Raw genomic sequence first — 72,089 nt, forward strand, 5'->3', positions numbered from 1 at the left:
TGCGATGCACAGGATAGTTTTTCAAAAATTATATATATTTACTTTAAGCATGCTACAAAAGTATAATTATATTTGAAATATAATCAAACATTAAAGGAAAATTAAACAATTGTATACAATTACTGCAAGATATGTTGATGAAAAAAGACGTATAATGATGCTTCTCTATAGCAGAATCATAGACCAGAGCATGCACAGAGATAAGGGGATTAGGTACGCTTCCAAATATATACTCTCATCTATACTTAGGTACCCCGCAACGCTGTGAAGATCATCGATTTTGATGGAGAGAGAAACACCACTAAGCGGAGATGCGAGAGGCCTAGAATAAAGGAACAAGCCAGAGATTACTATCCTTTTCTATCGATGGACCCATTCCCCTCTACAGACGATTATGATGTGTGCAGCGCATACGGTATACGACAGTGATGGTAGCCGTGATATAGGTCTAGCATGGGGTTCTCTAAGATCCGTATATGTCTACACTCTTTTCACTCTGTATCTGGATTAGTTATACTTCACACATCATTCCACAACCCACATTGAGCTTAACAAAAAAGTTATATAAGAGACATGTGGATGAACATTAATGATTGGTTGACCTCGGGGATCTATGCATAATTAACATGACAACCATAATGACTGTAAGAAGGTTGCATTATAAGTTTAAATATATAAGGCAAATTACTATTTATTAGACTTTACACATGCAAATAATAAACTATAACAGGCCAATAAATATGAAAGTCAAAGCACCTCTTGTATGTACAAAAAGAATCCTTTACTTCATATATATATATATTTCATATATATATATATATATAAATTCTAAAAATAGTAGAAATAGTACTCTTGGATAAGTATTGTCAAGTTACCAGCACCTTTATCAACCACTCACTATTTTTATTTTTTTTAAATAATAAAAAAACAGCCTTTAGCTTTCTATTCTAGAAAAAGCTAGAAACCAATACATTGAAACTTGAAACTACTTAGGCTTAGTAACACGTTTGCTGATCTTATGATTTTTTTTTTTTTTTTTTAAAGATTCATCTCTTCTAAGAAGGAGTCTAGAGTCTAGATTGTTGGTTTGTCTTCTGACTCTTCTCTTCTTATAGTCTTCATCTTCTTCATTTGAATGTCCCAAATCTTTACTGTAAGTCTCTTATATTCTCTCACAGTGCCCAACGTATCTCTCTGTCATCTCTTTCATCTTCTCTTTAATTTTATTTTCTTTTTCCCACAATAAGATCCACTGCCTTTCTTCTCTTCTTCTTCTATCAAATGCTTTGAAAGTTGAAAAATGGGAAACGGGTTTGGTGGAGTTGGTCTTTTGGTTTGTGGGTATGGTGGGTTTTGATTGAGGAATCTATGGGTATGGTGGGTAGGTGTCTTTAGATGTTTTGCCGTTGGTTTGCCTTGGGTCTGATGGAGGAGGAGCAGGTAGAGGAAGGTAAGGAAGAGAAGGCATAACATCGTGAAAGGAAAAGGCAGAGTCTTCATGGAAGGGAAAGACATAGTTGGGTTTTATAAAAGGTTTTTTTTACGTTTAATTTTTTTTTTTAATATTGTACTGACATGAAAAATTATGAGCGTTTCAAAAATTTCGATTATATATATATATATATATATATATAGATAATAAATACTTTCATTTTAGGGCATTGGATAGGTTGACTGGATGGACGGATGACTGGAAAAAAAAAAAAATATATATATATATATATATATATATATATATATATATATATATGCACTTTTATTTCAGCAATTATATATATAATTTCTGAAAATTTAAGGTTAGGTCACCGACCTAATTAAAATGATGGCGATGTGAATAAAGGTGAGAATGGATGATATAAAGCGAAAGAGCAGCCGCCTCATAAATAGCGTGTGCACCGCTCTGCCGAAATTTGGAATATAAAATATAAAGTTTTACTTTTACCAACATACGATTAGAGCATCCGCATCCGGATCTTAAATCTCATCTTATTTTACCATTCCAAAAAGTTACTTTATCAATTATACCATACCATTTTACAATACACCCACCATCCCAAAATTCTATTATTTTAACATCTTATTAAAATATTATTTTTTTAATCTTTTTTTATTATTACTTTTCCAACCATCACCTTTTTTGTTTTCAAAATCAACTATTCCCTTTTCCAACTGCTTGCATTTCTTTTCAATTTCAATTCAACAGTCATCCTGCCACGACTGTGCACTATTAAAATAAATTATTTTTGGATGGCATAGCGCTACAGTGCGATCTCACATATGAGATCGCACTGTAGCATTATGCCAAAATAATTTGGCCGGTCTCAGGTATAGCTCTCCCATTGCTGGAGTAATTTGGGCCCAAATGCCAAATATTTTTACAATTTGGCATTTGAGAAGCCCACTGTTGATGCTCTTACGAGAGATGGTCGTACAAGGTTGCACGCCACACATTTTTCTTTTTTCTTTTTTCTTTTTTGTTAAAGCCACACATTTTTCACATTGTCTTTTTCTATTTTAAATGAATTTGGGTCTTAAAAAATAAATAAAAACCAAAAAGAAAGAGAATTTGGGGGTGTGGTGTTTTCAATTTTCATGTGCAATATGGCCTACATGGCCTTAAAGTGTCCAGGGGAGGAAGCACACTATTAGTGGCATCGTAAATGTGCATTTTAGGGATTACAAAGAGTTGGTTGTGATGCACTATGCTTGATTGGATATCACATGATGCCAAAATAATTATGAATTCATGAATAATGTCGGAATCTTTTCCTTTAACACTTTCTTTAGCCCACTCATTTATTTTTGAAAGAGAGGTCCAATATTAAATTTTTTGGTACTTCATCATAAACAAATTTAATCCCTATGCCTTCATTTAATTTAATTGGTAAAATTTTTATTATTATCGATAAATAAAAAATTTGAAGTTTTAATTTGTCTACACAGAAAACTAATTAGTATCTTAATTTGATAATAAAGAATAATCATCATAGATAAAATATCATAGGTTAATAGAACGCATTTATATAAAAAATAAAATAAAATAAAAGCAATTCCTAATCCCTAAGAAGTACTCAAGTCCTTATTATTGAGAATGTGAGAATAGCTTTCAAAATTATATGTTGAGTTGTTGATTCTGAATTATAGGGATTAGCTAGTTGCATTCCGTTGTATTCAAGAACAGACCCAGGTGGGGGCCTAAGGAGGCCCTACCCCCGTGGGTCCAATTTTTATTTTATTTTTTATTTTATATTTACTATATATTTTATTTTGTAGTTGGGCTCCCTTACAAAATTTTAGGCCATTTTTTTTCTCAATAAGTCTAGCTAGCATCACCCAAATAACAATTATCCAACCCAAAAACTTAACAAAAACAATAAAAATATTCACAATGGTGTTTGGATTTTAGCAAAAAAATAGCTATTTTACCAACAAAGAATTATTTCACCCAACGCCAATAATGATGTTAGTAGGGTGTGTTCTGTTCCTACCTGGTACATGGACTTGAGACCCGAGGCGTCTAGCAAGCTGTTTTTTACCACGAGAAGCGAATATGGTGCGCAAAATCCAGGTCTCTACAGATGGGGAGAAGGATATTTTGATCTGGCCTTTGACTGCTAATGGGGATTATAGTGTAAGGAGTGCATATAGAATGCTTGTTGATAATGAGAACCAGTCACTGCCAAGTTCTTCTGCTCCTATTAGTGATGGTTCGATGTGGAAGAAAATCTGGAAGGTCCGTGTTCATCATAAAATTAGACATTTCTTGTGGCGTGCTACAAAGGATTCTTTGCCCACAAAACAGAACTTGGTGGCTCAGCATATACCTGTTGGTAATGTTTGTGATGGCTATGGTGATCATTCGGAATTGGTGATGCATGCGTTGTGGCTTTGTGATCAGGTTCGTTCGGTTTGGATGACGGATCCGGGTTTTTTGTTTTTGGTTCAGGCAAAGTTCAGGACGTTTTTGGAGCTGTTGGCGGCTCACAAGGCAGTGAGGTTTGCTGCAGAGTTGTGTGTGTTTCGAGTGATTATTGAAGGTGATTGTAGTTAGGTTATTGCTACCTTGAAAGGCTTTGGTCGCTATCGTACTTTGTTTGGTCACATTATTGATTAATCTAAGCAAATTGGAGGAACGTCGAGGAGCTGTTTGTTTCAGCATGTTCGACGTGAGGGGAATAGGTTAGCTAATTGTTTAGCTAAAAAAAGCAGTTTTATCTGCAAATACTGATGTATGGGTAGAATTTCTGCCTGAGGATGTGGAAGACGTTTTCCATTCGGATTTGCCTTGAACTTGTGGTGTATTTTTTAGTTTTGGTTTTTCTTAATGATATTTCGCTTACCTTTGTCTCAAAAAAAAAAAGAACCAAAAAATATTGGACAAGCTAAAACTAAATTTTTTGCAACTAAAGAAGTTTGGTATAAATACCAGTTGATTGTAGCAAGTTGTTAAAAATAAAATACAATATTTTATTAAGATTATATCTCTTCCTTTAATTAAAAAACTCAAATTCTCTCTCTTCCTTTATTATTTTAATGAGTTGTTTATATTATTTTAAATGAAGTGATAAAAAAAAAAATAGAACATTTGATATTAGTTGTATTGTAAAGTGAAATGATAAAATAGATAAAATAGTTTTTTAAAGTATTAAAAGCTAAAATTTTTAGCAATATCACTGTGAATGCTCTAACTTCAACCAAAAAAAAAAAAAAAATTCCTAACCAACCTAGTATTAAAATATATATATATATATATATATATATATTTTGTTTTTATTGGTAAATGATTGTATCTTAATATATTTAGAAACAACGATTTTGTATATTTATAATTTTTTAATACTATATAAACACCTATTTGAAGTTTTTTTTTTTTCTTTATACTCTGCCCCTGCTAGCTTAATTTCTTGGATCCAATCTTGGTTGTATTGGTGGAACACCTAGCTAAGTAGACTTTGTAGACTTTGTTGTTGCATATGACTCACGTTAACAAAGTTTACCACAATCAAAATCATTATGACAAATAACATTTTTTAAGTTTGCAAACTTTGTTTTTTATGTTCGTTCATTTGGAATCCTTTTGGAAGAATTATATAGATGTCTTCTTGTAACTTGATATTCAGAAAATTTTGTTTTGAATTTTGATATCTAGCTCATGCAACAAGAAGTCTAATATCATAGGGCCGTATCTTAGGTTAGGCCACATGTTTAAGGGGAAAATGGGTTTTTCAAACTAATAAGAATTGTGTCCCTCTTTTGGAATTCGATTTTTAAAAAATCGAGTTTCTATGTAACTCGATTTTATGATTATTGAGTTTTAGGGAAGTATTTGCCACTCTGGACTAGCAGTACAAGGCTTCTCTGACTAGGGCTTCACCGGTTAGGATTTTAGTTTGGATTTGGGGCTTTTGGTTTCAATTTAGAGATTTCACAACGACACTCAACACATGGCTCACACGCGTTGAAGGAGGAAAAAAGTGGTGACATGACTAAAGGAAAGGGAGGAGGAGTGCGTGGGGCGATTCAGGGGTTTCACTCAAAATCAGTTTACCTATTATCGGGTCACTACTTGTTTTTTTTCTATCCAAAACTCGCTAATACTAATAGAGAGTAATGATAATATATATATATATATATATATATTTATATATATATATATATATATATATATATATATATATTCTCTATGGAACTCAATTTTACTAAAATCGAGTTCTAGCTGGATTTTTTTAATTGGGAAAAGCCACATCTGCTCATCCAGTGTGTCAAAAACTTACCTAAAACTCAATAATAATAAAATCGAGTTACATAGAGAACTTGATAATCATAAAATCGAGTTCCAAAACAGGAACACGAAGCTAAATAGTTTCAAAATAGAAACAATTTGCTGAATATTTTAAAAAATAAGGGCAAAAGCCCATTTTCCGCCATGTTTCCATTCATGCTTTCTTGCTTTCAATTGATTAATTGCATGCCCACATTTTAAATGTAGATTAGTCATTCTCAAAACAAAACCAAAAAAAAACAAAAAAAAATGCGGCTTTGTCCTAATTAGCATCACTATGATAAATTAATATTTGAATCCCCAAAATCCAATCTGGAACTCAGTGCAAGGCTAAACGCAATGTAGCCTTCGGCTATGCGCTTTTAACGGGCACACACAATACCAACAGTCCTCTACGCTTGGATCATATCAACGATCTCAATTCATAGGGATGGCACCAACAAGCTTAGTTAAGAAAAGAGGACAATATACTACAAATTAAACCTTTAATTAAAATATCCAAAATGGCTTTCTTAACAACACAAACTGTATGCTTTTCATGTCGGACAAATCTATAGTGCTAGACCATTGCGTTTTGTTAAATTAACATACTTGGTCCCTGATTTTCATTCCTAACGTGTAGCACACTAGAAGGCTTTTCACATCATTCGGGACTCCGATTGCAGCGAAAGCCTTATCACTCTAATAATGTCTGTGAGAGAAACAAGCCCGACAAGTAAGCCCTGTTGATCCACAACCCAAACTCGGTGGACATGTTTAGTGACTGCTTTGTCAATCACTTCGGTGAGGGATGATTCAGGTAGACAAGTCACGAGTTGCCTTGGTGAATCCGAAGATGCATATAGGGGGCCTTTCGAGACATACTCGGTAAAGTCTAGTGCACTCAAAGGCAACCATGATTGCAGTGTGGCAAGGAGGCTACCCCTCAAATCTGTGGAGGAAAATGTACCTATTAGCTTCCTACCTCTGCCCTGCAGTTTGTAGTCTCAATTGTGAGTTTATTTGGGAATAGGTCAATGAAATAGGGGTAATGTATATAGCATAGGGAAAACTGGAATATGTATGAAGTGACTATTGCAAACACCAATTAATTAACGATAGAAACTCTATGTAGTCTCAAACGTGAGTTTACTTATGAATTGGTCAATGAAACAGGATATATATAGCACAGCAAAACTGGAATATTTATTAATTGACTATTGCAATCACAATTAATTAACTATAAAAACTCAAATCCACTTATAATAAGGAAATTTATTAGATACTCCGGGAGTATACTCCCTCCCTCTCACATGGGGTTGTGCCCTATAGTAAGTGGGACCCACTATTATATGAGAGGGAGGAAGTATACTCTCGGAGTACCCAATAATAACCCCTACGATAGTATATCATGGGAATCCCGTTTCTAGGAATATATGTAAAAGTGAGGGAATCAGAATAAACCGATTTCCATCCTCAAATCTAGGAATATATATATATGAAAAAAGGGCTATGAAAAAAAATTCATTTAAACAGGTCTCTTTGGTCCTCAAAAAAAAAAAAAGATAAAATAAAATTCTCTTTGGTTCCTTGTAGCGCTCAAATTTCACCATAATGGGCTAAACCTATTCAGTACAGTTGACAACATGGTCAAAATTTTTTGATGTTAAGCAAAAATTTAATATAGCAAATGGGTCTACCTAAAGGTCTTAGTAATGAAGTTGTGTGTTCATATACAGTTCCAAAACAGAGTTGATATCTATTATCTCTGTTAAGCGAAATTGTATCATTTATGAGTAGGACAAAAAATAAATCCATTTAAACAGCAGTGTTAGGAGGCTTACATTTATAAGCTGCTTGTGATCTTCTTCATGGGCATTTGAGGCTGTAACTATAGGAACTGCATTAAGCATTGTAGCCCTCATGCACTTGATGGCTTCAATTACTTTTGTGCGATCAGTGATGGCATAAACATTCTCGGTAACTGCTCCTAATTCACTAAGTGGGCGTGATATGATGCCTTCTATATCAGACTCATGCTCCTTCAAGAACCTTAACAAGTCCATTTGTGTAAGCATTCGATAGCTCGATGCAGACTCTACAAGTTCCACTCCTGATGTATTCGCCATGTGGCTGTCTAGTGGTACCAAAGCCCGGTGGATTCCTTTGCTGAACACTTCCATACAATCTAACATGCTGCATCTCATATTAACAGCAATTGTTTAATTCACAGTTACTACGGAGCTGATTAAAACAAATATACTACTACATACCTAAAGGAATCTTTATTTTCAATGCAATCAAATATGATAAATTTAGTTTAGAAAACTATTACAAAAAGTCATGTGGCATTTTCACTAGGCATAGCCAATTTGACTCCTAGTACCCAAGCAATCTGAATTGATATGCCACAATCTGAGGCCTACCACCTTATCATATCTTTGTGAAAGGTTTAATCTCTTAGATCCCTGCTGATCTAAATAGAAGGCATTCATTCAACTACATTTTCTATTCTATAGGACAAACATCAAAAGATGCTTCACCAGTTTTACATAGAAGAAATATTCCTATATATAGTAACACCCACCCACCCAACCCGCCTCCTTCTCCACACACACACACACACACAATTGAAAACATGTCTCCAAGTATGGGTGGATGTGGGTTATGTTCAAGGAATTTGGGATTAGAAAATAAAGGAAGACACAAAAGTCAGTCTCTTACAAACATTAAGAATTAAAATGCAATTATTATGTCATTTATTCATATATCTCGGTCTCCTTCCTTGAATGCGTTGGCAACTCAGCAGACCATACATTATTATTCCTTCTCTGATTTGGTCCAAAATTTCTTCCCAATTTCTTACGAGGGTTCACTTTAAAAGACAATACAATAGCACAGCCCTATTATAATTCCAGAAAAGGGCAACCCCAATGATTGTATGTACCTCATTTTGTTCAACTGCATATATAAGATGCACCTGCACCACCTTATTGCACAGGGGTAGTAACCCTATCAAGCATACCTACACTGTTGGCTGTTGCCTAACACCTTAATAATAATAAATAAAACCAATGAAGCCCCTTGGTCTGTGATGATTTACCTTTTTTTATTATTATTTTTCTAATGTGTAGCCCCTTCCAAGTCAGTTTACATGTTAAGCGTTTATACATGGTAGAACAGCTAGAAACATTTATGTAGGCCATCGAATATTTCATGAAGAGGGAATTATAGGCCGGGCCCAATGGTTATTTAGAATTGAGATTTTCTTCAATTGAGTTTTAAGCATACTTATAAAGAGTAAATTATGATGTATGGATACAATCGGTCTTTTTGGTAAAGAGCATTAGTCACTACAATTCACATAATCATACTACTTTTTTACTGACCAAGTGACTTGCTCAAAGTAAATTTCTAATAATTTTTAGAGCATCCACAGCAAATGTGTCAAATGTGCCAAATGCCAAATATTTGGTACATTTGGCACGCCAAACACAAAAACGGAGCTTTATCAAATGTGTTAAATGTGTCAAATTTTTGCAACATGCTATAGTACCATTGCATTTTGACACGGCACGGACTCAAATGGCATTTGTACTTTATTATTTTTTTATTATTCATCTTTCTCTCTCATCCCACTCAGCCACTTCATCTCCACTTCTCTGGATCCTGCTTTCTCTCCTCCCTCTCTGTCTAATCGCCCTTTCTCTAGTGAAGGATGGGTTCCGATGTGGGTATATTCTGGCGTGGGCTTCGACATGGGTCAGGTGACAATGTGGGTCGTGGGTATGGCGGCATGGTGGGTCGCGGTGAGGTGGGTCACGGGCTCATGGCAGAGGTGAATGGGTTTTGATGGGTGGGTTCAGATGGGGTTTGGGGTGGTTTCCTTCATCGGTTTTTTTCCCCCTTTTGTTTGCTCTCTCCTCTCTGTTCAATCTCTTTGGTTGTGTTTGATATGGGTTTTTCTTTTGGGTTTGTTTGATTTGCCTTGCCGATCTCTCTAGTTTTTTTTTTTTTTTTTTTTTTTTTTTTTTTAAAGGTGGCGCTAGTGGATGTGGGTTTTGTGCTGGTGGTGACTGGTCAATGTTGTTGCGGCAGTGGTGGATGTGCTGTTGTTGTTGTTGATGGTGATGAGAGGGAGGAGATAATATATTATTTTAATGTGTAGTAAATATTATTTTAATGTATAGAATTGAATAATAGAACATCTGATAAATGAGATATTGTAAAATGATGTGGTAAAATAATAAAGTAAGCTTTTGGTGTGTTAAAATGACATTTTTTTTTTGCAACATCTGCTACGAATGCTCTAAGATGTCAAATTAGAATGCATTTGGTTTAACTTATTCCCAACTCCCTTTTCGTAAAGAGAAAACATTGGGTCAGGAGCTGGCGTAAAACCTGTGTTTTTACGCCAGCCAATCCTAACCTGCCACGTCACCTTTTTTTTTTTTTTTTAGCAAAATCATTAAACCTTAAGCCTCTCTCCCTATCTTTCTCTTCTCTCCTCACCTGATCTCTCCATCTTTGAATCAAACCCACAACCTCCATGGCCGAAGCTTAAAAGCTCAACATAAGCCACCATCACCACTGCAATGGCCAGAGCTTTAAAGCTCAACACAAGCCACCAATCTCGCGGCTTGAATTTGAACCACCATCAGCCACAACCACAAACCATAGTAGCAAAAAAAAAAACCCACAACACCATCGCCCCAATAATCAAACCCAGCAACCCAACGATCCAGCCCCAGCCAAAAACAAAACAAAAATACCTCCACTATTGCCCCATTTCCTCTTCCACTTCTCAGCAACCCATCAACAACCACCATGCCACTAACCCATCAATAACACCACCAAGACTCATCATCACCATCGTCGAGGCACCTCCAATACAAACATCCAAGACCCACTAGCACCGACCCACTCACCCACCAAATCAAACCCATGAACCGCCGGACCACAATCACCACTGAGACCCACCAAATTAGTCCACGAAACCCACCAAATCAACCCACGAAACCCACCAAATTAGACCCACATCACCACCGTGCCTCATGACTACAATCGCCGAACCACCACTATGCCTCTTAACCACAATTGTTAGACCATAATCACTGAACCACCAAGCACAAACAAAAGCACATGAGTGAATAAAGACAAAAAAGAGAAATGCAAAAGGAAAGAGAAGAGAGCAGAGGCTGAGGGAAAAAGAAAGAGTCGTTGGGCAATAAACTCAGGTGACGAGACTGGTGACTTGTGTTGAGCTTTGAAGCTCCGGCCATGAAGGTTGTGGGTTTGATTCAAAGATGGAGAGATCAGGTGAGGAGAGAAGAGAAAGAGAGGGAGAGAGGCTTAAGGATTATGTTTTTGCTGGGAAAAAAAAAATGTGACGTGGCGGGTCAGGATTGGCTGGCGTAAACCTGACCCAATGTTTTCTCTTTGGTAAAAAGCTTACTGCTGAAAGATGGCAAAATTACCATTGCACCCCAAAAGTGAAAAATTTAAAAATCAGCAATAAGTAAAGGAAAAAAAAAAAATTAGCTAATCCAAACACATACTTTAAGTGTCACACCAGTGTTACCTTAATTGTTATGATGCCTCCCATATCATATGTGTGCACTAGATCTACCATTCTTTATTCAATATATAAAGAAACCTCCTTTTTTCCAAAAAAATATTAAATGTGCAAATATCATTTTAGTCCCTACTTGAAAGTTGGACCATTTTATTTTTAAATTGCAATTAATTTGGTGTCTGCCATGAAATCATAGTTCAGTTTTGCTTGCACTTTTTTTACAACCAAATAGGCAAACACAAGTCATGATTTATTAATATCCAACAGGCACATGCATCAAGTCAGCAAATGAAACAAACCCAAATTTGGACTTGAAATTATTGTAAATTGAAAATAAAAGAGACCAAACTTGTTGCAAGATAAAAATAAGAGGACCAATTTGAACTCTACCAAATGGTAGGAACTAAAAATAATAAAAAACAAATTAATTACTACCAAAATGTAGAGAACAAATTTATGGTAACCCCAAAATGGTATTTTCTTGAATATTAAATTATTTGCTTTTTTCCAAGGGAGTGTACTCTAGGAGGACTATAGCCTGCTATTTGCAACAATATATAATAATGTTATATTCTATCCCAACAGGCAGCATCATCTAGAACGATAATTCTAGAATCTTCAAGATAAAGAAATTAAAAGTTCCTCAAGCATAAGTACAATTGGATCATAAGCAACTATAAATCTATTATAGAAAACATTTCTAACGTAAGTATAATAGGACTTGGTTTATGTCCAATGCATGAAACTAGTCAGATGGTGACACATGTCCAAAAGTGAATGTATGTCCTCATCCCAACAAGTCCAATACTACTGGATACTAGACTTAAACCTGACCCAGTATAATATATGATGCAACATTAACTGACCTAGTATTAGGGCTTAGAGTCCATAGACTAAGGCTGTGTTTGGATGGGTGGAATATAGGGAGGATGGAAAATATAAGAGGGAAAATAGGGTGGAAAACTCAATTTTCCACTGTTTAGTAATGGGGAGAAAATCAGAGGAGTGGAAAACCCGGGAGAAACTTTTCTCTCCCGGGCCCACAAAAACTTTCCTCCTAAATCGGGAGGAAAATCAATGAGGGAAAACTCCCTCATTGTTATTTTACCGTAATATCCATCCACGTAACCTCATTCATACCCTCCACCTACCCAGCTGAAGACTTTTGCCCACCTACCCTCATTCATACCCTTCTCATCTTCTCATCTAGCACACCGTCCAGAGAAGTCCAGGTTCTCCTCTGTTTGTTTTTTTTTTTTTTTTTTTTTTCAACGTGAAAAAAAAAAGATTATAATGTAATTTTTACATTATAATAATAAAAATATAAATATAAATTTATATATATGATGTGGTAAATTTTATATTATTTAATGAGTACAAATAAATCTATTTCTTACATATTATGTAACAAGGGTATAATAGTCAATTTATATAAATTACATTTTCCATCCTTCCATTTTTCTCTCCAACCAAACAAAAGAGTTTTTCATCTTCCTACTTTTCTACCCCTCCAACCAAACACATAAGAGGGAAAACTAAATATTTTCCATCATCCCACTTTTCCATCCTTCCACAATTTTCTATCCTCCCATTTTTCCACTCCTCCATCCAAACAAAGCCTAAGACCCTCAAGGCAGTGTCCAATGATAGAAGAAACTGGGACCGCCATCTTCTGATCAAGATCAAACACATCCCCACCGTCCATTTGATCATCTCCAGAAATATGTGCCAGGATATCAAGCATGGTAACCATACCAATATAGTGCTTCTGTACAGCCCCAGTCTGCTTAATTATCAGACTCCATGATCATAGACCCACCAGCTCCAATCCAGTGCCCAGGTGGCGCCGCCACTGGCACCGCCACCACGCGGTTGGCCACTAGGGCGTTCATCGTGTGGGCCAGAGACGCCCTGTACGACACCTCCACTAGTCTCCTCTTCTCCACCATCAGATCCCTAACATGTTTGTCTCTCAGCCGTTGATTTTCAGCGCTGCTGCTGCTGCTGTTGAGCTCCCTAGTTTGCTGCATATTATGCTGATGCTACTTCTACAGTTCTACTGTAAAAATGGTTAGGGATGAGAATGAGATTGAAAGTGTCTTCTTATGAAAAAGACTGTTTCAGATGTGCATGTACGTACGTGTCAATACCATGATTTGCTTAATCGCAAGGCTAAGTTTCTGTCGGCACGTGGCCATTCTTGTATGACGTAGTTTATGGCATCCCAGACAAGTGTTTATTTAAATATAAAGTATAAAAATGTTTATTTGCAGTTTTAAAATAACATAGCTCTACCAAGACATTTAAATTTCAGATTTAAAAATGATCATAAATCAATAAAAATCCCATCTATATCAAATTTAAATTTCAACTTTATGTATTTTAAAATTCTACCTAAAATATAATTTTATGATTTAAATAATAAATAATATTGTTTTTGAACAAAATCTAATTGCATATTAAATATATAAAGAATAATAATTAAACAAGAGGATGCTGAGAGAATTATCACTGGAGGTGTAAAACTCCTTAAATTGCTATAAACAGTAAGTTTGTATATATATGAACTACTGTAGCATGGTTGTAAAATAAAAATATATTATTTTATTTGGTTTGTTTTAAAGGAAGAGATAGAGAATGAGTGGAAAAGAGAGAAAAAAGTTGGAGAGGAAGTGAGAGAAATGAATAAATAAATGAATAGAGTTGAAAAATAAGAATTCGGATATTGGGTGAGATGTTAAATGAGATTGTAAAATAGATAAAGTGACTTTTGAATGTAAAATAGGTCATTTCTTTAGGTACCCTGATGTGAATACTTTAAAATGTTTACCCATTTAGTGTTTGGGATGGGAACCAGGGATGCATCTTCTTGGATATATGTATATATATGGCAAAACTTAAATATAGTTCCTTAGGATTTTCTCTTAAAATTCAGTCATATAGCTATTTAACTAAAGATACACTTCCATCCCATAAATAAATAAAAAATAAATAAATAAATAAATAAAACTCATGATAGAATTTTAAGAGAGCAGCCTAAAAACAACACTTAAGATACTGTTGTGTGAGCCAAAAACTAATGGCCCAACTCGAAGGAGATACTCTAGTGCTATATTGTGGCACGGTACAATTCATTTATGGAGGTAGGTTATCAAGATCAACCTTTCAAGCTTAATTGAGTATGTCAGATGATTAAGAGAGGGGTGTGCAATCTATGGAAGACTTCCAAAGGAAAGAAAGAAGGGAAAAACAGGAAAATATAAGTATAATTGCTTCCTCAGGATGGTCCGAGGAGTCTTTGATAGTTTGATTACACTTCTTATTTGGTTACGAAGATTTTTATTACACTTGATCTCTTCTTTCTCTAGATTTCTCATCCCCTCTTTTGGAGGAGTCTATTTTCCTTATATAGCTACCTGAAATTCATCTCAGCCCTCCACTTGGACAGTCACCATTTCTCATTAGGATGCTTGTCCCATCAAGGCCTTGCTGGAGGTGGTGGAATGTGCTGCTAGTTGTGAAGGCACTGTTAAGGGGTCATTCTGTCATTAATATAACCAACTGAGTTGGTGTAGTGCATTAAATGCAAAGGTGATGGGTACTTTATTGGAAACTTCCCCTCTTCTTTACTAAATGTCCCCACTTCTTTCCTCAATCACAATCTCCTAGCCCAAGTGGCTTATCTACAATCCTCCGAGGAGTGTTCACTCTTTAGGCTCCTCGAGCAAGCTGTTTCCTCGGCTCCCACATCGGGGCTCTTATCAATGTGCTGGGCTAGGGCTGGTGAGAAGTCGTACCCATTTTCTCCTCAGGTCGGGCCTGTCTGGTAATATTCCTCCCTCATCCAAGCCTCAGCCTCCCACATTAGCCCCCCAAAGCTCCACTCTCTTTACCATTCAAGGGAGGGAGGCTTTGGTAAGAGGCGGGAGTGGGGCTTTGGTAAGGGGTAGGAGGGTTGGCACATTCTGGATGTGTTCTCACATAAGAATGTCTTTTCACCTGTCCCATACAAGTTCCTAACATTTCAATATTGTTAGAGTCATATTTTATGTAATTGGCTAATCTTTTGACAAAATGCACTTTACTTATGATTGGGTAAATTTAAGATGAGTTTAATGCATCAAGAAATATGTTGTTTAAGCCTATCAAGTGTTCGTATTAAAAGACATGAAGATTGATCCAAGAAATAAGTGAAGAAAAACTGTTCATTAAGTCTCGACAAATAGTTCGACAAATGCCTCCTATTGAGACTTAATATGAAGTTCGATAAATGACTCGACAGCAGCTCGATTTATCAAGAATTACAATTTTTAGTTTTCCAAATCTGAAATTCGACCCAAGCTTATGTATTTGTTTAGGGTTTTTTTTCTTACAACCCTAGACATATATAAGGCTTATTTTAAAAGCCGCCACATACGGATACAAGACCTAGAGATTTATTTTCTCTGTGAGAAGCTACTGCATTTGTATGTTATGGGTTTTGTAACCAAGTTCTTCCTAATCTTCATTATTGATGAAGTAAAAAACTTTGCAACTAACAACATCGTTCAAAGTTGCTGGAGTTAGTCACATATTGAGATCCGTACAAAGAATTAGTCACAAATTGGAGATTTGTGCATCAAGAGAAAGACTGAACTTCATTTCCAATTTTCCATCCCTTTAAGCAAAAGGCAGAAGAGCTTGCACAAAGAAAATGTTGTGTAGTTTCAAAATCAAGGGAATGCAAAAATACAATGTTGACCATAATTAGCGCTTTAAAGAAGTTCAAACTCCAAACAGAACAGTGATTGCTTTCATTTAATGTCATTTTTCTCAGCAAACCATTTCAAATTGGAAAAACTAGCAGTGGCAACACATCCCAAGATTGAGATCCAATACAATATCACTTTCAATAAATGTGATTAAAAGTTTTAAATAAATAAATCACTTTTCAATCTAATTCCGTGAATTGAATCTAAATTTTTTGAGTAAACTACGTATTTGATCTCTATCCATTACACTATATTTCAATTTAGTCCTTAAACTTTCACTTGTGTCAATTTGGTCCCTATCCAGTGGGTTTTTTTTTTTTTTTAACTTTTCCTTCTTGCGTCAAATGGTAATTGCACTGCACTGTATTCAAACAACCGCACATCCCAAGTGTTAAAAAACGAGAAAGAAAACATAAACATTTCCACATTCCACAAATTTGATGGAATCAGTCATGCCTTGAACATTTGCAACATTGATGATTGCATCCTCAATTTGAATAGTGCAGCCCAGAACGTAGAAGATGCGCTGCATTTACAATTTAAAGCAAGTAGGTAATGAGGATGCTTAATCAATTACTTCCGATAATGAAATAAATGAATGAAGTGGAGAACAAATCCATCTTGCAAAGGATTGTTCATGATCAAGCAGATACCTTCCACTACATGAAAAAAAATTGTAGAATTAAGATAGATTACATATCTATTTTTAATACATTTGAGAGGAAATATCTCTCCATCAACCCTAATAAGTAATGACTGCTCTCCTATATCTCTTCTATTATGTTAACACTAGCGTACCACCTCTTTAATGTGTATGGAAGAATTGCCCATCTTAAATAACCTGCCTAATGTTATAGCTGTGCATTAAACAGACTTAAAAAACCTAAATATTTGCTGTTTCCCCTGGAATAAAAAGGGACTCATTGAGATGAGGTATGCATAATCAGTGGTAAAAGCCTGGCATAATCATTCCAAATCAGCTGCAAGGTTGAAGCTAGGCCCAGCACCATTTTCAAGAGGCAGTATCACACCCCAGTTTCCCTTTGATTCTGGAGGCTCAATAACATATACTCCACCATTAGTAAGCCCAAGTGCAAACTGATTAGGTTGAGACGGATGAGCCGCAATGACAATGGGATAAATCCTTGAGCTGTCCAACAATAGCTTCATTAAAAAAGCAAACATGGAGTTTATAAATGTACATTAATTATCAGCACTTGTAAAACTATATATTGCTAATCAGAACCTGAGATTAGAAGGAAAATATGCATCAGGACTAATCCGAGACCTCGGTTGGAGCGTTGTGGCAGTAAGAACCCACACGCTTCCATCTTCAACACTCACATATATTGACTGGCTATCACATGAATATGTAGCATCTGTAACTGAACCGCATGATTCTTGGGGAACCCACTGTCACAGATAAAGTTTCTTAATAAACATAGTCATACAAAGCTATTCTCAACATGAAAATTACCAATACTGCAAAAAATAACCAGCTTGCCCTGCATAAAAAGCAGGCAGATTTGAGCATGCATACATTGAATAAAAACCAGGCAGTTTTGAGCATGCATCCATCTATATTCAATGCAGTTGAGAGTAAGGCTCCATTTTTTTGGGAATAAAATATTTAATGAATAATGTTTTCAGTTTTTCCCAATATTTAGTACAATGGAGATTGCTAGTCAATGGAAAACGTTTACACGGCCAAGAAAATTACACTTCATAGCATAAACCATTTTCTAGACTAAGCCTAGTGCCTTATCCCCACCTATGAAGCACCAACGCGGCTGGGAGGGTGCCGCACTGGAGTCCAACGCAAGGTGTGCCCATGCGTCAATGCCGCGTCTAAGTTTTTTTTTTTTGGATTCGTTCTGACTTGGCTCCGATTCGCGCCAATTCGGCTAGAATTAGGTCGTATCAGCCAGCAACCAAAACTAACCGAAACGGCCGAAAATGGCCAAAATTGGCCTTGAATCATGCCAGAACAGCCGAAATCGGCTTTGAATGGAGCCCAAACATCCTGAATCTGTCATTCCTCAATTTTATTCTGAATATTTGTTACTTCTTTTGTGTTTTCCTTTTTGTTTTGTGTTTCTTGCCTTCTTTCTTTGTTTTGTGAACCAAGGCCATAGTAATGTGTTTTTTAAATATATTTTAATAGTAAAAATATATAGAAAATATTTTTAATAATTTTTTAATCGTCGCACCCGTACTCTACTTTTTCAAAATTTGCCGAGTCTCATACCCGCACCCACCCCCAAATCCAGAAACACACCCGTGCTTCATAGATCCCCACCCTCCTCAATCCCACCTCCCCCAACTCCTTTGTAGCACCATAAAAACCGTCTTCCTCTCCTCTCCTCCCCTTCCCACTCCCCCCCATGCCACAAACACCACCTCCCTTCTCCCACTGGCTAGCTGCACTGCCACCACCTTGCTCCCTCCTCCATGTGCCCACCACCAACCTCCCTCCCCACTCCCCTATGCCACCACCACCACCACCCTCCCCCCACCTCCACGCTACCATCACCACTTTTCCCCTATTCCTCTACACTACCACCACCAGCTACCACCTCCCTACCCCACCCCCTCACTCCTACCAACCCCTATTCCCACAACCAACACTGACTACCAACTTGTGGTTTTTGTTGGTTTTAAAATAAAAAATTTTCAATGCAACCAAATGCTAAATTTTCCAGATTTCAAACTAAACAACCAAAAAATTCATTGCCCTTGAAAAATATTTCTACTTAACATTTACTCATTTACCCTATGAAAATGTTTTATGTTTTTTTTTTTTTTTGTTTTGGGATAAGTAACATAAAAAATTTATTAAAAAACACAGCCCAATATATAGGAAATGTACAAAAAGGCAAAAACATCAAGAAACCAAATTACAAAGATCTAGCAATTCAGGAAGGGAAAAACAAGAAAAAGCTGGTAAAACAAGACACCATTCGAGAAGAGTAAAAAAGAAGAAAGACTTAAACTCAATCATGGACCGTTCACAACCCTCAAAACTTCTAGAATTCCGTTCCCGCAAGATACACCACATCAAACAGTGCGGCACAAGCTTCCAAATAACTATATTATGATGACGCCTGAAATTGCATGTCCAACAATCCAACAAATCCACTACCCTTTGAGGCATCACCCAACAAATACCAAACAAGCTATAGGACAGTAAAGGAGGAGATGATCTACAGATTCCCCACACCTTTTGCACATAAAACACCACTCAAGGACAACAAAATGCCTCTTCCGAAGGTTGTCTATGGTTAGAATCTTGCCTAAAGCCGCAGTCCAAGAGAAAAAGCTACCCGAGGAGGAACCTTCGATTGCCACACCATTTTCCAAGGGAAAGAAATGCCAATAGAAGGGGAAATAGAATGATAATACCCACTCACCTTGAAACCTTGACTGCTGACTGGCTTCCAAAAAGATTGTCAGAACCAACACCCTACACCTTTGTGGAATAGATCAAAACCATAAACGAATCCAAAGATTGTGACTCTTGATCATTCACTAAATGACAAAACTGAATGTCCCAAGAAACTCTCCCATTTACAAAGCACATAACCTCCGAGACCGAAACATCCCTTGTCCTACTAATATTATATAAATCCAGAAACACCTCCTTAAGAGGACGATCCCTACACCACACATCATCCCAAAACTTCACATGAGTTCCATCACCCACTTCATACCGAATGAACTTGGAAAAATTCCCCCAGCCACTTCGAATGAACTTCCACAAACAAACACCATATGCCCCAAACACAGATTTTGTGCACCAACCACCCTACTCATTCCCATACTTTGTCCCAATGACCCTTCTCCAAAGGGCATCATTCTCCAAACCATAGTGCCACAACCATTTGGCCAATAAGGCAGAATTAAACCTTCTCAAACACCTAATGCCCATCCCTCCAAACTTCACTGGCCTACATATCTTAGACAAATTTACTAAGTGAATCTTATGCTCGTCCCCCATACCAATCCAAAGGAAGTCCCTTTGTAATTTCTCCATCCTCTTAGTCACCTTGCTTGGGATAGGGAAAAGAGAAAGAAAATACGTAGGTAGGCTAGAGAGAGTACTCTTAATAAGGGTAACCTTAACCCTCTTAGATAAATACAACCTCTTCCAACCAGCTAGCCTTCGCTCCATCTTCTCCAAAATAGGATTCCAAATCGTCTTATCTTTAAAAGAAGCACCCACCGGAAGACCTAAATATTTCAGCAGAAGAGCCGACTCCCTACAGCCCAAAATCTCCACTAGCTCATGAAGATTAGGCACATCCCCAACTGGAACCAATTCAGACTTCCCTAAATTAATTTTTAGCCCTGACATCTCCTCAAATCTAGAGAGAATCCCACGCAAAGCTGTTATATGAAAATGTTTTATGTTGAAAACACCAGATGACTTGTCTCACAAAAACAAGCAATATTCACACTAATGATGACTCAACAGTCAAACAATACTATCATGAACTCAGAAAAAAAATAAGAATACAAAACCCATCAATACTTTTACATATTTAGGGTGCATTTGTATTAAGTTTTTGCAAAACAGTGTTTTAGGATTAAAATGAGCATTTGTAAAAAAGCTATAAAGATACTTATAAAAAGTAAAATTAAAAAGAGCTATAAAGAGTTATTGTTGAGAAATGGCATTTTGGGTTTTAAAAATGCTCTTTTAAACTCCTAAATCGCCTAACCAAACAAACTCTTATAAGTTTTGGTTAACACAAATAAGTGACACTGTGGCACTGCCTCATTTGCTCTCTCTCCTACACTTTTGAGGACTACAGGAAATGAGCTAGGAGTCCATTCCCTAACTGCTGGTAGAGTAGAGAATTTAAAAGGACAATTATGCAATGCCTCACAGACCTGCTTAAGGTAATCCAACTTTGGTGCCTTATATATGGCTATTTGAGTTTCATGAACAGCCAGCACATGTATCTGGTCTTGGTGAAACTGAACACGGGTCTGTGCACAAGGAGATGATACACGCCCAGGGGGAATCTGCAAGAATTTACTAGCCTGCTTCTCCCAGGGAATCTCCCACTCATCCATGCTCCATACACACAGCTGGAAATCAGTTCCCAAAAAAAAAAAAAATTAATAAAAAAATAATATTTCATAATTCTTCATGTCTGTCACCCATGCACATAAAATAAGGAAACAACTCAATAAGAAGAATATTTCTCATTTCTTGCATCTGCAATTGCACCTAAATGGAGTAAAGAGAAATTGCATGTACATCTTAATGAGCATCCAAGTTACTCATGGACCGCAAATGGACCCATAGATGAAGCACAAAAACTGCAGTCACAATAATACAAAAAAGAGACTCAAAACTGTGTTGGAAAACTGTTCCGCAGATGCCACTGTTAGCAATATTACAGTCTACAGAGCAGTCTGTAGAACACACTTGTAAAAATATGTTATCCAAAACACACATGCTTTAGGTCTATAAGAGAGAATTTCCACTGCGCTGGACACCTTTTTCCTCTAGATTCAAATGTGTCGACTGAACATATATAATAGATACCAAGAAAAAATTAATGTTCCTGAATATTCTCCAAAAAATTAAAAGCTTCAACTAGTTCTTAGTTTCAGTGAACTTCAGCCTAATTTATTAGACAGATTAGCACTTTTTGACAATTGACCTCCTCCATTGAAACAAATTCCCAGACTGGACTTCTGTCCCCAATATCACAACATAATTTCTAGACTCGACCTGTTACCTTTGACCCCTTTCTTCTTATATACATCCAGGGACCAATATAGTCAAAGACTAAGGCAACCTTAAGGCACCAAGGCCTTGTATTGCCCAAGGCATGAGGCATTAGCCTAAGTGCAGCAAGGTGCCAAATTCTACATGTAATTATTATACATTTAGAACTTAAACTATATGTAATAATTAATCTAAGAACAAGCTCTATTAATTAGTCTGAGAATAATCTATTTCGAAAAGGAACCATTTGTAAATTGAGAGAAGAGAGAAGAAGAAGAAGAAGAAACAAAGTAAAAGAGAGCTGTCCATGAGGTGAGAATGAGAAATAGTTACCAAAGAGGTGTGAGAGAGTGAGAGAAGTATAGAAATAAGACAGAACAAAATAAAAAGCTTAACTTACCAATTTAGTCCTCAAACTATTGTGGTAAAGTTTAAATTGGTTCCTCAACTATTAATTATGTCAATTTGGTCCCTCAACTATAAATTGTGTCAGCTTAGTCCCTCTCAAAATAAGTCAATCTCATCCTCATATCTCCTCTCCATTCAAATGTTAATGAAATTATCTTATTTGACAAATAGAACATATGTCAAAAGCTTATTATGTAAAGTGTAAAAATTACAAAATCATGTCATTTTCAACAATTAATTCCATTCATATTTAAATGGATTGGAGACCCAAGGATAACATTTACTTAGTTGGGACAAAATTAACACAATTAATAGTTGACAAACCAATCGAACTTTGCCCAATAGTTAGAAGACCAAATTAGTAATTTAAGAAAATAAACCCATACCTATGGCCAACAGTGTGATCCAGAAGCCCTAGCGGTGAAGAAGCAAGGCAATTTTTTCAATTGCTTTGGTTATGTTTTAACTTTTCATTTCTTTTTTCCTTTTTTTCCTGCTTGAATTTGATGTTTGTGGTGGCTTAGCTCAGCCCAACTTATTTGAAATTAAAAGTACAGAAATGTCCTCTTTCTCTTTCAAAATTACAAAACTATCCTTTTTTTTGTTGATTTTCATTGAGGCATTCTCTCATGCACCCTAATATTTGAATTGGGCCACTATAAGTTAATAATAATACATTAGCAGGAATCATTCTACTAAAAAAGGTTGTAACTAGGGCACAAGATTCTCACTTCTGCGGAATCTACGAAAGGTGGTTGGTAGACAACCTACCCCCAAATTTAGAGAGGTTGATTATAAAATGTGAACCCACACCATATCACTTGGGCAGAGAGCACTTCCCATCGCACCAAGGTTTTACCTCTAGGTATCATTCTACTAAATGTGAAAATTTCAAATTAAAAGGCAACAAAGAATATAGGATTTTTCCTTAAAACAGGTGGCCATTGTTCTGTTAGACCCTAATGGTCTGTTTGGTAATAGAGATTTTCTAGGGTGGATTGAATAGAAAGGAAAGAAAAGGGAAAGAGGGGTACATGCTCATGCGCACACACTCAGAGAGAGAGAGAGAGAGAGAGAGAAAGTCTTATATGTTATATCTCCATTCCTTCTTATTGTGTGAAGAATATACCTGAGCATCAGCTCCGGATGATACAAGAATATTTAGAACATTAGAAAAGGCAAGGCCAGTTACTCTCTTCTGGTGACCTTTGAGCTTGCTTTTGATCTATCCAACACCACATAAAAATTTTAATTGTCACTATTTAAAATTCAAATGCACATTTTCATGTTAGTTTGCAACATAGATCATGGTTCAGGTTACTACCTCATCAAATCTGACATTGTAAATATCAATAGAAGAATCATCAATGCCTATGGCAACAATGTTGTTGTCTTGTGGGTAGAAAGCAACAAATGTTGCTGCAGGTGGTGGAGGCATGAATGTTGTCATCCTCTACACAAGAAATGCATAGGTTCATAATATTGGTACGTGTGCTTATCATAAACTCCCCAGGAAATTAGACCCCTGGAAAGATATTATATAACATTGCCATTACCTCAAATGTCATCATATTATAAAGGGAACTTTTTCCACCAGATGCTGATATAAGATAAGAATCATTCTTTGAAAGAGCAAAGCAAGGAATAGCATCTTCAGGATTCATATCGTTTGTCATCAATACTCCATTCGAAGGTTGCCACAATTGTGGTGGCACACTAGAAGTTGCCTACAATGAGCAAAGCATTTGTGAATTGCTAAGTGTATTACAATAACAACATATTTCCCTCAACAACAAGGGCATCCATACCTTCCCCTCATTTGCCTGCCATTTCCAAAGTTTGTGCACAGCATTGAATCCTAATGCCAAAATGGCACCTCCTGAATTTGTATATGTCAACCTACTAATCTGAAATGGAGAAAGAACTAATAGAGTTAGGATTTAAAAAATAAAAAATAATACAGTTAACTTGAGCACCTCTTACTTTCATCTCATTTTTTCATTGTAGAAGTAGAATATATGATGTAGGACAAATGGGAGACTTTGTTTACGTGTGCTTGTGGTGGCTTAAACTTTAGGATTTCTAGATCTAGGATTTGGAACCTTTTAGTAGAAAGGTTAGGGTTAAAGAATGAATATGGTTTTAGAATAAATGAGAAAACATTTTGATTTGGGTTGAAAAAAGGCAAAGAGAAATGGAAATCAAATTTAACCACATTCTTTGAATAGTGCGTGTGAACAATGCACATGAATGGTGTGAGGGAACAGTAACTGTGTGAACAATGAACAATAGTGTGGGTGAACAAAACTGCAAGAAAGAGAGAAGAAATGGAGGAAAAAGAATAATAAGGCCAGCATGCCTCAATACTCAAAACTCCCAAGATTTATTTATCAACTTCTACTTGTTTGAGTACAATGACTCTAAATCTTAAGTTCTAGTAGAACTACAATTTCAACTTTGACTAGTACACTAAGCCTAATTATATTTAACCAAAACCCACACATAAAGACCTCTAAACTAAATAAGACTGACTTACTTATAACAGAAAACCCAAGGCCCACAACCATGGCTCATACCCATCAATTGCAAAATCACTAAGTTAGTCTAGAATCACCAACAAAATATAAAAATTTTGTTAACTACCGTGTACACTTATTGCTGGGCTTTGCCATAACCGTAGACTTCCAAAGAAAAAATTGGTTCTCCAACCACGCTGTGGATGGACCAACATGTTTTCAAAAACATTGCTTGGGATTTTAGGTATCAAATAGTAAATGTAAACCATTCTTTCATTACAATTCTTTAGGCTATCTTAGGTTTTGTAATTGTCATGAGGTAGTTTTTAATAAAATCATTTACTTATAATATATATATATATATATATATAAACCAGCAAGTGTTTGACAGTAGACTAATACACTTGCCAACCTACTATTTTGAAAACAATAATGAAATGAACATTCTATAATATTGAAAACAGATATAGAAGTATATAATCTAATAATTGCTATTTACTATGTACTTTTTTTTTTTTTTTTTTTTTGATAGGATATTTACCATGTACTTTAAACATCAGTTTGGCCAGTTAGAGCCTAAAAGGACCCAACATGCTTATAATCAAAAACTATTTTTAAAATACTCCATTAAAAAGAAATATTTATTGAGTCCTTCCAGGGACACAACAATAATACACAAATTTCATAACATTTCCAAAATAGCCTACCACCTCACACAGGAATAATTAAAAAAGAAATTTAATTGCAGATTGTGTGGATCCATGTGTTAAGTGATAGGCTAATTTTGGAATGTCGCAAAATCGTTGTGAATTTTTGTTGTGTCCCTAGATTATTGATATTTATTTAAATTTTAGGTAAAAATTGAATAACAACTATGAAATGGGTTACCATGTACAAGAGCCTAACAAGAATCAAAGCTGAAAGTTTTTGGAAATTAATTTCGGAATAAATGAGCCTAATTAGAACAAATAATTATATTCCCTCCCTTCAGATATATGCCCATTTCCTATGTTGCACAGACACAAAAAATAGCCAAGTACCTGTGTCGGACACGGGTACTGATAAGACAGCTGCAAAAGCACCCAATGAATACCAGAGAAGAAAAAAAAATTGATTCCTGGTATATACCAGACACATATAATTATAGATAATAACCATTAGTGTACAACTTAGTATCAAACCCAAGTACACCAGATGCTACAGTGCTTGAGATCATGGATGGAGTGAAACAGGCACCACCCAATACAGCATATAAATTGTCGTTAGACTTGCTCTTTCAACAACACCAAACATATACATAGAATCATTGTGGATTCATCTGATAGTACCAAACAATCTTAGGCAGACAGGATCATCAAAAGCATGACAATTTAAAATCATAATATCTTCCATTAATCCAACACTTCCAATGTGGCTTAGTTTTATATCTCACATAGAAGTAGGAGGAGCTGATAAATAAAGAAAGCTAATGTGGATGCATTCAAGATGTAAAGCAGAGACTAGAGCCAAAACCACCCAGCAGAATAGTGTTCCAAGCATAAAAGTAAATAAAGTAACATAATATGTGTTGTATAGGATGATGAGAAAACTAACAAGACTGCAAGGGCATTTGATCTATAATAAATAGCACTAGTAAACCTTGTGATCTGATAACTTACAATGTAATTTCTCTCAGTGGTCATACATGTAACTGTCTACAAAAAGAGTGCAGCAAAGGTTGCATTTGTTCATGGATGGCACTAGTGCCCCAGCACCACAGAATTGCCATGAAATTATCATCAAAAGAATGGATTCATGGATATGTCATATTAAATAACTTAGTCTATGGCTTGACAAGCAGAACACGAGTTTGAGGCAGTAACACTATTGTATGGAACTACACAACAAGAGTTAGATATGCCCAGCACTTATATTGCCCAGATGTGATCTGCCCATGCTTCCTACAATCCTATTACTAATCCAGCCATGCTGATAATTTATCAAATCATCATAGACAAGAACAACTACCCATGGGCAATCCAAAGTGAATCTAACAACATGGACTTGAACTTGCAGCATTAGGCAGTCATGTAAGCATCAATTTTTTTCCCCCAAAAATGGGTCAAGAGTCAAGACCCTCTCACATTCTTAGGGCACGTTTGGCACACTATAATGATTATTACATGAGAATAGGAATAAGTATTACAAGGAATACATTAAGTTGGAATGTAATAAGTATTACTATTCCTGAATATGCATCCACAATTTAGTAGAGTATAAAAAGAATGTGTAATTAAATCATTTTTAAGTCAAATTTCCTAAAACACACTTATTTTAGGGTGTTCAAAATAGAGCTAATAATTAACAACAAGGAAAATTTATTTTCTTTCTTTTTAAAGATGTGGCAACTAATGGCTTTTTAGGAAAAAAAATTTAAAAAGTTATTACATAAGGTGAAAGAATAGATATTCAGTACTTTTGATAAGGAATAGTTATTCCTCATTTTGAAGAGTAGCTATTTATAAGGAATAACTATTCATTGTAATAAAAACATAACCAAACAACTGAATAGTTATACCATAGGAATATCTATTACATTACAGTATCTATTACAGTTTACCAAAAGTACACTTAGTATACAGTCATCAAAGATCATGGCATCAATAACTTAAGTTGAATATTTTTTTTCCATTATGAATTGTAGCAAAAAATATAAAAATATGTTGGCACAACTCAAACTAGGGAAAAATACCACACAAAAAAAAAGAAGAAAAAGAAAAGTGGCCCAACTACCTAGAAAACCAAAGTTTAGTTGTATGCAGAATGATGAGAGACAAGCATACTGGGATACTTCATATTAACTTCGGTGGAGCTTTTTTTTTTTTCTTGTTTGGGGGGCAGGGAGCAGATAATTACCCTTACAGGCATCAGGCAGTCAGGAAGCCGAAGGGAACGAAGCTGAGACGGTTGATTGAAATCAGTCAGCATCCAAGTGTTAGATTTCTCCAGTTCATCAGTATGATTTGGTTTCATATCTGGCAAACGTCGGCTATCTCCATTCTAATAAGTATCAAGAATTAAAAATTGAACCCCAAAAAGAATTTCAGTAAGGTTCAATGATGATTTAATCATATGCTCAGAAAAAAATTATATATATTATAAATCATGAGAAAATTTAACACTCATTATGAAGACTTTAAAACTCCTATGCAAAGAAGCATCCCAACTATTGACATGACATAGGCATCGAGCTCACCTGTCCAGCCATCACTGTCATCAGTGCACTTCTATCTGCAACCCCAATGCTTGTTCCAGCAGTTGAACTGGAAGAACCAAAGGTGCGAATTATTGCTCCCTGCAAAATAAAGAGTGCATTTAACAAGCATGTACACATTTGAAGTTGCTATAAGAATTAAAAGAAAGGAGTACCTGCAAAACACTTGCAGAAGCCTTTCTGTCAAAGCAAAAGCCATACCCATCAGCATGTGCAAGTATTTTGATTCCATTCATTCAGCCACAACAACAAAAAAATAATTCTTTGATTCCATTCTCCCTGTTGATATAGCCAGCATTATCCCTTGTTAAATGAAATGCAAGGACAAGCCTAAAAGTCAGAGTAACATGCACAAAGAACCTTTGAACTAGGGATCTTTTTCCTTCTTTTTAACAGAACTTGAGACAAAGCATGGCTGCATTAGGAATGACTGAAATTGATTCTCCTATTCAAATAGGGCTTATATTAAGAAATGCCTTTTTTACTTAACCCTATGTAGGTTGTTGACATTTGAATTTTAGTAGTAAATTAGTTAAGTAGCTTGTGACCATACAATTTTCATAATCTTCTTGTTGTTTGATCAAATGCTTTAAGTAAATAACTTATAGCAGAAATGCATTTAGGATTATAGTGTACAACCTTTAGTGTTGTCATATGGTGAATGTGCATAAAACTCAACAATCTTAAGATTTGGAGTATGATACACACCTGATAGTAATATAGAAAAGTTGGATCCTTCTCATGTGGATATATGCACACACTAGCGGCATGCGAACCCTTTTTTTCGGGTACATTGAGTATATTGTCTACTGTAATGCTTTGCTTTATTATTTCAATCATCCTAACTCCAGGAACTCTACATATTTTGCTGAATTTACTACACTAAACTGACTCTTGTGTTTACATACAACCTTTGTTAGGAATATGGAATACAAATCCAAATTTTGGCCTGCATATAACTATTTATCACGCTCATTCCATAAATAAACTCAAACACTCAAGAAGCACAATTGACAGGAAAATTCACACCTCTTACAATTAACTGAGTCCTCTGTTCTTGGTTCAGAAGCAATCTGCTATTCTGCTCAGCTTAGATCTTTGTCCCACATATTATTATTTATTCTTTTTTTTATTTTTGATAAGTAATAAGATTTTCCTGAAAACAAAAGTGCGAAGCCGAAGTACACGGGAAGTATACAATAGCAACAAAACAACTAAGACCTAAATTACAAGTATCCATGAACTCTAAACAAGAAGAACAGACATCCCCAGTATTCCTTGACCAATCAAACAAAGATCTAAGAACAAAGAGTTTCACATGAAGGATGCTTCAATCAAACAATCCAACATTGTGTTCCCTCCAAATAGACCACATCAAACATAGTGGGATAGCATTCCACACATCATAACTTTGATTCCTTTTGAAGCTGCCTCTGCAAAAAGGTGGGAGGTCTTTCACTGGGTAAAACATGACCCAGGAGACACCAAATAAACAGAAAACCATAGACCACAAATCCCTAGCAATGGCACAATGAAGATTATTTATGTTCTACCTATCCACTCTGCAAGTACAACACTAACTAACAATGGTGATCATGCGCTTATGAAGATGATTGATGCTATCACTCATATATGCAAGGCCAATCAGCTTATCCAATTTGATCTCATATTGCCATTCACAATTTACTATTTGTATGATGGTTCTCATTCACATCCTTGTTAAAAAGTTACCACCTCAATTTACTAAATAATGATTGGGATGGATGTGAGAAATGAGTGATGGGACACAAACTGGATGAAGACCAAGTTGATGAAAAGGATGCAGTACTATAGAGTTGAATCTGTGGTGATAAGGAAGTGAGTATTCATAGGATTGGCAATCTGAATTGTCCATGCAAGAGTCCGTCTATGCTTTTCCATCAATAAAGAGCTTCCACAGTCCACAGTAACATTTATTGAAGAAACCACTAGTGTAATCTAATCCAAGGAGACTGACTTCATATATAATTTTCAATTCCTCCATTTCTTCTTCATTCAAATTTTATTTGAACTCCAATAATTTCTCAATTATGTTGCCCTTGATTATAGAAACAGGATTGGAGTTTGGGATGACATAGGTGACAGGCTTGAGCCTAAAAAAGGCCTCTGATGACAGGAAAAAAAAAAAAAAAGGAGAGAAAGCACTTGAGGGAGAATAGAAGAAGTGAAGGGAAGATTGTTTAAGCCATTCTAGGAATTTGAATAGGAGAGCCATTTCTTAAAAATTAAACAATCCCATAACCAAGGAACTGACACTTTTGAAAAATATGAAAGTTGGTTAGTCGAAGATGTGGTCCCATTGGAAGATGACAACATTTGACGAGCCTTTAAATTCTAAAATAGTACGCTTAAACAATTTTATATGTATCAAATTCAAAAAAGGTTAACATCAACAATTTTATATGCAATGTATGACAAATGTAAATATATCATATATCAAATTCACTAATAAATTGTCCCAGAGGTCTATGATAAATCTACATGCATTTGACGGAAGCATATGAGATTATATAATCTTTAAGAGGTTCCTAAAGGTTTTTCTTTTCTTTTATTAGTAGAATGTGGTTTCATAAAGTTTCAGATGCAGGCCACTAATAAAAGAAAATTTTACTATGGGGAAGGTTCTTAGTATATTACAGAAGCATTGTAACACAATTGAGAATTTCCAAATTTCAACTTACTAAAATGAAAAAGTAAGCTGATCACTGTAACTCACATGTAGCTTCTGAAGTAGAAATCCAGTCATTCAACTGACTTCACCTGCAAATGGAATATAATTCAATAATATGTGGTATTTGTCAAAGTTTGAATGACACTGGTTGTGGTGCATGGAACAAAACTAATTGCAACAGATCCCATATAGTAGGGAAGGAAAAATTCTTTTCTTTTTTTTCCTGCTTTCTGTTTTTGAACATTCATCTGTCTTAAGAAAATATTACTATGTTGAAAGTAATGATAAACAATCAGTTTTATGCACCTCACAAAGTTCAATTAGATACATTATTCATTCATTTTTCTTTGTAGGTAAATCTACAACTTAGATAAAGGCAGAGTGTTGAACCATAAGCTGAACCTCAACCCTCACTTAAGGGGGTGAGATTCCATTTAGTACAAAGACAATTGGCAAGCATGTTCTTCATAATTAAGTAGATTAAGATACAAAGCATGCATCGGGGGTGCCCTCGTGGTATCAACAAAGCTCAAAAATGTCATTTCTAATTCGAAACTACAATAATGTTACAAGCCACCAAGGCCAATTGTTTGTTTTGCTCAAATTAAATTTTTCTTTTTTCTTTTTTACATTATGCCAAAATATGGCTGCATAGACTACTGTAATATCAAAAAATAAAAAAATAAAAATCGATGCTTTCATGCTCTGGGTATTGCTCCTGCTGTCACTCTTATCATAAAGTCTGGTAAGCTACACTGAAGTGTGAAAGACAATGAAAATGGAATAGCAAAAGGTGACAAAGGACACCAAGTCTAAGTTACCTTAAACACAAATCATCATGAAACACAGAAAAAAGTTTAACATACAGAGCAATGGGATTAGGCTGAAATATGATTTATTAGATTGTTTGAATAGAAGTTAAAAATGTGATTAGGCAGACATAAGTTAGAATCTTCACATCTATAGCCAGACTTTGTTTCAATACTATATTACATATTACAACAAAAAACTCTTCAAAAAAAAAATAAATAAATAAATAGTGAAGAAAAAGGAGGAAACCCTTTTAGATCACCATAATTCACAAAACCCATGAAGAATTTGGAGTATGTGAAAATATACACATGGGAAAATTGCAAAAAGGACTATGAAAACTAAGATTTGGCAAAAATGAAGGTAGTTACTTCAGTGTTGGATAAAACCCACTCAACAAGTTTGTGAGTCCAGCTTCTCCTGCATTAAGATACAAAAAAAATTGAAACAAAATTTAGAGATGCAAATAGTTAAAACCAATTGTACTCAAGTAACTAGTAACAGAAACTGAAGCGTGTTACAAGAACATGACAACTAAAATAAAAAAAAGGTTTTATTAAAAGATGGGTATAGAAGAGTTCACCTTTGGCATCAGATCATCAGATTCTCAGTACGGTCTCTATTCGGCCTTTTTCTTCTCACTCGTTCGGAAATGCCAGTGTTTTTACTTCCTCTGTTTCTCTCTCTCTCTCTCTCTCTCTCTTTTTGTTTTTCCCTTCTTTTCTTTTTTCTTATTTCATTTTAATTGGATACTAGATACAAGGAAAAGGTATTTATTGTATTTTGTTTTCATTTCTGAAAATGTGTATTCATTTTCTCAAAAAAAAAAAAAAATTATAAACCTGATTTTGGGACAAATAACACAGGAGTTGAGAACCAAACAAAAAAACACCGAAATAACCCCGTTCGGCGAGGAAATTTTGGATTAAGCATTAATTTAGCAATTATTTAGTTAATTAGCATGTTTTTGAAATATTTTAGCAAAATAGGATCTCGAGCCTTAAAAACTCGAGTTTAGTGAAAAAATCGAGTTTTAAGCCCGAGCGAGGAAATTTTGGATTTAGCATTATTTTAGCAATTATTTCGTTAATTAGCAAGTTTTTGAAATATTTAGCAAAATAGTATCTCGAGCTTTAAAAACTTGAGTTTGGTGAAAACAATCGAGTTTTAGGATCTGTTTAGATACCGCTTATTTTATTGAAATTAAAAACTTATTGCTGAAAATACTGTAGATAAAGGTAAAAGTTAGTTGAAATAGTATAGCGGAACCTATGAATAGTATCAAAAAGTGTAGTGGAGCCATGAATAATAACAAAAATAAGCTATAGTAAAATAATTTTAATTTTTTTATTGGTATCCAAACACACACTTAAAGACTCGAATTCTAAGCTAATGTAGATAAATAATGGCGAAACTATATTATTGGTCCCTAAAGTTTATCCTGTGAGCACAATTGGACTCTCAAGTTTTAAGTGAACATAATTAGTCCTTTAAGTTTCAAAATTAAGCATTATTAGTCATTTTATAACTATCATTAATATTATTGCCTATGTGACTAACAGCACAATGGCCTAGCAACTTTTTACTTCAAAGTGTTTTACAAAATATTTAGTCTATATATATTGTAATAGCCACGTTTGAAAATTTGCCAGGTTAGCAACTTTAGCATGTGAGTCGTTTTTTTTTTTTTTTTTTTTAAAAACATTTCCAAACTCTTCGATTATTTCCTATGACCACCCCAAGTTTCCTCTTCCTCTTTTGCTAATGGGTGTCGCTGCCTCTATCACTACCGTTGTTGCCGCTGTTAGCCATACTTCCCTCTAATCCAAATGGTTGTCGTCACCACCGCATCAACCAGCACAAACACCTCTTTATCATTTGCCAATCTCCATGGATCTCCACCAGTGGCGAATCTCCAAAGATCTCTATGTTTCTTTGCTTTTAAGCTTTGTTTCCAATGGATCTATAACTATAATTAACATGAAAAGGCTTAAATCCATTTGATTAGAAATCTTTAATTCTTTTTTTATTTATCCCTCCTCCAACCAACATTCGTGGGAATCACCGACTGCCTTTTATTGCACAGATCTATGTTGGGTTTCCTGCATGGTTGCACCCAATCATAAACTATTCCCATCAATAAGAAAGGATTTATGGTTAATGAATTTGAATGAGAGAGAGAGAGAGAGAGAGTTAGTTTTATAAGACTTTGTCTGCTCAAAGGTGGATCTCTTCAACTCAATACTCACGATTTTTGTTGGCTTTGAGGTGCTCCAGTGATTCGATTGGAGAATTGAAAGCGGCGAAGGAGAAAGGGTGTTGAGGCAAATCAAAATTTTTTTTTCCATTATAATAAATAATAGTCAATTAAAAGATTATGCAACAACCTTATTAATTAAATAGTTGACTTGGCATTTGGCACTTAAGTTGTCACATCAATATGTAAATGTCACATCACTATTCCAGTAGCAACATAAATAGTAACACTAACGGTAGTTAAAAAAAAAAAAAAAAAAACTAAAAATGCTAAATTTTGAAACTTAAGAGATTAATAGTACCCACTTGAAATTTAAAGAATTAATTGTGCTCACAAGGTAAACTTTAGAGACTAATAGTATAGTTTCACCAAAAATAATCCATGTGGAACTCAAATATCTAAGACTCAAGTTCCATAAAAAAAAATAAAAAAAGGAAAGAAGAAGAAGAAGAAGACCCATCATAACCCACAACAGGGACTCGAGTCTTTAGTTCCATGTGGATTTTTTCTTCCACATCAAAACTTGGAACTCGAGGCTTAGAAACTTGAGTTTAGTGAACAAACTCAAGTTTCAAAACCTCAAGATGTTAGTTTGTAAAATAATTTTGCAAACCAACTAATGAAATAGTTGTTAAAATAATGCTAAATCCAAAATTTCCTCCCCATTTGGCACTTAATTTTTATTTTTGGATAAAAAAATATAATTATAAAAAAACTACTTTCATTCTTTGGCTACTTTGCGAACTTTATTGTTATGTTTGAATTGTTGTATTTTTATACTTTGAGAATATTTTGGAACGTTAGAAGTTTTTTGTTTTTTTTTTTGTAATGTTTTATGGAATATAAATCAAGAAATGATATATTTTAAATCAAATTTTAATAAATTATGCAACAACTACTTTCTTTTTGTTGTCATGTAACTCATTATGTAGCAATTGTTGGATACAAGTATGCAGCAAAACATTTCTCTTGTATATTATATATATAAAAATGTCCCCTCTTTGATCTTAACTTTTTTTCAAGTTCATAAATACCCTCACCAGTAAAGAATGATTCTTACAAATGTTTTAGGATTAAGGTTAATAATGTCACACTATTCTCCAAAATATTTCATTTATTGAACTAGACTTTTATGTGATTTAAAAAATACTCTTATTAATAAACAGTGACTTCAAAACACACGTTTTTTACAACACCTACAGCTGCTGGTTTTGAATTCAAAAAGAGAACTCCTAAAATTTAGATTTTTTTCTTCCTTCATGTTCATCTTTTTTTCTTTTTTCTTTTTTTGTTCCTCAAAAAAAAAATTGTTCATCTTTTTTTCATCCAAATAAAACATCTCCAATTATAATAAAAAATTAAAAAAAAAAAAAAAAAAACACCTGTGACTTTTTTTCCCTTCATGTTGATCTTTTTTTCTCAAATTTAGCCATTTGTTTTTCATTTTTCATCCGAATAGAACACTTCCATTTTTTGATATATATATATATATATATATATATATATAAACCCTTAGCCAATAGCCACATACAATTACTATTCATTTTATAAAAAAAATTACTTATTCGTTCCCCAATCTTTTCTCCATATCACTTTTATTATTATTGCAAGGTCCCATCACACCACTTTCAAATAGACGTTCAAAAATGAAATTACAGTTAAATCCTATCTCTAAAGCTTATCATTTATATTTGTTTAGAAAAAAAAAAAAATATATATATATATATATATATATAAATATATATATCACGTTCATCTTTTTGTTTCTTTTAAAAAATCTCACATCATAAGAAGTCATCTACCCATACACAACAATCTTGAATTAGTATAATTAAAAAAGTTTTTTTTCTCTAAAAAAAAAATAGAAGAATTATATACACACACTTGGTTGGGTGTGTACTCGCTAAGTCAATGCAGAGACAAAGAATCTACTCCAAGCAAGAGTGGGGCGGATGTAGATAATAGGAAATTCGCCTCATACTTGTTGGGTGTATACTTGTGAGTAAAGTCTTATATTGAATAACTAGTTATAGGCCCGTGCGTTGCACGGTTTTATGAAAAAGCTTATAAAATAAATGTATAAATAATTATATATTTTAATAGATTCAATAAAGATAAAAGAAGAAAATTATCAAGTGTAAATAATTATCTCACTAAAATAAGAGGTAAGATTTCTTCCTAAAACTAAATTAAATTGATAATACCAAAATTGAATTTTAAATTGATAATTATTTAAAAAAAAACGTACTAAACAATTGATAAATCTAAAATTAATATAATTTTGATAATATTGTTGTAAGGACACGATTTAGTACCGAACCAAAACAGTATCGGGTTCGTACGTAAAGGGCCCAGACAATATGATTTTTAGAGGGTGGGTGTAAAGAACTAGGCTAACTGTAATCTATCCTCCAAAGACTCAATTTCATGAACGTTCAAGGTTTTTCAGTTGATACTCTGGATATTCCTCCTTAGTGACTAGTACCAATCCTTCTTTCTCTTCTCCCTTTTCTCTCTCTACTTTCCGTCTCTTGTTCTTTTTCTTTCTTTTTTCTGTCTCGATCCCCTTTTTTCATGTTCTTCTTTTAGTTTATATATCTCCCTTTGCGCTCCATCCTCGCCGCACACGTGTAGGTTGGGTTCGGAGGATTTCTTTCTGTCCCATCTGGCACCTCCTGGAACTTCCTATGGGCAGCTGTAAGGCTGCTTCCCCACTGTTCAGGTATCACCTCCACATTAATGCGGCCAGAGAGTTGGTTGAGAGGTCATTAATGCGGAGGTAGCTGTAGCTTCAGATATTTGTTTGCCTTATCTCTTTCATCTTTAGTCGGCTACTCTACCCTTTGAGATGACTGAATTCTGAGATCTGATTGCAACGAGACCACGTCCTGATCGTCCTCGGACGCAATCGTCCTCGGACGCGTTCTGCCGAGGACCATGGTGTCCTCGGACGGGTATATGGCCTCCGATGGACCATTGGCCCAACAATCCTGAACCCATTCTGAATCCTATGGGCCTATTAATCGAACGATCCCCACAATGTTAATTAGATGATAAATATTATCTAAATTAAATTTTTGTATGTTAAATATTATCCCCTTAATTTAATAAATATATCATGTGGGGCCCAAATGATTTATGGGCTAGGCCCATCTACCCGGGGAGAATCCGAAGGCCCAAGCCAAGGAGGGTTATGGCCCAAACTCGACAAGATAGCCTTTGGATACCGCCGAGGGCAGTTCAGTCCTCGGCAAACCCAAAGTACCCCCAAAAAGAAGGGTAAAAACGGTATAGGACTGAAACTTGGAAGAAAGATCTAAAATATCCAGGGAAAGTTGCTATTACTGCCATTTAATGCTCTGAACCTGACAGAGCCACATTCTTTGGCTTTTACAACCATCCCCAACGACTTTGGGTATGGACTGATGGGACAAGTATCAGCCTTGGAAAGTTTGACCCTATACGTGGATGAAGGATAATGGACGCAAGCGAGTATAAAAGGAAAAAGAAGTAACCTAAAGAAGGGGCTGGGAAAAATGGCCAAAAACTAAAGCCTCCCAGCCCACCTCCATGAGAAAGACTCCAGGGGTGAAGGAAAACTTAAACTTGTACGAACACCACGAAAAACCCACCGCCTGTCGATCAAGGCGTAGCCTTCCAAACCCACGCTCTACAAATGATATTGTTAGGGCCTTTCCACGTGCGAACCCGACTCTGTTACGGTCCGCCACGAATCATGTCCTTACAATTGGCGCCGTCTGTGGGAAAGGCTTGTGTGTTGGCATAGGCGGTAGGTCGAGATAGTTCCTTTTTTATTCCTAACAATTGGTTATAGAGTTTCAACGTAAAGTTCCGTTAGGGGCTATGCTTCTTGATTAGGGGCTACGTTTGTCAACGTTAATCGCGTGAATAACTCTAGGGGCTTGGCCGAGGAGCTAACTCCCGTAAAACCGAGTTCCAGTGCCAAAGAAAACTAGGTTTTGGACAGAACCAAGGCATTGCATGGTCCACAGACTCAAGCCTATGGGAAAACCAACTACCTGGATGTGGAAAACTAGGTTTTGGACAGAACCAAGGCATTGCATGGTCTACGGACTCAAGCCTATGGGAAAACCAACTACCTGGATGTGGAAAACTAGGTTTTGGACAGAATCAGGGCATTGCATAGTCCTCGGACTCAAGCCTATGGGAAAACCAACTACCTGGATGTGGAAAACTAGGTTTTGGACAGAACCAAGGCATTGCACGGTCCACGGACTCAAGCCTATGGGAAACCAACTACCTGGATGTGGAAAACTAGGTTTTGGACAGAACCAGGGCATTGCATAGTCCTCGGACTCAAGCCTATGGGAAACCAACTACCTGGATGAGGAAAACTAGGTTTTGGACAGAACCAGGGCATTGCATAGTCCTCGGACTCAAGTCTATGGGGAAACCAACTACCTGGATGAGGAAAACTAGGTTTTGGACAGAACCAAAGTATTGCATAGTCCTCGGACTCAAGCCTATGGGGAAACCAACTACTTGAATGAGGAACCAACTATTTATAAAAAAAAAAAAAAAAAAAAAAAAAAAAAAAAAAAAAAAACTATGGCACATAAACCTCAAAATCCATCCGACGAGAACTCCTCGTTAACAGATGGGTTAATACCTTGATTGCACGGATTCCTCGGTCTACCCTCGGATCCCCAGTATCAAAGGGGTTGATGCGGTACGGTGCAATATATTACCCAAAAGTACAACCAAAGTCTCTCGCTACTCGGCTACCCTCTCGGACGAATTATTTAGAGTTTAGCGTTCTCGGACATCGCTCTAGCATGCATCGCGCAGCACTCAGCGATTATCCCGGTTAGTTCCAAGAGTTTAATTTATTGAGGATTAACCTTGTTATGCTTGATAATATTTGTAAGTTTAAACTAGTAGGAATCTGTGTTAAGGCATTTTTCTGCCTGGAATATCATCAAGGGCAAGCTTACATTTAATATTCATGCATACAGTAGTTGTTACGGAGAAGAAAGATATGTATAGAGAAATAGACACATATTTTATTAAGACAAAGGAACAGTACAGTGTACAATGAAAAGCTGAAACAGAGCTTACATTGAAGCTAACTACGTAAGTAACGAAAAATACAAGAGAGTGAAGATAAAGCCGAGGAGGTAGCACAGAGGAGAAGTTGGCTACTGTCTCGAGACCTTATTCCTCCTCAATGCTTTTGCACGCCCATAACTCAGGCAGCAAAAGAACCCGACTTAAGCCTCACACCGCTGAGGGAAAGGTGCAGGGAGCCGGAAGCTGAGGAGCCTTCACCAAAAATTTGCCTGCAACAAGGCAGAGGCGCTGGGGGCAGAGAACCTTTCTTCTGACACACCAAAATTCTGGCATGAACAGAACCTGCTTCGGATTTTGACTAAAAGAGGGAGAAACACCCTTTCCCCTCTGTCAAACTGGAATATTCTCTTGAATTCATGCTTCCTTTACCCGTACCTCACTATCCGGAGTCTTAGGAGGACACGGCGCTTTTGTGGCAGAGAGAGTTCCTTTGCCCCAATCCTCGCCTCAAACATGATGTACTAGGAGAGGAGACTGAAGGGTTTGTGCGAAAGTAAAGCAACTTTCTCTCCTATTTATTTAAAAGATAAGGTGGTGGCATTTAATTCACGCAGCGTCCCAAGGAACGCTACAGACAAAACGTCTCTGGCTCGATTTCCAATGCCGTCTGCAAACCTGAGACTAAAGGAGTCTCGCGAAGGCGCACCTCGAATACTGGGATGCCAAAAAGTACCGCGTAACCAAAGACTACAGAAATGCCTCTTAAATTGTGGGCTTAGTAAAATCGCAGCCCAGGCCCGTTCTGCATGGGGGTCCTCGGACTATGGCCCACGCCGAGGAATAACCGTTGCCGAGGACAACCTCCTGCTCGGCAACTTGTGAGATACCTGAGGAAAGGGATAAACTGAACCAAGGCATTGCATGGTCCTCGGACTCAAGCCAATGGAAGAACCAACTACTTGTATAAAAAAAAAATTAAAAAATTAAAAAATTAAATTAATTAAGTTTCGAAAGATTGGCCACTTGATAAAAATGCCAAGTTACTTCAGCCACGGCTTAAACACCGTAAAAGGCTAAGGCCAACAAAGGTGTAAGGAAGGGGGTGGAACGCCCCAGTATTCAGTAGCCTAAGAGGGCTATTCATTTGGCGGGTGATATGTCCTCGGATGGTTATTTCTCACACGGCATCAAGCCTTCGGTTCTCTCCTCGGCTGGTTCCAGGTAAGTACTATTTCTTACGGGTCGGCCTTATTGTGCCAAGCACTTCTATTAAGGTTATGGCGACATCTTTTTATTATCAAGTATTTTGGTCTTAGTCGTCATTGATTTAGATGCTATATTATTGTGCCGAGCAGCGCTTGCAAATTTATAAAAACATAGAGACATAACATGCGAAATGAGATAAACAACAATTTTTATTAATATGAAAAATTATTACAACATACAAAAAGGGGCTCAAACGAGCCTATACAAAATGTGAACTGCCTAAGCAACAATTACATCCGTAGTACAGATAAGTAAACTGTCAGGTGTCTTTTAAACTCGTCTTCAAAGTCTCTCCAATCTCTGCCTCAATACTGCTCATATTACGATAAGAACCTTCTTTTGGAAAAAATGACGGAGAAGGAAATAGTAAGGAAGAAATCAATGAAGAAGATGGAGGAGATGAATGAAGAAGATGGAGGACATGAGTAAAGAAGGAGGAGAAGAAGAGAGAAGAGATGAAAAGAAAGAAAAAGGAGCAAAAGAGGGAGAAGTGAAAGCACCAGGATGGATCTGGTGCTGGGAAGACTAAGAAAGGGAGACGGAGGATAGCACCAGTGAAGGAAGAGAGGAAGAAGTAGAGACACTTAGTCCCTGCCTCGATCCTGACTCCCAACACACTGGAGCCATACTAGGTATGCTCATAGGAGAGCGGTTGGTACTGATGATGGGTGTTCTCGACTCAGTCACGCCGAAAGTTTGACGTGACAAGTCCCTGCTTCGGATTTTGACTGAAAGAAGGGTGAGGTTGATTTTGAGTCTTCGCCATCCCTGTCCCGATTGAGCCATAATGAGCTTTATTGGAACATGGCGTTTATGGGAGGGGTTTGGCTCCTGCATCACTCGTTGTTATGGTAAAGTGTATCACGATTTAGTGTATAAACCAGTGGGTAAAATGAACCCTAGGGGAGGCCAAGTATTTCAAATCTCAGAAGGATGAAAAGGGATTCTTTACAAAAACAATAACCTCCTCCCTTCCTTCTTATACAGAGGGTGGAGCGGGAGACATTTAATAGGTTCAGATCTCCAAAGGAATCTGCCAACACAAACATGCCGGTTCCGTTTCTCCACCCCATCAAAACAAACCGCCAAATTAAAGTAATCTCGTAAATAGTGGTCATTAAAAGCGCGTTTTGGATACCCAAACGATAAGAATGCATCAAGCGCGAAATCAAAAAACTGTCTCATAGACCGGTGCATTTCTTGGACAGATGAAGAGCCGCCAGCATTATTAATAGGCCAAATTGATTGGGCCGTAAGAAGAGGTTCGGCATCACCAAAACCCCCCTTTCCAACCAAGAGGTTGGACAGCCGGGTTTTGAGGGGCTATTGTGGGGCCCAAATGATTTATGGGTCAGGCCCATCTACCCGGGGAGAATCCGAAGGCCCAAGCCGAGGAGGGCTATGACCCAAACTCGACAAGATAGCCTTTGGATACCGCCGAGGGCAGTTCAGTCCTCGGCAGACCCAAAGTACCCCCAGAAAGAAGGGTAAAAACGGTACAGGACTGAAACTTGGAAGAAAGATCTAAAATATCCAGGGAAAGCTGCTGTTACTGCCATTTAATGCTCTGAACCTGACAGAGCCGCATTCTTTGGCTTTTACAACCATCCCCAACGACTTTGGGTATGGACTGATGGGACAAGTATCAGCCTTGAAAAGTTTGACCCTATACGTGGATGAAGGATAATGGACGCAAGCGAGTATAAAAGGAAAAAGAAGTAACCTAAAGAAGGGGCTGGGAAAAATGGCCAAAAACTAGAGCCTCCCAGCCCACCTCCATGAGAAAGACTCCAGGGGTGAAGAAAAACTTAAACTTGTACGAACACCACGAAAAACCCACCGCCTGTCGATCAAGGCGTAGCCTTCCAAACCCACGCTTTACAAATGATATTGTTAGGGCCTTTCCACGTGCGAACCCGACTCTGTTACGGTCCGCCACGAATCGTGTCCTTACATATCCTAACAAATAAAAAAATAATGTTAATTTTATTTTATTTAATGATAAGAATGAATTAGAGTCCTGGTAGTATACTATTCCTTTAAAAATCTAAAAATTTAATAAAATTTCTGCAATTTGGTGAAGTTACGTGGCGTAACCACGACTTCTAAGCCCAACGGCTTAATTAAAATTCAAATGTAAACAATTTTTTATTAATTTCCTTAAAATTAAATAATAAAATAAACAATAAAAAATAAATGAATATTTTACTTTTAAGTTATATAATGAATGCATATTGTGTGAGACTAAAGTGTTTTAAAAGCATATATATAAATATATATATATATATATATATGTCTAAAATAATTGAATGGAAGATGGTAGATAACTAAGTAACTAATATAAAATGAGATACATAAAAGAAATATAAAAGGATTTTTCATAATATATTGAGATTTAGGGCTCAAGTAATATTTAAATGGAAAAACCTTGAATTTAATAATTAAAAGCTATTAAAAAATGATTGAAAGCATATTTAAGTGGAAACCTCAATTTAGTAATTAAGAATAATCTAGATAACTAAACATTTAAAAATATAAAGTAGAGAGACATACATGAAAATATAATTTTTGTCCTTGAAAGCATGGGAGAAGACACTGAAACTTGAGTGATTTTCACCCAACCAAAAAAATAAATAAATTCATTAGCATTGAGATATGATGAGAATTGAGAAGTGATACCTTTCAATAGTAGCATCCATTTTGGCCTTTAGTTGTGAACAATAATCTCTATTATTTGATCTCAACCTCTCTCTCTATTACTAACAACCCAAAATAAGTAGCACAAAAAAAAAAAAAAAAAAAAAAACCCTGCTTAGCATGATATTTCCTATCTTGTTCACCTAATTAAGATTTTTCAAATAAGGCTTAAATTACAAAGAGAATGGTAGACAGTAGTTTCCCAATTAACAATGTGAGCAATATGGATAAATAAAAATAAATAAAGAAGAAGCAAAAAGACCAACAAAATAAAAATTATTGAGGCATAAATAGAATAAAATAAGAGAAGGGGAAAAATGTCTTACTTTTTCGTTGGAAATCATTGAGTAATTCTTTACTTGCAATGGACAATTTATCTAGGCGTGGTGTTTATGTTGAAGCAGTTTGTCCAATATGCAGAACTTCAAATGAAACTGTACTAAATGAAAACAGAAGTGTGATATTCTTGAGTGTAATTCATATATGATATACAAAATAATAAAAATTCATGTCTAACTCTATTTAATGATTGATGCTCAAACAATAACCAAATAAATAGGATAAAACTTTGGGAAATTAGGTTAAACAAAAGACAAAAAAATACACAAAACCTATTCAATTTTATGGGAAAAAAAATTAAACAAATACATTAAAAAAATTAGAGTAAACAAATACATATGTATAAGGTTGTAGGGAGAAGAAGGGAATAATAGAGGAAAAAAACTGTATGGTAGGTATTTATTATGAATTATCTTATATATATACACTCCACATTGAAGAAGTTGATATGAATAAAAAGTCTAATGTCAGTCTAATTTATAGAGGTGTATGAAGTTAAAATTAGATGGACTTTAACGTGTACTTTAAGAAAGGATTAGATGAAGAATTTGGATTATAATGAAATTAAGATTTTTATCAACTTAGAAATTATCGGAGAATAAAAATTATATCTATTTTTTAAAAAATCTAAAAACTTTTCTACAATTTTTACGTGTAGTAAGGTTTTTGGTTTTTTTTTTTTTTGAAGATTTTACATGTAGTAATATGATTTAAAGAAAAAAAGAAGAAGCATTAGATGGACCTTTTTTTACGTGTACTACATTGATTTTTTCAATTAAGATTCTTATCAACTTATATATTATAATAAGAAAATGATCAAATTTGGATGGTAATCAAATTATGATTTTTATCAATTTAGAAATTATAGGAGAAGAAAAATAATATATATTTAAAAAGCATCAAGATGAAAGATCTCTTTTTTATTTAAATTCTATCCTTAGCTAATTCTATTCTATTGATTTTAGGGTTTGTTGATAACATTTTAGATAGACACAACTGTTATAGTTGTAAATTAAATACTACTTTCTTTCATTACTTGATTTGTCATATTTATCCAAAAAATATGTATATATCTATTCTTAAAATCTAAAAATTTATTAAAATTTCTGCAATTTGGTGAAGCCACATGGTGCAACCACGGTGTCTAAGCCCAACTTTTATTATATATAATATGATATAATATGATATATAATATGATATAATATGATATGATGTAAAAATAATTATTATATTTTAATAATTATTGTGGGGCCCAATAATTTATGGGCCAGGCCCACTTGCTCGTGGGAAGTCCAAAAGGCCCAAGCCGAAAAAGGTAATGGCCCGGAGATGCAGCCGAGGACAGTTTCGTCCTCGGCAGACCCAAAGCTCCATTGAGGGGAGGGGTAAAAAAGAGATAAAAGAACAAATGTGGAAGGAGATCTAAAATATCTTGGGAGAGTTATCCTTACTACCCTTCCCAGATAAGACTCTGCACCTAACAGAGCCGTATTCTCCAGTTTTATCAACCATCCCCCACAATTCTGGGATTAGACTGATGAGACAAATATCAATCTTGTAAAGGATGACCCTACACGTGGACGAAGGACAGCGGACGCAAGCTAGTATAAAAGAAAAAGTAAGTGAACCTAGAAGGGGACTCCCATCCCACCTCCAAAAAAGAAAGACTACATGGGTGAGAACACCTCAACAACACCTGAGATCACGGAAAAAACCCATCGTTGGGTAACCGGGGTAAGACCTTAATGGTCCTCGGATCAAGTCCGAGGAGTCCCATCCCATAGGATGCGACGTCGTAGGGCTTAAATGTTCAAGCCCAACTCCTTTTTCTACATGAATTCCTCTAAAACCAAGACCGGGCATCGCCCCGTGACCAACGGCTAGTTTTTCAAGCCCACTCTCTACAAATCATATTGTGAGGGATCTTTCATGTGCAAGCCCAACATCATTATTGGGCCGCAAAGGAATTGTGTCCTTACAATTATTATAACAAAATAAATAATTCTTATTAGTTTATGTTATAATATTATTTTTAGTTACATGTATCAAACTATTTGCATATGAATTTTGTATTTAACGAATCTACATATGATTACAAACCTTTCTTAGGATATGCTTGAAATATTTTTTGACAAACCTGAAAAAAAAAATCAAGAATAAAATTAAATTGAATTAAAAAAAATAGAACCATATAGATTGTAAAGTTGCATATGAGTCTATGACTGCTTTAAAATAATATTTTTAAAAAATAGCTATCATTTCAACTTTGATTTTACTATTTTAGTTAAATAAGTTTGATAATTGCAAAGGAAAAAAAAAAAAAAAACCCCTATTTTATAGTGATGGCTCAAGAGTAAAAATAATCAATGCTCAAAAAAATTGATATTGGAAGAATGATGACGTTTAAAAGATTATGAAAATTCAGGAATTAAAGTTCCAAAATTTTGCAATTAAAAACCAAAAAAAAAAATGATTAATGAAAATTTGTTGGGAATAAAAAATTATACTAATAATTAGCAAAAAATATTAATTAATGTTGCAAACCAATACATAATACTATGCATACTTTACATAAATAAGCATTAAGTGATAATATTCAAAATATAAATATAAAAAAAGAAAAGAAAAAAGGAAAAAAAATGAATAAATCCAATTTGAAAAAATAAATTTCATTTTGTTTAAAAAAATTATATAAAAAATCTTATTAACTTAATAGTGATGTATTTAATTGATCCAAAAAAATAATAAAGCAAATACTTTTGTGCCTAATCACATCTAACAAATAATAAAACATTCAAAATATTGAAAGGCAATTTAAATTCATGTATGCTTGCATGAGATATGTACTTGTCCACCATTGCTGGGAAAAAAACAGAAAAACAAAGAAGAGAAATACATACCTGTAATACTTTGGATGGTAAGTTTGATAAAAACTTCTACTATGGATTTCACAGACATCAAATTGCCTAATTAATAAGAAAAAAAAAAATGAGAGTTAGATTTCTAAACAACATAGAAATTATAAAAGAATGAGAATTATTAATAATAATGGGGGAGAGAAAAGAAGAAGAAGTTGTTATGCCTAAGATTATATAAGAATACAAAGAAAAATAGAATATATATATAGAAAATTTTCAATTGTGAGGAAGTTAGATTTCTAATCACTCTAGGAATTATAAGAGAAGAAGAGTTAATTTAGGATATATGCTTTATCCACAAAATAAAAATGTCATATAGATTGAATGAAAAAAAAAATGTTTGACAACAATGACATGAACGTCATGAACGTAAGTAATAATTAAAAAAAAAAAAAGACATGAACGTAAGTAATAATTAAAAAAAGAAAGAAAAGAAGAAGAAGTATGTAAACGTGAATGATGCTAATAAGGAAATTGGATAGGTTTTTTTTTTTTTTTTTTTTTTTTTTTTTTTTTTAAGTTATAATAAGTTTAGAGTTTTAAAGTTATGTAAAGAAGAAGATGAAGTAAAACTCAATGTAACTTATTTTTTAAAAGTTATCTAAAGATTATTTATTTACAATTTTTTTTAAAATATTTTAGGCACCTAATTTGAAATTTTTTAGATAAAAAGGTGTCATTTATATCAATTAACGGTCTAGGCCTCATGTGTATCAATTTGTTAGAATACTACATTAACGTTAATCATAATTCTATATTAAAATTTAGTGTTTATCCAAAGAATAAAAAAGTGAAGGAAGGGATTGGATGAAGAGTTTGGATTGTAATCAAATTAAAGTTTTTAATCAAGTTATAAATTATAGGAGAAGAAGATAACAACAAAAGAATTTATATTTATTAGATAGATTGATATTAGATTTTTTTTTTACGTTAAAATTAAAAAAAAAAAAATATTCTTACTTGAAGCAGTATTTTTTTTTTAGAGATAAAAATGAATTAGAGTCCTAATTTTTTGAATTGGAGATAAGAATGAATTAGAGTCCTAATTAATTTAATATTAATCCATAGTTTTTTTAGACATGAATTAAAGTCTTGGTAGTATGCTATTCTTTTTTAGTTCTTTAAAAATCTAAAAATTTAATAAAATTTATGCAATTTGGTGAAGTCACTTGGCGCAACCACAGCGTTTAAACCCAACTTTTATTATATATAATATGATGATAAAGAAGAATAAGTTGTTAATATATAACATAGTTGAGCTCATACATATTATACTTAGGTCTTTTGGGATAAATGTGTCTTTGTATATATTATATTAACTATTTGAAGGAAAAAAAAAAAAAAACTATTCAAAAAGTCTCTCTAGAGAGTTTTTTATGGTACCTGTTATTTTTATTTATTTATTATGCAAATCCAAATGTCAAATATCATAATCAATTTTTATTTTTTTGAGAGAGAGAAATATCATGATCAATTTTATCATTATTATTTTTTAGGAAAAAATATCATGATCAATTGATTATGAATGAATGTAAAGTCCTACCAAAAAAATATTGAATGAAAGTAAACGCATAATCATAGGCAACACTATTTATGGAGTAAAAAGTAACTGCATTTCATGTGACTAATTGTGATTGGCATAGGAAATTAGGAATCAATCACATTGAAACTAACACGTTTCTTTTACTACTTTTCTATGATCATCAGATTATTATTATTATTTTTTGGTTAAGGATCATCAGATTAAATTGGAAAATGTTTCTCAAAAAAGATTAAATTGGAAAATGGATTGGCGTTCTTCTGTTTCCCATTAAACATTATTAAAAAAAAAAAAAATAACAAGAAGTCTTCTCTGATTGGAGCGTAGATGTCACATCGAACAAGCGCGCGTGACCACCATTTCCACGTCAGAAGCAAGCGTGCCATTAGTGAACGTAACTCGTATATTCCCTTAACACCCTACACTTCTGTATATTTCCAAAACAACCCCCCAAAACTATTTACATTCTCACCATAAACCCCAAATACTAAACCCAAAGAAAAGGAAAAATTATTTTTTTAACCCTATAGTTTAAGAGTGTAACATATACTATCATATAGTTTCAAAAGTTTTTTTTTTTTAAAAAAATTTAATTATTTATTTATTTTATTAATATAATGTTAGAACTCATTTCTCTCTCTTGTGTGTGTTTGTTTCTAAAAAAAAAAAAAAGTTACAAATTAAACATAAGGTTTTAAAAAGTAATAAATTAAACCTATAGTTTGAAAAGTAAAAAAATAAAATACTAAAGTTTTAAAAGGTAACAAATTAACCTCATTCTAGTTAAGTTGAATTGCATTGTGTTACTTCAAAGTTTAACATTTTTTAATTTTGAGAAAAATGTTTAGATTTAGAGTTTAACATTGATTGAAAGTTGTCAAAAATCTTATAATTCAACTAATACCTTTTAGTGGGATGCAGTTAGCTCAACGAGTAAAGTTTTTTGTTGTCGAATAAGAGAAATAATATTCAATCATTACAAACACCAAAAACTTATTAATGTCTTATCTTGATGATAAAGAGCAACTATTATAGAACAAACATTAGAGATTGAAATTCAATTATACATCTCATAAAATAAAATAAAAAATAAAAAAAACTCTTAACGTTTTCAACAAAAATGTTTAAAATTGAAATTCCACCTCTCCAAACTATCAAATTATCAAAAAAAAAAAAAAAAAAAAGGCTAAAGGTGTAATTTGTTATATTTTGAAACTTTAGGGTTTAAATTATTGGCTAAAATATTATTTTGATTCCTAAATTTTACCAAAAAATTGTTTTTTTGTCCTTAAACTATTGAAAAATTTTGTTTTTCACTCCTAAACTATTGAAAATGTTTCACTTTATACCCTTAAACTTAAAATATATATATATATATATATATTTTTTTTTTATCCCTAAATTATTGAAAAATTATTTTTTTTGTTTGTCTCTATTTTTGTCTTTTAAGGTATTTAAAAAAAAAAAAAACTGTTTTCAAATTTTAAGAATGAAAAAATAGCTATTTAAAGTTTAGAGATGAAAAATAATTTTTTGGTAATGAACCAAAATACTAATATTTTATTTTTACCTTAATTCATTTGACATGCCTTATATTATTGAAAATATACTAGAACCACAATAAGTGACACGATTTTAATTTTTGCCTCAATTTGCCAATGTAGCAGGTTATAGATCTATCATTTTTTGTTGTTGTGGAACTAGCAATTTTTCTAGATTATTATGTAGATTATTACTATGGGATTTAAGATGTAATTTTTTTAAAAGAAATTAATAATAAAAAGAAAAAAGAAAAAAGAAAAAAGAAAAAAGAAAAAAGATAAAAGAAAAAAACCGAGCTTAGGGCAAAACTAACCACCTCATAGATTGAGATTGACATTAATCATCACACAAAAAACACAATTGAGAGAATGCGTGTAGAAGTGTGATGGTGAATCAACCCACTGTACAAGTTGTTGCTGTTGTTGTTGTTGTTGTTGTTGTTGGTGTTACTCCTGAGTCCTGGCTCAACCGAAACCCAATTCAAGCATGACCGACGATACCACCTTCTCTCCCTCCGACCACGCCTTGTCCCCATGCCCTAATCTCGACATCACCGTAAGTACCTTCTCCTCTCTCTCTCTCTCTCTCTCTCTCTCTCTCTTTTTGAGGTTTTGAATTTGACCTGAATTGCTAGTTCAATGAATGAGTGAAATTCTTTTTTTTTTTTACATACATACATACATGCATGTATTTCTATGTATATCATATAGATACACATGCCTATATGTATATGAAATGTTAGTGAGAGGATGTGCATGTGATGTGATTAAAGATTGAAAGCTATATGATGGATTTTTTTTTTTTTTTTGGATACAACCAAATTTAAATTTGTCTCTAAAATGTTTTTAATTTTAAAAATCATTTAGAATGATAGTGTATATTTGTTGATAATTTGTGAATAACAACATTAAATTCTTGGTCCCAAAAATTAAGGTAATATGTGAATGAGAATGTGAATGGTTTTGAATGACCCGAAAAACGATAATGAAACGAAAAAATTTGTTAATCACCTGGGGATTCAGCTTAGGTTGCCGGAAGTTGTAGTGGGTTTGGCATAAGTTTTAGGTTCGGTTCTTCGCTGTTGATGTGCACAGTTGAAGAAGAAAGGGATCTGAAATGCACTGAGGCTTCTAAAGAAAAAAAAAAGAAGAAGATACATTCGTGTCGGTTCTAAAGCATAATGCAATGTTGTATGGTGTAGAGAAGTTGTTTGCGTACGGAGTATTCCCTATAGAAAAGATTTAGTTATTATTATCCTGGTTACTGCTTGTGCTTGACAGGTTCTCCAGATTAAGCATGAGGAGATATGAAGGCAACTTGGTGCTAACCTTATGGTACAGTTTGCGCACTTGTATTAAATGGTAGTTAATTTTGATGGGTAGAATGTCTAAAACGTTATTACAATGGGTAAGTGTTGTAGATTGGAGAAACCCACATGCCCATAGCAGCATAAATAAGTAAATACCATTATTAACAGGTTAATGGAGGAGAGATCAAGATTGTTGGTTGTTCTTGCGTCTGGGTACTACAGGACTAGTTTAAGATTACAGGAGTTGCTGCAATAACTTAACTGATAGGCCTGATAGAATCCTTGAAGTATCTCTTGCCATTGAATAACTCCTTCATGTCATAACTGGTAGAATTTGGCTCAATCTGAGTTGTTAAAGTTGACAATTTTATATTAGTAAAATGATAAAACAGTTTCATTTTGCATGATGAATAGGTATTTTTTATGTTCATCATTGTGAACGTGGAGTATTTTTTACCATCTTTAATAGAATATTATTTATCAAAAACTATATTGAAGGAGGCCCTTAACCACTAAAGGATGTTAAGAAATAAATTGGGAATGAGAAAAATTTATCAAGCTTGAGTGCATGAGATCATAGAATTCTTGTAGAGAACATTGGCATAAGAAATGATAGGTAAAGCTCTTCATATACTGATCAATTGATTAGTAGAAAGATGATAAATGGAATAGCAGTGTACAGAAACAAAACCAGATAAAGCTATATTAATACCGAAGAAAGGCTGATGGACTGGGAATGTACTGATGATAGATAGAATGGTAGACAAAATTATTTATGGAGTTGATTCGCATTTTTTTTTAAATACAACATATAAGGACAGCTTTAAAACATGTGTAAGTGTGTGGAGGAAATAAAAGATGGAAATTTTGTGGAGACCATCTCTAAGCTTGGTAGCTTCACAAACACAACCCCCCCCCCCCCCCCACACACACACACACACACACACACACACGTTCTCTCTCCCCTTCTCAATTTCCTCTGTTTTTACCGTAGTTGTTAGCTTATGAAACATCATTGGTATTGATGGTTTGTTTCTTATACCAGATAGAAGAAGGTTCTCAAAACAGCGACCAACTGCTTGAGCATGATGGTGACCTTGAGAATGACCATGGAACTGAGCAATTATTTGAGATTGATGGTGATGACCATGAAGGCAATGACCTTGAGAATGAATGTGAGCAACTGTTTGAGATTGAAGGCAATGACCTTGAAACTGACAGGGATGATACAACCATAGTTGATTTTCAAAATGGCATATCTGAAAGAAAGGACTATCCCCCACCAGTTGTGGGGATGGAGTTTGAATCATATGATGATGCTTACAATTATTATAATTGCTATGCCAGGGAACTTGGATTTGCCATCAGGGTGAAGTCTTCTTGGACAAAACGCAACAGCAAAGAGAAGCGTGGTGCAGTGCTGTGTTGCAATTGTGAGGGTTTTAAAATGATTAAAGAAGCAAACAGTCGCAGGAAAGAAACTAGAACAGGTTGTCTTGCAATGATTAGGTTGAGGTTAGTGGAATCTAACAGGTGGAGAGTTGATGAAGTCAAGCTTGAACACAACCATTCATTTGATCCTGAAAGAGCGCAAAACTCCAAGTCACACAAGAAGATGGTGATTGGGGATAAAAGAAAGTTAGAACCAACTGTTGATGTGGAAGTACGTACAATCAAGTTGTATCGAACACCTGTAGTAGATGCAATGGGATATGGAAGCTCAAACTCTAATGAAGGAGAAGCTAACAACCATTTTGATCGTTCTAGGCGCTTGAAGCTTAAAAATGGAGATGCACAAGTCATTTATGATTACTTCTGTCGGGTTCAGTTAACAGATCCAAATTTTTTCTATGTGATGGATCTCAATGATGAAGGGCATTTGAGGAATGTGTTTTGGATTGATTCTAGGTCTAGGGCTGCATATGGTTATTTTGGTGATGTAGTAGTGTTGGACACAACATGCTTGTCAAACAATTATGATATTCCAGTCTTGGCATTTGTTGGTGTGAATCACCATGGGCAGTCTGTTCTGCTGGGTTGTGGTTTGCTTGCAGATGAAACGCTAGAAACATACATTTGGTTGTTTAGGGCATGGCTTACATGTATGTCTGGTCGGCCTCCTCAAACTATCTTAACAAACCAGTGCAGGGCCATGCAAACTGCAATTGCAGAGGTGTTTCCCAGAGCTCACCATCGATTTTGGTTGCCACTTGTAATGCAAAGCATGCTTGACAGTTTGAGTGAGTATCAAGAATATGATGCATTTCAGACAATATTGAGGAGGACGGTATATGACTCTATAAAAGTAGAAGAATTTGAAATGGCTTGGGAAGATATGATCCAGCGTTTTGGAGCAAGGGAACATGAGTGGCTTCGAATCCTGTATGAAGATCGAGAACGTTGGGTTCCAGTATACTCGAAAGACACATCATTCGCTGGAATGTCCAACTCTGAAATGGTTGGTACAGTGAGTGCTTTTTTCGACGGTTATATGTATCAACAAACTTCTTTGAAAGAATTCTTTCACATGTATGAGATAGTTCTACAAAAGAAGCATCAGAAAGAAGCTCTTGATGATCTTGAGTCAAGAGATTCAAGCGACATTTTGAAAACAAGTTGCTATTATGAGTTGCAGCTCTCTAAATTGTATACAAAAGAAATATTCCAGAAGTTCCAAGATGAGGTGGTGACGATGTCTTCTTGTTTTAACATAACACAAGCTCATACAAATGGACCTGTTGTAACATACATGGTGAAAGAACGTGATGGGGAGGAGATTCTGAGGGATGTCAGGAATTTTGAAGTTATGTATGATAAAGCAACAGCAGAAGTTCGCTGCATTTGCAGTTGCTTTAACTTCAAAGGCTATCTTTGCCGACATGCATTATGTGTCCTTACCTATAATGGTTTGGAGGAGATTCCGTATCACTATATTTTGTCAAGATGGAGGAAGGATTTTAAGCGTTTGTATGTGCCAGACCTTGGCTCCAATAATGTTGATACTACAAACCCGGTACAGTGGTTTGATCATTTGTACAGACGAGCCATGCAAGTTGTGGAGGAAGGGATGATATCACAAGATCATTATATGGTAGCTTGGCAAGCGTTTAAAGAGTCTTTGAATAAGGTCCGTCTTGTAGCAGAGAAGCACATGTAAAGTAGATAACACTAATAATAGTAATAACAATGTGGATAACTCTTTGCGTCAATTTTTTTCTCTTTCATAAGGCAAAGTCTTCAATTTTATTCATGTAGCTGCCTTGGTATCTTTATATATATATTGAAAATGCACAACAGCAAGCTTGATTACTAAAGATATTATATAACAATACAAATATACAATTACTATCGTCCTTTTTTATAACATTACAGACCTAATCAGGTAAGGATAGCAAATTGACAAAACCATTCTACCCCCCACATTGGATATATGGAGAGAGGACCATTTTCGAGAATTATATTATTTAATACTTGCGGATTCCCCTTAATAGATTTTGGCTCAGTGAAAGGATGATTAGCAAGTTTCAAACCTTCATTTTAATTCCATATTTTACACACGGATGCCTATGTTAACAAAATCTCTACAACTGTGTAAGCCTTCAATAAAAATGGCTCGGTTAATGAAGATCTTTCAGTCTGATTTGAACTTTAAACCTTAGTTTGTACATGTTTTGTTTTTCATTTCAGATCATACTTTGAAGAGGGGTTACTCAATTGTGTGAGAACATGACATGGCTTAATTTTATAACATAAAACTTCAACTGGAGGAAAATCAAGGAAACCAAGAAAAGGATTGAGCAAAAAATCCAAGCCCAAATCATAAGGAAAATGGACTCCGAATATAAGGCTTTCCATTGAAATTGATTAAGTCAATTGATAAACTTTTTTTTATAACTTGTTGAGGAGATAAGTTGTGATTAGTTTAACACCACTTTAACATGAGAGTTTAGGATCTTAAAAAATTGACTAAAGAAGGGTATGATGTGCACTCTGTGTGGTTGTTGTCTGAAGTGTGGAGAGAGGGAGAGAGTAGGGAAAAAAAAGAAAAGAAAAAAAAATACTAGTTAAAATTTGGAACATGGATGGGTATATAAAAGACAGCTTAATAGTATGACTTTAATAGTTTTTTTTTTTTTTTTGAGAATCAGCCCCATGAGGCAATTTTATTAGATAGCTAAAAGATCAGTTACAAAAACCTTATAAATATAAGGAGGAATAGACTCCATTCAAACTTACATGGGAAAAGAAAGTCTTGCTCTCTTGACTAAAGCATGAGCCAAAACATTACCTTGCCTAAGTGTATAAGAGAAAGAAAATCTCTGTAAAGAGCTAACTGAAGACAATGTATCTTTCACAATGTGACCAAAAGACGATTGGGGCAGATTATTACTTCGAAGAGCATTGGTGGAAATTGCAGAATCTCCCTCAAAGATAGAGCTGTGCAGATCCAATTCCTTGATAAAAAGGACTGCTCTTCTAGCAGCAAGAGTCTCCACCAAAACCACAGAAGATGGCAAGGGAATAATTTCGGATAAAGCCGTCAAAACTTCTGCATTCAAATCTTCAAATATGGCCCCATCAAAGTTAGTTTTTAGCTCATCCGGGTCAGGTGGCTTCCAAACAATTTTGCTGGGGTGAGGTTTTTGCCGTAGTTTTTAGAAACAACTGAGTTGCTGGCAAACCAAACAAGAAACCTTATTCAAAGGTTCGATTCTATCTCCCAATCTGCTTTTATTCCACCGAGTCCATAAGGACCAGCAGGTCATAACAAATAAATTCAGCACCTCTTGGATCAACCAAGACTAACCCAAAGAGCTCAGCAAATGATTCCAATGGATGAGTTCCACCATTCAGTCCAATGAAGTCCCTGTTCCAAACTGACTTTATAGAATCACAGCCACAAACTGCATGAAGAATTGTTTCTGGTTCACGTTGACAGCTGCTACAAGTTGGAGAAGAAACCACTTTTCTCTTAAACAAATTTGCCAAGGTAGGCAGTGAGTTGGTACAAGCTCTCCACACAAAAAGATTTCACCTTACTGGGAACATTCAGCCTCCAAACAGCAGCCCAGAATTTCTTTGACGCCTCGGAGTTTGATGCCGAAGGTAAATTACTATGCTTCGAGTCACAAAGCAGACGATAGTCCGATTTTAATGAATATGATCTACTCATAGCTTTCAGCCACATCAGGATGTCTTCTTAGGGAGTCATACAAAGAGGGATATCTTTAATTCGTAGTGCCTCAAAAGGTAGAAGATCGATTATATTAACATTCCACCACCTTGTCTCTTCATCCACCAATATATCTACAGTAGCATCAATAGGTAACAGATTTGGTAGTGACACCACCATCCCATGCTCTTCACTAGGTAACCATTTGTCATGGTAAATTTGGATTGAGCTCCCATTCCCTACCCTCCACTTTGCCCCCATAGCTATAACCTTGCGAGCTTTTAGGATACTTCTCCAAGCGTTGGAACCTGAATTTACCTTGGCCTCAAACACGTTACCCAAAGGAAAATATTTCGCCTTAAATCCTTATAGAAAAGGGAATCTGTATCATATACTAGTCTCCAAATTTGTTTTGCTAACATCGCCTCATTGATTTTGGAAGACAACATTTCCCATTTAGTCCAGTGAATCTTTCTTCTATCTCCCCTTTGTCTCCACCAGAATTTTCAGATCATGGCCTCAATATCATCGCATAGACCGACAGGTAATTTAAAACAACTCATGGCAAAAGTTGGAATAGCTTGTATCATAGCTTTTAACAAAACTTCTCTTCTAGCTTGAGATAAAAGTTTTTCCTTCCATTCTTATAATTTCCCCTAGATCCTCTCCTTTATGTAGTTTAAACTTTCTCTTTTATTTTTTCCCACCACAGCAGGCAAACCAAGGTACTTCTCATATTCTTTGATTTTCAAGGACTCCCAACAACTCCTTGATATACTCTTTAGTAGCTGCATCTACGGATTTACCAAAAAACAGATTTGTTTTTGCCTTGTTAATCTGCTGACTAGATGCTTCTTCATAGAGGATCAAAATATCCTGGATTGCTTGGACATCACCCAATCTAGCTTGACAAAAGAGTAAAGTATCATCTGCGAAAAATAAATGGGAAATTCGCAGACCATGTTTGCATAAGGAGAAGCCCTTGAGATTTCCCAAATTTACCTTATGTTGGATAAGATCATTAAGGCCTTTAGAGTATAGTAGGAAGAGATAAGGTGACAAAGGGCCACCTTGACAAATCCCCCTTGTAGGCTATATATGACCCCTAGGTTCACCATTTATCAATAACTAGTCGCAGACCCGCGTGTTAGGCATGATAAATTTTGTCATGTTAGTGTTATTATTATTAATATTTTTCTATGTATTACTACTCAAGTTGCATTATATATGTATGACCAATATATTGTAAGATTCATGGTGACTGTAGGTTTTGGTTATGAAATTAATTTTGTATTATTAGAGACTAGTATTTGGAATAGAAAGAGGAAATTTTTTGTAGATTTTTTTTTTTTTAACATAATTTCTACCATATTTGGTTGGCTAATTTGTACATTTCCAAGTCAATTGAGCACATTTTGCATGTTACATGTAATTCTTTGTTTCCATAAGGGTTTTTTCTTGCATGCTTGGGATGTGAAATGTGTTTGTTCCAAAAGTTGTATGTCAAAGGATTTGTCGATAATAGTAGTTGTATTCCCTCATCATTTGATTCGCATAACAACACAATTGCAAGTCCATATTTTGCATTTTTGTCTCCTTCTATGTTGGCTTGAAGAAGGATTTCTTTCCCGCTATAGTTTGATCTTGGACAAAATATTTGTGAGCTTCGACCCAAAATAGTGCTTGTTTGTTTCCAGCCCTAAATCATTGATGAATGAGTTTTTCTTTATCCTTTCGAAGGAATAAAGGATTTTGGAGTAGTCTAATCAGATTGATGTAGTGAAGAAATTTTGTTTTTTTGGTTAGCCGATTGAATTGCTTGTAGCTGTTTTTTAAAAACAGAAACACATTTTAAGAAATGAATGTGCTAAAAAAAAATCAACTGGTAACAAAACATGACAATAATCATATACTAAGTGTGTGTTTGGCTCCAAATTATAAAGCCAACTTATTTTACTATTTAACTTATTTTTTCTACTATTCATGGGTCCTACTGTACTATTTTAGCTAACTTTTACCTTTATCTATAGTACTTTCAGCAAAAAGTTTTCAGTTTTAGCAAAATAAATGGATTCCAAACAAACTCTAAGGATGACACGTGAATATTATTATCATCATAATTGCAATACTAGATCCATGAAGTCAAAGTTTTTTTTTTTTTTTTCAAAAATATAAAAATGACTCTAGAACTGTGCACGACTTCATTGTATAAAGTTAATAAAAAGAGAAAAATATAGGACTACAATATTTTTTGAGACAATTTTGGATGTGGTAGATTGTGATTAGTAGAGAAAACGTTGAGAGTTCATGTGATAGTAATAGACACCAATTGTGAATTTAAATTTGTGTACCTCGTTTTGATATTGCTTAAAAATTTTGGCGATTGTCTTCCAACATTGGAAAATATTTCGAGTAATAATTCTGTAGGTAATTCATGCTGTACGCTCATTTTCATGATTGTGTAGAGAGTATTTTTATGATATTTTTGGTTTGTATTTTTTGAAGTTGTTTAGGATTGTAATTTATAGTGTTTTGTTTGTTTTATGGATGCGTGATTGTTTAAGTTATTAGCAATTATTTTTCATTTTTTTTTGTGTGAATAGAAGCCTTTCATATACCCTCCACTATAAAGCTTAAATCTTATTGTATTGAATATATATTTCAATTGTAACTTACGTTTAATGTTCCTCTCCATAAAGGGTATCATTATTGAGATGTCTTGATTTGTGTTGCATAGTTTTGATCCGCCAACCTAGCCATGTCTTAATCAATGTTATAGGATTTTCATTAGCGATCACATATTCCATGTATCTAAATGATTAGCAAATGATGAGGGTAGCAAATAAAGTAACATGTGTTCGTTACTTTCATTAAAGGTAAAATAACTGTTGTGGAGTAACCAAATAGTTCTATATCTTTTGCATAATGGAGCAGTGAATTTTAGATTGAACACGTAACCTATTCAATAAATAGCCGTCACTTTATCTTGACAAACCTGTGCCATACAACCACAACCTTATTTTTCCGTTATTTAAAGCAATGTAGAGAAGGTGAGAAGTAAATATGACCCCAAGTTGATTCATTTTCTTGACTGGTGTTACCTTGATAGGCTCTTGAATAAAGAGAACAGCAATCAATATGACAAAAGTTCACCTGCAAGATAATAGTGTAAGCATTGAATTTTGCAAGAAAAAACAGAAAGAGAGCCGTCCAAACACAAACCCTGCAAAAAATGTATTGATAGATAAATAATTTATTAATAATTTAGAAATAGCTGAAAATTCATTAATATCCACATCAATTACTGAAGACAAAGTTATTAACATTGGTGATTGTTATGGCATAATAGATCAATTTTCAAAGGAAATTGCCACTTTGATTTTTTGTAGATTTATTAAACTATTTGAGAAACAAAACATTTATTTGAAGTTAAAAATGGAAGCCTCAATTGAATAATTAAGAACCAAATAAAAAAAATTTAAAAAGGGAAAATAATTATAGGAAGGCTGGTGCATGTAAGATGCTTGATGTTTGGTATATTTGATTTTGAGCAAATGCAGCAGATATAATGGGGAATGTGGATGGTCATAGCTTGCCCCATGATATAGTATAATACCATAAACACATGGCTACTTGAAGACAGACCTTGAAGTAGCGTGTGAGGGATGTTCATTAGTGTAGGAGTCGTTTGAATTGTGTAATTTTGAAAAGGAATCAAAAAACAGAAAGTTTGAAATTGTGAAAGAGGACTTCACAGAGGGTTTTGCATGAGAAAAAAAAACGTGGGAAAGGGGAAGGAATTTGAAACTGTGCATGCAACAAAAGGAAAGGAAAAACAAAAAGTTTGTAACTGTGAAAACAAAGGGTTTCACAAGGGGTTTAGGTTGAAAAGGCTTTGATTTTGAGCTTTATGGTGGAATTAAATTAATAAGAAATGGGCTTTATGGTGGAGATAGAGTTGGGATTTATTTTATATTTATTAGTATTTTAAATTTGATAAAAACTATTTTGAAATTGTTGGACAAATACAAAAAAGAGGATGGAAATGACATGGCTATTGACGTGGCTCAACATGAGCGTAACAACACTAAATGCTACATTTCACCTTTTAGTAATATATTGATAGATGAATAAGTGACCGTCTTGATACATACCATAATCGGACCAATCCAGCACTCATGGAAACTCATCTTTACCATCAGTTGCTCAAGAAAAATCAATTCCACCCTGTTATATGTCTTACTTATATTTGGCTTCGTAGTCATGAACCCTTCTCTCCCAATCTTTTTTTTCTTCATGTGGTGCAAGCTCTCGAAAGCTATCAAGATATTATCTGAAATAGCTTTATCAGATTGAAAAGCACTTTGGGACTCTGAAATCACACTTGGTAAAAAACTTTTCAACCTATTAGCTAGCACTTTTGAAATCAATTTATAAAGAATATTACATAAGGCAATGGGGTGAAATTCTATGACTCTCTTTGGACTTTTTACTTTTGGAATAAGAGTAACAAAAGTATGGTTAATGCTAGCTGGAATATTACCTGTATTTAAACAAGAAAGGACAGCTTATGACACATCCATACCAATGTTGTTCCAATAATGTTAATAGAACAAAGGCGGCATACCATCCGACCTCGGAGCCTTCAAGGAAGACATTTGTTTGAGAGCAAGATCAACTTCACCTTTAGTAAATTCCACAAGAAGCTGCTAGTTCATTTCTTCAATGACTACTTGACGAATAGTCTCCAACACCTCAGGTACATGATTTGGGTTGGAGGAAGTAAACAATTCCTTATAGTAATCAATAAACAGCTTAGTCACCTGGTCATCCCCTTCACACCACATACTTGAGAAGTTTCCTAATCCTTTCACCAAATTTCTTCTGTACCTCTACGAGACCCTACTACGAAAATACCGAGTGTTTTGATCTCCATCTTTCAACCAAGAAGTTTTTGATCTTTGTTGCCGTAATTGTTCTTCTTGACTTAAAAGATATCTCAACTCCCATTTTAAATGATGAACCCGATCCACATAGCCACCCCTAATTGCTGCATCCTTGGCTTCCTTTAGAAGTTTTTTTTTTTTTTTAAACCAAATTTCAAGTGATGTTTCCAAAAGAAAATTTACTCCATACCCAAAGTTTGGATTGAAAATCTTCCAAGTTTTTCTCAACCACAGTCATAGGTGAGAGAAAGTGAAGATTTCTTTGCCAAGCATTCTTGATTGTAGAGTGGCAACCTTCATCCTTCAACTAAACTTGCTCAAATCTCCAAGGCTTTTGTTTGCGAATAGGGATGCCAGCTTGGTGAATAATCATAGGTTTATGGTCAAACGAACCACATTCTAGATGAAGAACTTTCATGGCTGGGAAAAGAGATAACCAGAGACGGACCTATAGTAGGGCAAAGGGGGGCCATGCCCCCCCTCCCCCCCAAAAAAAAGTATATACATATAAGCTGAAAATTTAAATTTCGAGCCTAATAGCCCCCCCCCCCCCTAAAAAAAAAAAAACTAGTATAAAAAATTAAGATTTGCCCTTAAATATATATTTGGCTCTCCTCCTCTAAAATATTTAGATATTGACCTACAAAAAAAAAAAAAAAAAAATTCATGCCCTAACTACAAAATAAAAAAATAAATATGGACTAAACAAAAATCACGCACAAAACAATAAATTCCAAAAAACCTAAATTACAAGTCCCAAATTTCTACCTCATTCTTCCTCCAATCAACCTCAATGCCTCCAATTCTCAAAAAAAAAGAAAAAAAAAAAGAAAAAGAAAAAACCTCAATGCCTCCATCACTTCCATCTGCTGTTGCTGCTATGTTGTTCCTCATATTAGATCCGATCTACAATTGCTAGCTTGCTGCTGCTACTGTTGGCTGCTGCTGTTCCTCCGATCCTTGATCTACATCTGTTGGTGTTCACACTTATATACAAGTTGAATCGGCTAAGGTATGGTGAATCTAAAAAATTTCTCTCCTCTCTCAAGTTCATATTTGTGTTTTTTTTCTTTACTCTATTGCTCTGCCTTTGCCCTCTGCATTTTTTAGGGACTGGTGTGAGTTGTGACTGTAGTTTGTGTTGTGTTTGACTATTTGTGCCCTTTTTTTTTTTTTTTTTTTTTTTTTTTTTTTTTTTTTTATAATTTGGTTTTAAACTTTTATTACTTTATCTATAAAGGCATAACTTTGTTTGAGCTTGTGAGTACTGCCAGACTTTGTTTGAGCTGGCTAGTAATAAAGGCATAACTTTATTATATTATGTGAGTACTGTGTTTGAGCTTGAGAGCAAAGTCTTTGGTATTGAGTCATTAAACTTTGCCTTTGACTCTTTGTCACTTTGTGTGGTGTGGGCCTTGTGGCCAATATATTATATATATGAACTTGTGTTTGTCTCTTGTGATTTAATTTAATTCTTTATGTGGTTGTGATTTAAGTCTTTGTGTGGCCAATAGTCAATAATTAGATAGCATTAAATAACTATTTAAATCATGGCTTTAACAAACATTTTAGAGAGTAGAAACATTGGTGTCATGTTGTGGGCGTGGCTGTGTAGTTGTGTTCCATTCTTTTAAATTTTTTTTAATTTATTTTTGAGAAGTCCATTTTTTTAGTTTGTGCATCTAACACATGATTAACAATTTAACATTAATATTGTTTAAGAAACACTTATTTTCCCATCCAAAAAAAAAAAAAGAAACACTTATTTTGTATGCTATACTTTGTTGATATTTTTATAATATGAAATGTTTAAGAAATATTTATTTTGTATGCATTATTTTGTTGAATAAGAAATAGATGTTATTTTTATTTTCATAAAATTTTTTTGGTTTTAAGCTTTGCCCCTCACACCCCCCCCCCCCCAGGTTCGAATCCTTGTTTCATCCCCAGAGATAACCTTTCAAAATTTGCCACTGCTCTGTGTGGACACAGGGGGGGGGGGAGTCGCCACCTAGTTTTTGCAATGGTCTAGGAACCATATATCTAGCGTCCTCCCGAGGAAGGACTTTTTGATCTTACTACCAGAGATATGGGGTTCGAAGTTAAGGTACGGTCTTAGAAAGGTGTTAGGCACCCAAAACCGTCTAACCTTAAGGTTGGCTTCCCTTCATTGTGTCTTATGTCTTAACGCTATTAAAGACATACTTAATACTTGTATCTAACTTACACACACACACACTAACATACATCTAACAATCAACATGGCATCAATCATCCCAAACCATACATCTATCATGCTTATCAAACAAAGCCTACCACACATCTAATCATACATCACATCATAGACCCCATTTATCTACCATGGCATCTCCTAACATTCATCTAACATACATGCCAACCAACCTAGCATTCATCTAGCATGGCATAGCATAACATAAACCCTAGCATGTTACTATCATCAATTCATCATATCTTATTAAAGGCAGAAACATATGAATCATTAAAAATTAAGGGTAAAGACAAAGCCAACAAAACTTGTTATCATCCAAGGCATCAAGATCACAAATATAAAACCTAACCATGCATGTTCATTTGAATGCATGATTTACCTTTACTTATCTTGCAGCAACTCAACACCCATAGCATTATGCATGAGCATGTGAATGCATGTTCATAGCATTAAAATAATAAAACCCTAATTCTAACATGTAAGACAAACCAAGCAATTAAACATGTGAAACAGAAGCTTCAAAACAAAGAAACATGGAAAAGAAGCTAAACAGAAACATTACATGTAAAAATAAAAGCAAAAACAGATAAAATAAAATTAGAGTTTCTGGGCAAGTTCATGCACACGTATTAACAACCTTGCGTGCGCATAATCTAGCCTGCGTGTGCATATTATAACATGCTTTCTAGATATACAAAAACATAAACCTAGACTACATAAACATATTATAACATATAACAACAAAAATTAAAGCAAACAGAAAGATTAAAACATAGAAAATAAAAGAAAAGGAAAAGAAAAGTTTGAAACTAATACCTTAAACAAAAGCCCTTCAAACTTGGTTTTCTGACCGTTCCCCTCAGCCAAATCTATTTACAATACAAAAATAGTTATTAGTAATCTTAAACTCAAAGATCAAGGCTAGAAAAGGCCCTAATCAAAAGAAAATTGACTTGAGGATGTTTTTTGAAAAACTTCCTTTTTGATTCACTATTTCTAATTGTGGGGCCCAATAATTTGTGGCCCTAGCCCATTTTTACATTGGGGTCCAAGGCCCGAGCCGAGGAGTGATATAGTCGAGGATGTATAATAAAAGTTCAAGTAATCTTGAGACATAGCCGAGGATGATTCTGTCCTCGGCATTCCCGAGGTCCTCCTAAAAGAAAGGGTAAGAACGATATAGGAACAGTTTTGGGAAAAACCTACAATATCTATGTTAATAGAGAAAGGACCGCTGGATAGTATGTCGACCAAGGACGAAGGGAAAGCTGCCATTACTGCCATTGAATGCTCTGCACCTGATAGAACCATGCTTTTCAGCTTTTACAACCACCCCCAACCACTTTGGGTATGGGCTGATGGGACAAGTATCAGTCCTGGAAAGTCGAACCTACACGTGGACGTTGGATAAGGGATACAAGCTAATATAAAAGGGGAAGTAAACAATCCGGGAAAATGGCTGGGAAAAAAGGCCAAAAACCAGAGCCTCGCAGACCGCATCGAGGAGATTGACTCCTCGAGCGAACACGAATTACTTTTGTATGAACACCATGACTGACCATCGTCCTGTGACCAAGGCCTAGCCTATCAAACCCATGCTCTACAAATTATATTGTTTGGGCCTTCTTACGTGTGAACCTAATACTATTTTGGGGTCGTCACAAACTGAGTCCTTACAATTGGCGCCGTCTGTGGGGAGGCTTGCGTGTTAGCACAGGCGGTGGGTCGAGAAAGTCCCCCCATCATTTCCAACAGCCTGTTAAAGTTCCAATAGGGGCTACGTTTCTTCAATAGGGGCTGTGTTTCGAAGCGTCAATAGCGCGGATGGTTCTAGGGGCTTGGCCGAGGAGCTAATCCCCCCAAACCAATGTCCCACACCTTGGCCGAGGGGCTAATATCCCCCAACTACTTAAGAAGCTAAGTTTTGGATAGAATCAAGGTATTGCATAGTCCTCGGACTCAAACCTATGGGGAAACCAACTACTTAAGAAGCTAAGTTTTGGACAGAACCAAGGTATTACATGGTCCTCGGACTCAAACCTATGGGGAAACCAACTACTTAAGAAGCTAAGTTTTGGATAGAACCAAGGTATTGCATGGTCCTCGGACTCAAACATATGGGGAAACCAACTACTTTAAAAAGCTAAGTTTTGGACAGAACCAAGGTATTGCATGGTCCTCGGACTCAAACCTATGGGGAAACCAACTACTTAAAAAAGCTAAGTTTTTAACAAAACCAAGGTATTGCATGGTCCTCAGATTCAAACCTATGGGGAAACCAACTACTTAAAAAGCTAAGTTTTGGACAGAACCAAGGTATTGCATGATCCTCGGACTCAAATCTATGGGGAAACCAACTACTTAAAAAAACTAAGTTTTGGACAGAACCAAGGTATTACATGGTCCTCGGACTTAAACCTATGGGGAAACTAACTATTTAAAAATCTAAGTTTTGGACAGAACCAAGGTATTGCATGGTCCTCGGACTCAAACCTATGGAAAAACCAACCACTTAAGGAGAGTTCTAAATTGCTCAGTCCTCGAACCGGATGCCAGAAAATACTAAGGCTATGAAGGTCATTAGGAAGATGGCAAAGCACCCTAGTACTCGGCAACCCGCATGGGCAGTTCATTTTGGGTTACACGTCATCGGATGATTACCTCCTGCATGGCACCGAGCGTTCAGTCATCATCTCGGTCAGTTTGGGATATCGTTTTTCAGGTCGGCATTATTGTGCCGGATAGTTTCAATAAGCTCAGAGTAATATCTTTCTCTTAATAAGGGTTTCTGCCATAGATATCGTTTTTTCAGGTCGGCATTATTGTGCCGGATAGTTTCAATAAGCTCAGAATCATATCTTTCTCTTAATAAGAGTTTCTGCCCTAGATATCGTTTTTTAAGGTCGGCATTATTGTGCCAGATAGTTTCAATAAGCTCAGAGTAATATCTTTCTCTTAATATGGGTTTCTGCCCTAAGCATCGTTCAGAATATAAAAATAAAAAGAAATCATATGATAGCACATCTATTCACGGCATAACCATTGCAGAAAAGAAAGAATACATGGAATAAAATAATGTCAACTTTTATTAATTTTAAGAAATAGTACAGCGTACAATGAGGGGCTTAAACAAGCCTATACAGGAAGCTAATTAAAAAAAAAAAAAAAAAAAAAAACACCAATACTTTCTAAACTCTGCTCCAGTAGCAATCATGTATGAGAGGGTGACCCCCTTTGATGGAAGAGGAGAAGAAGAGGAAGAAGTAAAAGCACCAGGATGGATCTGGTGATGAGAAAGAAGAAGAAGGGGAGGCAAAATGAGGCGCCAGTGAAGGAAGAGAGGAAGAAGTAGGGATACTTAGTCCCTGCGTCAGCCCTGACTCCTAACACGCTGGTGCCATATTAGCTATGCTCATAGGAGAGCGGATGGCACTAATGATGAGCAACCCCAACTTAATTGCACCAAAAGCTTGATGCGATTAGCTCTTGCTTCGGATTTTGGCTGAAGGAGGACGAGAAGTATCTTGAGTCTCTGCCAACCTTGCCCTGACCGACCTATCTTAAGCTTCGGAGGGACACGGTGCTTTTGGAAAGGATGTGATCTCTTCACCCCCGCTTCTACCTCAGACATATCACACTATAAGTTTTGACTGTGCTGATAAGGAAAACTTTGAGCATAGCTTGAGGTTTAAGGCTTTAGAAAGGTTAAAGGGTCTTTATGCAAAGGAAGTACCCTCTTGTCTTGCTTCTTATATGAAAGGTAAATTCATTGGCATTTAATCCGTATAGATTTCCAAGAAGAGCTGCAAACGATATAGTGTCTATTCAACTCCCCAATGTCATCTATAACTGTCAGATTTGATTAGCCTCGTAAAGGAAATTTATTAAAGATGCGCCTCATACACTGAAACGGCAGGAACGCATCGTGTGTAAATCTAGAAGAATGTCTCGTAACCCGGCGCATTTCCTAAGTAGATGAAGAGACACCAACATTAATGAAAGGTAGAGTTCAATGAACTGTAATAAAGGCTTGGCATCACCAAAACCCTCCTCTCCGACTAAGAGGTCGGACAGCAGGATTTTGAGGGGCTATTGTGGGGCCCAATAATTTGTGGCCCTCGCCCATTTTTACATTGGGGCCCAAGGCCCGAACCGAGGAGGGATATAGCCGAGGACATATAATAAAAGTCCAAGTAATCTTGAGACATAGCCGAGAATGATTCTGTCCTTAGCATTCCCGAGGTCCTCCTAAAAGAAAGGGCAAGAACGGTATAGGAACAGTTTTGGGAAAAACCTAAAATATTTATGTTAATAAAGAAAGGACCGCTGGACAGTATGGCGACCAAGGACAGAGGAAAAGCTGCCATTACTACCATTGAATGCTCTACACCTGACAGAACCATGCTCTTCAGCTTTTATGACCACCCCTAACCACTTTGGGTATGGGCTGATGGGACAAGTATCAGTCCTGGAAAGTCAAACCTACGCGTGGACGTTGGATAAGGGATACAAGCTGATATAAAAGGGGAAGTAAACAATCCGGGAAAATGGCTGGGAAAAAAGGCCAAAAACCAGAGCCTCCTAGACTGCATCGAGCAGAATGTCTCTCGAGCGAACACGAATTACTTTTGTATGAACACCATGATTGACCATCGTCCTGTGACCAAGGCCTAGCCTATCAAACCCACGCTCTACAAATTATATTGTTTGGGTCTTCTTACGTGCGAACCCAATACTATTTTGGAGTCGTCACAAATTGAGTCCTTACACTAATGAATCTTAATATTTTCCCATGGAATTTCTGTGTGTCTTTGAAAATATACCATGTAAGGCTACTTATAGTGTAAAAATTGGGGTTTGGAACAACTCTTAGACGATGTGGGATTGGTTCCAAACTTCAACATTAATGCAAAAAACTTGCTTTATTTAGTTTTTGGAATTCGCTATGCATGCACAAGATCGAGCCTGCGTACGCATGTTGTGTGCATAGGCTAATTCTTGTGTGCACATGACAAGAGTTTTCTTGGCTTTATTTTTCTAAAAATAGATTTATTGCTCATTAAAAGTTATATTTTTCATTTTAACATTTCTCAAGTCAATTTAACATTTGATTGAGCCCTAAACCAACATTGGGTCTTAGAATTTAGCATTATTGGGGAACGGGGACTCAAGTTGTAAAGGGTACAAAATGCGATGTCTGCTAGTCTTTCCTACACAATGCCTCCACCCCAAATTTTTTTGTACCAGGTAAACTTATTTCCTTCATAACCCAAGTCAGCAAAACCACACTTATCCAAAGTATCTCTGAATTATTGCATCTGGTTTGTTGGTTGAGGTCTCCCACCACACTTCTCATGAGACTTAAGAATCTAGTTGAAATCCCCCCCCCCCCACACACACACACATAACCAGGGCAAGGAGAATTTTTGGTTTAAATATTTTAGAATGTTCCAAGATTCATGGTGTTTATGAGTTTTTGGTGCAACATAAAAACTCGTAAAATGCCACTCCTCTTCCCTGTCCTTATTTATAATCGCATCGATATGATTGAGAGAGGAAGTGTCCATTATCAGATCAAAATCATGCTTCCAAATAAGAGCCAAGCCAACTCCAAGAGTAACCTTAGACACAATATGAAACTGTCCCAAGTCTTTTTGTTTCAAAATTTCACTTAGCCTTGTTTCATCCAACCATGTCTCGGCTATAAATAGAGTTGCAAAATCTTGTGCCCGTATCAAACCACCGAGCTCTTGAACCATCCATAGGTTCCCAAGCCTACACCAGTTCCAAATTAAAATACTCATAACTTCTGGCAGGGTCGACCATTAGCCTCTGCCAATATCGAGATGTTTTCAGCACCACTTGGAGAAATCATACAATGCTTGCCAGGTAACTCTCAGCGATCATCAAATGTCAGAATGGGATGCTTTGAATGAATACTTTCACCCATATTTGAGTTAGCAAGTGAAGCCCCACGAGCCAAACTCTTCCACATACCAATGTTTGGAGGTGCAAAATGTGTACAGTTAGGCTTCGGGACTTTCTCTTAAGTTTGTGAGGAGAACAAAATTTGTGAGTGGGGAGGTTGGAAGTCATGTGGAGTAGTAAACTCTGGGATAAATGGGCCATCATTGGTAATTATGGAGTGAGTAACGACATGTTTCTCAACCCCCGTCTGTAAGATATTTATCTCCCCAATTTCAACAACATTTTTATCAAAATGGCTAATATCTTAATCAATTTCAGTTAACTTCTCCGAGAATAACTCCTCATGATTAATTGTGCTCGAGAATAGAGGATTTACTCGAGGGGTTAGCTGAGCTTGACCGTTTGAATCCAATACGTTACTCTTATTAAATTTTTTTTCCTAAGATTTCACAGCAATCAATACTCTTATTTCCAAAATGAGCAACCTCTGGTGAGGCAGCAGTAAATACTATCGCCACTGTGGAGGGATCTTAGTCCACCATACCATGCTCTAATGGTGTTTGGTTGTAGTTGGAGACCTTTACTTTCCCCCTCATGTAGAGAAAGGCGATTCCAGCTTTGTGTTAAATCATCCATATCGGGGAAGTAGATGAAATTAGGATTTTGATAAAAACTCGACTCACAGTGTTTCCCTAGAACCCTAAAAAAAGAAAAACCACAAACCCTGGTGTCGGGGACGTTTTGTGACAAGGGTGGAAAAAGTGAGAACAGCCCAAATCTCCTCTTGGGTTCTTTAGAAGTGTTTATTTGTGGAGAATCAAGCCTAAAATTCCAAATGTATGATGAACAAAAGGCTAATGGTTCTTTGACAAGAGAGAATCAAAATGCTACTAAAAAAAGTGTAGAAAAAGTATAAGAACATAATAGGTCTGAAACTTCAACCCGCAGTCACCCAAAAGAGGAAAATGAGAGAGGTTGTGAGGAGGAGAGGGAAGGTTCCCCTGTACCCATATTTTCACCCCTAAGGTTTAGAATTGTGAGAATGTTTCCTGGCTCCGTAGGTTTTTGCTCTCAAGTTTCAGCTCTATGGGGAAAACATGGTTCAACAGGTCTGAAACTTCGACCCACAATCACCCAGAAAAGGAAATTGAGGGAGGTCGTGAGAAGAGAGGAAATGTTCCCCTGTACCTATATTTCAACCCCCAAGCTCTGGAATTGTGAGATTGTTGACTGGATGAATTGAGTTTTGCTCTGAAGTTTCAGGTCTATGGGTAAAATGTGGCTGCCCTCTTTATGAGCTGAAGAGAGAGTTTTATATAGAGTTTAGGGTGTTGCTTTTAACTGGTTTTTGAGTAGTGGAAGAGGCTTTTATCCCTTATGATATTATTTTGATGTTTTGGCTTGGGTTGCTTTTGTTTAGGGAAGAGTTTGGTATGCTTTTAGCATGATTTTGGAAATAAAGTGGGTTTTCTTTAATTGGTTTCCTTTGGTTAGAAATTTCAGACCATTGGGAGGGTCACCTAAGTGTGGGCTACTAGATGGAGTTGGCCAGTGGGAGCCAACTATGTTTAAAGGAAAAAAAGGGTTTGGGTAGAAACTTTGAGCCACAGTCACCCAAATCATAAAAGCTGTCTTAGGGTGGAAATTTTGGATACAAGACCTCCTCCATGAGCTTAAGGTACTACCAGCGTCCCTTGCCCACTTGGTAGCACGCATGAGCTAGGCTCATGCAAAAGGTTCGAAGGAACCAACCCATACCCTTCAAACTACACTTTCTCAATTTCCCCATAAGTTGCATGGGCTTTGGCCATGCTTAAAAGAATAAAATATTATGTAATACATGAATTGAGCCCACAAGGAAGTCGAGCTTGTTTGAATTGGGCTTGTACGAAATGTGTCGCGCAAATGGGTATCAACACCTAGTAATAAACTTGTTACCACTAGAGGATAATAAACACCTTTTGACAAAGGGACGACAGTTTTACAGCCTAAGAGAAGTAAGGAAAACCAGACTTTCTTAACAACAAAGAAACTAACAAATTTTACATAGATATGTATATACTTTTGACTTAAATAGTTAATGTTGTCAAAATGACCTAATTTTGAATAGAAAAATGGATAAAATTTAGTTACAAAATTAGTTGTAACCTAAGACTACAACCTTACTCAATAAAATAAACATTACTACATATTTTATAAATTTAACCATTGAATTGCATATTCTTTATACTCATAATGCATATGTCAAATTTTGTGTCAATCGGATATTATCTACTATATAATCTATAAGCTTATATTTTATGCATAATTTTAAACTACAAAAACTTGAAAAATAACAATTTATTGATGATATAGCTAATGATCTTTAATTTTCTAGAAATCTTGCAAGTATGAAGAATATAAGAATAAGATGTCATCTAATGGTAGATTTGTTAAAATTCACCTCCAATAAAAAGATATTGAGTAAGGTTGTAACTTTAAACTACAACTAAGTTTATAGCTGTTGGGGGCGGTTTTTGTGTGTAGTCACGTGTCTTCCGTTGGAGGTGTGACTCTGCTAGACCCGTATTTATTTTGGGGAGTTCAACCTGAAACTCGACATTGAGCCGCATAGACCAATGACTTCTGGTGCATTTTTAAGCTTACAAAATAGATAAAGCCCAAAATCTTAGAATCATAATAATGGTCGAAATAAATAAATAATATGTTTAGCATAATAGATTTGATTAAATGGTGAGTCGAATGTTATTATTATGTTTATTAAGTGATGTCCAATATTAGAAAGTAATTAATTAAGTGTCATATGTCCAGTAATGGGATGAGTCCAATAGTCCATATCCAGCTGTGGTATAGTTCTTGTCTAATATAATAAGGTATGTCTAGCAATGGTCTATGTCCAAATAATATATGTCTAACGGTGGTTTATGTCCGAATAATATATGTCTAGCGGTAGTTCATGTCCAAATAATATATGTCCAACAGTGGTAGATCAATTTATTAATATGTATGTTTATTAATGAAGTATTAGGGAGATCATGTTTTATTAAATAGTGAAATGATATTAAAGTAACTTGCATCCAGCGGTACAATAGTAATGAGTTAACATATACTTAATAATATAATCTTGAAGATAGAGAGATATTGACTTATCTTATATGTTTCTAACTCCAGCTGTATAGCATCACTTTATCATTTATATGATTTGTGACTCCAACTATATAACGTCAATGAGCTGCTAACATTTCAACGGTATAATAATATTAGTCAAGTGGTATAATGATAATGAATAAAATATACTTAATAATATAAGTTTGAAGGTAAAAATATAATGACTTATCTTCATAGTTTGTGATTCCAACTGTATA

General features: G+C 35.3%; 2 protein-coding genes and 1 pseudogene across 10 annotated transcripts; 1 reads left to right on the top strand and 2 right to left on the bottom strand.

Moving 5' to 3' along the window:
• Positions 1-6,327: 6,327 nt before the first annotated feature.
• LOC115988505 lies at positions 6,328-13,533 on the bottom strand (annotated as a pseudogene). The gene is made up of 4 exons (XR_004091533.1): positions 12,956-13,533; positions 12,203-12,229; positions 7,606-7,957; positions 6,328-6,753 (listed from the first exon to the last, which is right to left on the bottom strand). The product of XR_004091533.1 is annotated as an SNF1-related protein kinase regulatory subunit gamma-like PV42a (transcript).
• A 3,107-nt stretch (positions 13,534-16,640) lies between these two features.
• Positions 16,641-32,252, bottom strand: LOC115988672 (topless-related protein 4-like). Of its 8 annotated transcripts, none has more exons than XM_031112274.1 (13): positions 32,111-32,252; positions 31,899-31,947; positions 30,763-30,806; positions 28,163-28,187; positions 27,990-28,088; positions 27,650-27,793; positions 24,047-24,145; positions 23,795-23,965; positions 23,563-23,691; positions 23,368-23,463; positions 20,981-21,181; positions 17,334-17,500; positions 16,641-17,237 (listed from the first exon to the last, which is right to left on the bottom strand). In XM_031112274.1, exons 5-13 carry the CDS (start codon positions 28,008-28,010, stop codon positions 17,054-17,056), a joined length of 1,212 nt encoding a protein of 403 aa, XP_030968134.1. In that variant the 5' UTR covers positions 28,011-28,088; positions 28,163-28,187; positions 30,763-30,806; positions 31,899-31,947; positions 32,111-32,252; the 3' UTR covers positions 16,641-17,053. The 8 variants fall into 8 exon arrangements, with proteins under 8 accessions (XP_030968134.1, XP_030968129.1, XP_030968133.1 ...); XM_031112269.1 differs by having other exon boundaries at positions 28,163-28,286; XM_031112273.1 differs by having other exon boundaries at positions 30,728-30,806.
• Positions 32,253-49,463: 17,211 nt separating this feature from the next.
• LOC115988671 (protein FAR1-RELATED SEQUENCE 8-like) lies at positions 49,464-53,697 on the top strand. The gene is made up of 2 exons (XM_031112267.1): positions 49,464-49,693; positions 51,493-53,697. Exons 1-2 carry the CDS (start codon positions 49,625-49,627, stop codon positions 53,602-53,604), a joined length of 2,181 nt encoding a protein of 726 aa, XP_030968127.1. The 5' UTR covers positions 49,464-49,624; the 3' UTR covers positions 53,605-53,697.
• The last annotated feature ends 18,392 nt before the right edge of the window (positions 53,698-72,089 follow it).

This window comes from Quercus lobata, chromosome 5, assembly GCF_001633185.2.
Source record: "Quercus lobata isolate SW786 chromosome 5, ValleyOak3.0 Primary Assembly, whole genome shotgun sequence".
Lineage (NCBI taxonomy): Eukaryota > Viridiplantae > Streptophyta > Magnoliopsida > Fagales > Fagaceae > Quercus > Quercus lobata.

What these genes read in the sequence shown, in the direction of transcription:
- LOC115988672 (XM_031112269.1), bottom strand. Translation starts at nt 28,243, where the DNA reads ATGAATGGAATCAAAATACTTGCACATGCTGATGGGTATGGCTTTTGC. An exon ending in TGACAGTGATGGCTGGACAG is followed by an intron (nt 27,794 to 27,989) that starts GTGAGCTCGATG and finishes GATACTTATTAG; the next exon opens with AATGGAGATAGCCGACGTTT. An exon ending in ATAATATGATGACATTTGAG is followed by an intron (nt 23,692 to 23,794) that starts GTAATGGCAATG and finishes TTTCTTGTGTAG; the next exon opens with AGGATGACAACATTCATGCC.
- LOC115988671 (XM_031112267.1), top strand. Translation starts at nt 49,625, where the DNA reads ATGACCGACGATACCACCTTCTCTCCCTCCGACCACGCCTTGTCCCCA. An exon ending in GCCCTAATCTCGACATCACC is followed by an intron (nt 49,694 to 51,492) that starts GTAAGTACCTTC and finishes TTCTTATACCAG; the next exon opens with ATAGAAGAAGGTTCTCAAAA.